This window comes from Arachis hypogaea, chromosome 19, assembly GCF_003086295.3.
Source record: "Arachis hypogaea cultivar Tifrunner chromosome 19, arahy.Tifrunner.gnm2.J5K5, whole genome shotgun sequence".
NCBI lineage: Eukaryota > Viridiplantae > Streptophyta > Magnoliopsida > Fabales > Fabaceae > Arachis > Arachis hypogaea.
The window spans coordinates 95990587-96062675 of NC_092054.1; the positions used below are offsets into that span (position 1 = coordinate 95990587).

The following is a 72089-nucleotide window of genomic DNA, read 5'->3' on the forward strand; positions in this document are numbered from 1 at the left end:
TAGCGTTGTTGATGCAAATAATCGAACAATTAGAAGAGTGGAAATATGGACGATGGGTAACTAAAATAATCAAAGAAAAAGAAATAAGACTCAAAGCAGAGATAAAAGAAAAATAAAAAAATGCTAGAAGAATTAAAATAAAGTAAAATAACAAGGAAATTAAATTGCTTAATCTAGCTCTCCAATCAATTTAATCACTGTCAAATTTAAGCCAATCCCCGGCAACGGCGCCATAAAACTTGATGAATCCAATTCACACCTGCATACAAAAAATTGGTGAATTAGTTCTCTTGGCAAGCGCACCAAAATTATCGTCAAGTAATAACCCACAGTGGAGTGGGATCGTATCCACAGAGATTGGCAAATTTGAGCAGTTTTAATTAATTGATGAATTAGTCAAGCAAAACAGATAGATTGTGATTTGTAGAATTATAAATGGCAGAAATGTAAATGACTAAAATGTAAAGGAAAGCAATAAAGTGCAGAAATGGAAATAACAGAATGTAAAGTGCAGAATCATAAATGACTTGAATGTAAATGGGAATGGGGAATTACAGAATGTAAAAATAAGCTATAAAGAAAGTGGTAGATAAGAATGGGGAAATTCATTGAGATTAGGAGATGTTGTCTCTTTGGATCAACTTCAACTTATATCCTCTTCAATCATGCAACTCATTGACCTCTTGGCAATCATGATTGATTGAGCCCCAATCCCTTGGTGACTCAATCTCTCAGATCTTGATCAATAACCAATTCCTTGGTCTAATTGTTCATGAAGAGAGATATGCTTGGTCCCTGATTATACCACACATTATCATAGGTCCAAGTAGAGGGAGGATTATATGTCACCATATCCAAACACCAAAACCCAGATCCTACTCAATTGTGAGAAGGGATTTCAAGCATGGTTTCATGTTTCCTTTCCCAAGGTTCCCATGAAACCCATTTTGCATTCAATCTCTTTCCCAAGATAATTGAACACTAAGCATGAAGAATGAAATTCCTTCTAGCAAATCAAATAGAAGATGAAGAGAAGAAGAATTTCACTATTATCAATCCATCAAGTACAACAGAGCTCCCTCTCTCAATGAGAGGGAATTTAGCTACTCATAGCTCAAAGAAAAGTACTCAAAGTAAAGAAGATGATGAAGTGTAAAAGTGAATCTAAAACTGCTATCTCTAACTGCTTAAATTCGAACTTCTCAGTGGAATCCTTTACGGTTCTTGATTCCCATGGAGTTTCAGCATCTCTTAAATCTTCAACCACTTCTTCCTCTGCAACTATTTTGGCTTCCTCCACTTGTTCCAATACAAAGCCATGTTCCTCATTGTCCACCGAAGTTTATAGTGTTTCCTTCATGCTACGCTCTTCTTTTGATTCTCCACATGCTGCCATGGGAGTACTTCGGGTTCTCAGATATCAGGAAGCTATTAAATTTACTACCTCAGTTACGGTAGTAGTGAGTTTCAATACGCCCTTTTTCTATCTTTGCTTGTCCTTGAAGAAGAACACAAAGTTTGTCATTCACTGGAGGTTGGGGTGGGTGTGAGGTCTCATTGGTTGGGGGAGAGGGTTCAAAGTAAGAATGTGGTGGTTCTTGGGAGTAATTAGATTGGGATTGTGGTGGATAAGGGTCATATGGTGCTGAATGGTGAAAAGGAAATTGTGAGTGTGGTGGTCTAAAGCTATGTTGAGAGGATGGTCTATAGGCACAGGGTGGGGCTTGTTGGTAGTTACAAGGTTGTCCACCATATCTATTAGCTTGGTATGCATTGTAAAGTGGTCCTCGTCCATGATATCTTGGAGGGTGTTGCTTCCTAAGGGGTTGATCAAATCCTCTTGGCTCCATCCATCTTTGATTGTTTAGACCTTGATGCATATTCCTGCTATAACTTCCGTTCCCTTCAACAATATTAGAACCAAACTCAAAGCGAGAGGGGTGAGAGTTCATAGTGGCTAATGGAAATAAAAGGAGAAAACAGAAGCAAATAGACAAGTAAAAGAAAAATATTTACAATAACCAATAATAAGGCACACGTTTCCAGTTTCCTGGCAACGGCGCCATTTTGAAGAACTAAAGATTGAAGGTTTAGAATTCAGAATAAATTCTCGTTGTAAGTATAGTTTCTAAACCAAGTAATCAACCTTTCTTGCAAAAGTTCTGGTTGTCACAAGTAGCAAACCCCTAAATAAATTGATAACCGAAGTATTTAAACCTCGGGTCGTCTTCTCAAGAAACTGCAGGGAAGTATGTTCTTATTATTGGTTATGAGTTTTGTAAATTGGGGTTTTGAAAGCAAGGAACAAGTAATTTAAATGACAAATAAAATAAATAAATAACTGTAAAATAAACTCTTAGCAAGGTATGAGAATTTTGGAAGTCCTATCCTAGTTATCCTTATCAATAGTGATGATAATTGAATTTTAATCCCACTTAGTCAGCCTTTACTAAAGCAAAGGAAGGTCAAGTGGACCAATTAGTTTGATCCTCAGGTCCTAGTCGATTCCTAAGAAGAGACTAGAGTTATTGGAGTTTAATTCAATTGGTAAGAATAATAATTATCAATCACGACGAGTTTGACAACTCAAGAGTTACCAATTAATCAACCAAGCCAAAAGGAAGAAAATGTAAATTATTAATGTAAATAAAGGAAAGCAATCATAATTCTAAAATACCTCAAATCATATTAAATAGAAAATTAAATCTAAACATGAATGGTTCATAAGCCAATTTGGCAACAAAAGTAATTAAAGGAAAGCATTAAAATTTCTGAAAGCAAAAGGGAAATATAAAGTAAAAGAATATTGAACCTGATAAGGAGTTGAAATACTAAATTGAAATAATAAGAAATCCTAATCCTATAACCTAAGAGAGAGGAGAGAACCACTCCCTCTAAAAACTACATCTAAACTATGAAAAGTGAATAATTAGAGTTCTCTCTCTAATTAGATGCATTCTCCCACTTTATAACCTCTAATCTGTGCCTTCTGGACTTGGATCTGGGCCAAAAAGGGCTTCAGAAATTGCTAGGAGCGTTTTCTGTAATTTCTGGTGCGTGGCGTCTGTCACGCGTCCGCGTGGGTCACGCGGTCGCGTCATCTGGAGTTTTCCTTGTCACGCGTTCGCCTCGGTCATGCGTCCGCATCATCTGCGTTCTGCTCATGGCGCGCGTCCGTGTCAGTCACACGTTCGCGTCGCTATCTTTTTGCACTAGGCATGCGGCCGCGTCGTCCATGCGTTCGCGTCGCTGCCAGTTTCTTCAAAAACTCCATTTTGTGCTTTCCTTCCATTTTTGTATGTTTCCTTTCCATCCTTTAAGTCATTCCTGCCTTAGAATATCTGAAACTACTCAACACACAAATCACAGCATCGAATGGTAATAAAGGGCAATTAAAATAAATAATTTTAAAGCATAGGAAACATGTAATTCACACATATCACATAATAAGGAAGGGAAAGTAAAACCATGCAATTTACATGAATAAGTGAGTGAATGATTGAATAAATCTCTTCAATTGAGCATAATATATATCATAAAATATGGGTTTATCAACCTCCCCAGACTTAAACAATAGCATGTCCTCATGCTAAGTCCAAGATAAAGAGTAAGATAAGGTTAAAGTGGTGGAATCTCATGCAATGCAATCTATCCTAAATGCAACTACCTAAATGAGTCATGCAATTCCAATTTGTTATTCACTTGTATATAAAACTTACATGTAGTTAAATTAATTCACATTTTCAAGGAATCATATATGCATAGCCAACCTTAGATAATGTTAAGGCACTTTTACAATTGAGATGGGTAAAAATATTTTTTCAAACTTGCAAGACAATTAACAATTTAAGCAGAGATATATGGTGATGAGCTATTGAACCCTCACTGGATTTTGTGTTTACTCTCTAGTCACTCAGTGTTTATTGGGTTAATCACTCTATTCTTCTTTTTATCCTTGCTTTCTATAACTTTGTTCTTTATCTAACTAATCAACAATTATAGAATATAGACATACAAAAATCATGAGGTCTTTTTCAAGGATGTAATGGGGCCAAGGTAAAGATAAGGGTATATGTATAAGGTTAAGTGAGCTAATAAGTGAATCCTTGACTAGTCTAAGATCTCACCTAACATACATATTTTGTAATTCAAAGCTTCTTACCCTATTTGCCCAGATTTCCTCACTTTTGTATTGCAAGCTCATGCATTACCTTAAATTTTATCCCATGTGCATTGATTCTTTTTATTTTGCAATTGGGGAATGTTTGTATCCCTTTATTCAAATACTGAAAATAAACTTCTTTTTTTTAATGCACATGGTAATTCAATTATTTTGATTTCACATGAGCATGCTTTCCCAAATTTTTATTTTGGAATATCTTCATTCTTTTTAACTTTCCTACTTGTTTCTATCATCCATGTTCCCATAAGGTTCCCCACACTTAAACAATACACAATTTCTATCTTAAGCTAACCAAGGATTCAACTTGGGATTTTTTTTTTCGGCTTAAGGCTAGTAATGTGGTTTATAGAACAAGAGGGGATTAAAAAGCTCAAGTGGGCTAACAAGGGTGATGTAAAAGGTAGGATTATTTGGGATAAGTGAGCTTAAAAAAGTAATGGCCTCAATCATCTCTTAGTATGTATCTATACTCTATAATTGGACATATAGATTAAAACAAAGCAAAGAACATCAAAATAAAAAGAAGGGCGAAACACACAGGAATAAAAATTATGGTTTGAATGTAACCATACAATTAAGCTCAAAACTCGCAGGCTGTGTGTTCTTTAGCTCAAAAATCATATATCAGTTATATATGTCATGCAGGTGGAAATTAAGAGTTCCCATTATTCTCAATGTAATAATTTTTGGGTGACTTTAAAGTTTTAGTGTTCCTCCTTGATGAAATGTTGTTAACTAACTAACATGTTATGTTCTATATACAAGGTGTGTGGATTTTTTTTATTCTGTTAAAGTCTCTAGTTTACTTCCTTTTTATTTTCAATTTAAACCAAACTATCATATGCTAAAAGGGGTAAACTATACTAATTAATCCACATATTCTATAACTAATAAGTTAGAATTGCAAACTAAACTAACTGGCTAATGGTATAAACTAAAGTGCAAAATGCAGAAAGTAGAGTAAAAACACATGAAAAGAACAATGTATAAATACTGAAAGATAAAAAATAAAAATAAAGATAAAAATACAGAAAAAATAACCAAAATAAAATAAAAGAGTCTGTAGTGGTTCACCAAAAAATACGCCAGAGATGGCGACCTCCCCACACTTAAAATAAAGCATCATCCTCGATGCTCACTCAAGCTGGGTGTGAAGGAGTGTCATCACTGGAAGGATGGGCTGTTGGAGTCTCGGTAGTAGTCTGAGGATCTGCAGACTGGATGAGGGTAGGTGGGTCTGTCTGCTGGAGAGGAGGCTCTGACTGGATAGGAATCTCTGGATCTGCGGCCTGTAGCTGGTGTGGCTCCTCCCGCTGTGGCGCAGTCTGCTCCCGTCCTGTCTGTGCAGCCTAGGTGGGTGTCTCCTCCTCGTGAACATCCTCCTCCACCTCAGATGTATCAGAAGGGGTGTCAGACTCGGAGGGGATGTCACCGCCGGAACGAATCATCAACTTGATGTGCTCATAGCGTCGCTTGTTGCGACGCTCCATACGATCCAAGCGGGCGAAGAGTCGATGCACCAAATGGTAAATAGGCTCAGGAGCAGCTGGAGGTGCAGTAGGTGGGGCAGGTGCAGCAGTGGAAGAAGAGGGGGCAGCTGATGGTGTGGCTGTCTCATCAGAAGTAGGAAGGAATGGAGGTCTGTATCCTAAAGCCAAAAAGTTCCTACTGTGAGGAATGACCTTCTTGCAGTCCGCAGCAGGTGGCTTCTCATCAGCATCCTTCCAAGGCACGTCAGCTCGACGGCCTAGCTGGGTGACCAGATAAGGGAAGGGGAGGGTGCCTCTGACATGGACCCTGGCCATATAGTGCCGGATGAAACGTGGCAGATACAGGTCCTTACCCTCCATCACACACTAGAGGAGGGTAATCATAGCAGCAGGTAGCGCCGTCTCATGAGTGCTCAGCATAATAAAGTTACTCAGGATCTGGTGCCAGAGCCGAGCCTCATCATTCAAGTATATCCGCTTGATTTCTTTAGGCATGGTGGTGTTCTTACCCATGACCCATAGGACAGTAGGGTCAAGGGCTAGCCTCTCCTTGACAGCATCCCAGTCGAATCTCAGAAACCTCATATCCTCTTCAGCCTTTTGGTAACCGTCAGGCTGATCTGACTTAGGCTGAAGTCACAGAATGTCTCAATGGCCTCTTCAGTGACCAATAACTGTTTCTCTCTGAGGTGTACTACATCTAGGTAAGTCTTGAAATAATTGCAGTAAAACTCTTTTACCCAGGAAGCATTGACCTCAGTCAAATTCCTCTCCAAGAAGAACCAGCCTCTTTGTTTGATCTGATCAGAGGTGTACTGCTGTAGTTCTTCTGAAATTTTCAAAGTCCTCTCCAGGTACAGATTTCTAGAGGTAGCAAACACTGGATACTTCAGCTCACAGTATCGGTTTGCAAACTTAATTGGATTAGTGGCAGGGAGGAGCTGGTCAGCCTTTTCCTGTGGGGTAAAGTGCTTCTCCCGCCAGGAGTCATCATACATAAGCTCCAAGAGAGACATAGAGGATTCACCTCTTTTCTGTTTGCCATTTGTTGCCTTGCCTTTTCCCTTTCTTTGAGTGTCAGACATCCTGAAAAACAGAAATCAAGGATATAATAAAAACAGGGAAATAAGTAGGCAAATAACAAGATAAGCACATAGTGGCAAAGGAGCAGTAGACAATGAAATGAGTTGAAGAATTGTGCATTTTGGATTGTTTCGGAATTAAAAAGCTGAGAGGAGAAATTTCAATCCAAAATGTAATATAAGTAGAATTCATGTTAATTAGGAAAAACCATAAACATGCCTTGAGTTAAAAAGTAAAAGTAGAGAGTGAGTAAAAAAAAATAGAGGGGGTTGTTAGAAAGTTAGAAGTGGTTTTAAATTGAAAAAGAGGTTAGAAAGCAAAAATCAGTAAGTTAGTAAAAAGAAAATCAGAGTAAGTGGCATGATGATTGGTTTCTAAGTGACAAGAATTTGACAAATTGAAGCAACAGACAACTCATATTCAAGTAAGGAAATCAAGTTGTTGATGATTCATATAGCTATACCACTGGCGAAAAGTGAAATCTAATCAACAATAATGTGATTTATTAACCGGGAAAACAAAATGAATAAGAATGTTGGCCCGTGCATTCATGAATTGGATTGGTAAATGCTAAGGAAAGCAAAATTGAAAATGCCAAAACCAATACATGAGTGAAAATCAAAATGATTTACAGAAAATTGGACAGCATTTCGGCTAAAATTGGATGTTCCCGGAAAATAAATAGCAAGCAGAATAGTTCATAGAAATTAAAATAAACTGCAAATAGATATAAATAATATGAACATGAAAGAGCAGTCGCAATAGCAGCATGAACAGTAAGAACATCATATGAACATTACTAACATCACAGCAACAGCAGAATTGCAAAAATTAGAAAACAAGTAGCACGAACAACGCAATTAAACAGGCCTAAATCTACTAACCACATCCTAGATACCTAACCACCTAGAATCCACTATAACATATATCTCTAACTATCCTAAATTTAAACATAACTGAAAAAAATTATGCAATAACTAGGAATGAAAGGAAGGTGGCGTTTGACAGAACCTGGTAGGCGTATGAACTAAGCTAAGGAACTGAGAGATGGCGATGGTGTGGTTGCGGTGGTGCTGCGGCGGCGTAGGGTGGCGCGGCGGCAAACCTTGGTGGCGGCAGGGATGGTGTTGTGGTGTTGGGTGAGGGCTGGGGTGCAGGGAAGGGGAAAAGAAGGGGTGAGGGTGATGGTGGTGGGAGGTGCGACAGTGACAGTGCGGTGGTGGTGGTGGTTGCGGAGGGGGCAGCGGTGGTAGAGGGAGGACGAGAGAGAAAGAGAAGAAAGAGAGGGAAGGAAGAAGAGGGGTGGTGGCGTCGCGGTCGTGGCTGGGTGGTCGACGGTGGGGTGGCCGATGGGGGTGGCTGGGGTGGTGGTGATGGGAGCAGGGGAGGGTTGCAGAGAAGAAAGGGAGAAGAAGAAGAATAGGGGGCGCGACGGGGTAGGGTTTCACGTCACAGGGGGTTAATAAATTTGAATCCATGTGAACGCGTGGGGCACGCGGTCACATGGCTAGGGTGGAGGAGGGGTTGACACGATCGCGTGAGTGACGCGATTGCATGAAATAGAAAAAAAGATGAATGACGCGGTCGCATGAGGCATGCGACCGCGTCGCTGGAATTTGTGCAAAACGCACAATTCCAGCGTCGTTTCAGCGTAACTCTCTGTCTCCTTTGGGGTGTTGTGCAATCCACGTGACGCGAACGCGTCGCTCATGCTTTCGTGTGGGATAGGTTTTGTGCAAGTGACGCGTTCGCGTGATGGACGCGAACACGTGGGCCGTTTTGTGCTAAACGCACGACAGCCGCATGATTCCAGCTCAGATTTTTGGGCGTTGGATTTTGACGCCGATTTCCAGATCACGCGGCCGCGTGAATGACGCGGACGCGTGGGAGGTGTTTTTCGCAACTGACGTGAACGCTTTAGCTATGCGATCGCGTCGCACGCATTCCTTTTTTTAAAATAAAAGTAAAAATGTGCAAATGTAGATGCAAACTAAATGTGCTAATAAAGAGAAGAGTTATTGGAAAAAGAAAACTAAGAATAAAGAAAGGAAATAAAACAATATAAGAATAAACAAAACGAAATAAAATGGAAACAGGAACGATCATACCATGGTGGGTTGTCTCCCACCTAGCACTTTTAGTTAAAGTCCTTAAGTTGGACATTAGATGAGCTTCCTGTTATGGTGGCTTGTGCTTAAATTCATCCAGAAATCTCCACTAATGTTTGAAATGCCAACAGCCTCCGGGATCCCAAACTAGGCATGTGAAGCTTTTGAGCAGCTTCAAACAGGTCCTGAGGCTCCCGGGGTGACGATGTCAGAACAAATTCCAGGATCCTAAACTTTGCTTTTGAATCCGCTTTCGTCTTGATCTATATTTTTCCGTCCGGGCGGTTCAGAAATTAGATTCCTACCAAGATGACCCAATGTTTTCCGAGATCCATTTGATTGAACATGATGCCAATTCGTGCACTTTGAGTTGAAGCGTGGAACCTTATTGAACCTTGTGCACCAGCTCTGAGTACGAGCCATTTCCCTCTTACTCTTAAAGCCGCAGAGAGCTCTATGCTGGCCATCTGTTTCTAGCAAACCATATTCAAGTGGAAAAATAAAGTTAAAGGTTAAGGATTGTACCCACTTGAAGCTTGTATTAGGTGGTAATGGCCTTGGGACAGGTGTTTTCAGTGGTTCTGTAAGTTCTACTCCCTTGTGATCTTCTGTGAATTCCTCCACTTCTTTGCAAAATTCTTCAGCTGCAACTGCGTCCTGATTAAAGTCTTCTATGTCTTCCTCATCACTTAAGTCATATGTTGGAGGTTGAGAGAAATCTACCTCGACGTCATCTTCGTATTCACTTAGATAAGGTTCTTCAGGCTCAAGGAATTCAGTTGCGAGTGTAAGTTTGTGACTAGGAGAGCTTGATTCGTGATCCTTACTGCCCATGGAATCAACCTCTTGGTCTGTTCCGTCCAATTTTTCACAAGGCATATGCTGTGGAGGTCGTGCACTATCCCCCTTTGCATTAAATTCGGACTTCTCAGTGGAATCCTTTACGGTTCTTGATTCCCATTGAGTTTCAGCATCTCCTAAATCTTCAACCACTTCTTCTTCTGCAACTATTTTGGCTTCCTCCACTTGTTCCAATATAAAGCCATGTTCCTCATTGTCCACCGAAGTTTATAGTGTTTCTTTCATGCTACGCTCTTCTTTTGATTCTCCACATGCTGCCATGGGAGTACTTCGGGTTCTCAGATATCGGGAAGCTATTAAATTTACTACCTCAGTTACGGCAGTAGTGAGTTCCAGTACGCCCTTTTTCTATCTTTTCTTGCCCTTGAAGAAGAACACAAAGTTTGTCATTCACTGGAGGTTGGGGTGGGTACGAGGTCTCATTGGTTGGGGGAGAGGGTTCAAAGTAAGAATGTGGTGGTTCTTGGGAGTAATTGTATAGGGATTGTGGTGGATAAGGGTCATATGGTGATGAATGATTAAAAGGAACTTCTGAGTGTGGTGCTCTAAAGCTATATTGAGAGGATGGTCTATAGGCACAGGGTGGGGCTTGTTGGTAGTTACAAGGTTGTCCACCATATCTTCTAGCTTAGTATGCATTGTAAAGTGGTCCTCGTCCATGATATCTTAGTGGGTGTTGCTGCCTAAAGGGTTGATCAAATCCTCTTGGCTCCATCCATCTTTGATTGTTTAGACTTGATGCATATTCCTGCTATAACTTCCGTTCCCTTCAACAATATTAGAACCAAACTCAAAGCGAGAGGGGTGAGAGTTCATAGTGGCTAATGGAAATAAAAGGAGAAAACAGAAGCAAATAGACAAGTAAAAGAAAAATATTTACAATAACCAATAATAAGGCACACGTTTGCAGTTCCCCGGCAACGGCGCCATTTTGGAGAACTGAAGATTGAAGGTTTAGAATTCAGAATAAATTCTCGTCGCAAGTATAGTTTCTAAACCAAGCAATTAACCTTTCTTGCAAAAGTTCTGGTTGTCACAAGTAACAAATCCCTAAATAAATTGATAACCGAAGTATTTAAACCTCGGGTCGTCTTCTCAAGGAACTGCAGGGAAGTATGTTCTTATTATTGGTTATGAGTTTTGTAAATTGGGGTTTTGAAAGCAAGGAACAAGTAATTTAAATGACAAATAAAATAAATAAATAACTGTAAAATAAACTCTTAGCAAGGTATGAGAATTTTGGAAGTCCTATCCTAGTTATCCTTATCAATGGTGATGAGAATTGAATTTTAATCCCACTTAGTCAGCCTTTACTAAAGCAAAGGATGGTCAAGTGGACCAATTAGTTTGATCCTCAGGTCCTAGTCGATTCCTAAGAAGAGACTAGAGTTATTGGAGTTTAATTCAATTGGTAAGAATAACAATTATCAATCACGATGTGTTTAACAACTCAAGAGTTACCAATTAATCAACCAAGCCAAAAGAAAGAAAATGTAAATTATTAATGTAAATAAAGGAAAGCAATCATAATTCTGAAATATCTCAAATTATATTAAATAGAAAATCAAATCTAAACATGAATGGTTCATAAGCCAATTTGGCAACAAAAGTAATTAAAGGAAAGCATCAAAATATCTGAAAGCAAAAGGGAAATATAAAGGAAAAGAATACTGAACCTAATAAGGAGTTGGAATACTAAATTAAAATAATAAGAAATCCTAATCCTAAAACCTAAGAGAGAGGAGAGAACCTCTCCCTCTAAAAACTACATCTAAACTATGAAAAGTGAATAATTGGAGCTCTCTCTCTAATTGGATGCATTCCCCCACTTCATAACCTCTAATCTGTGCCTTCTGGACTTGGATCTGGGCCAAAAGGGCTTCAGAAATCGCTGGGAGCATTTTCAGTAATTTCTTGTGCGTGGCGTCTGTCACACGTCCGCGTGGGTCACGCGGTCGCGTCATCTGGAGTTTTCCTTGTCACGCGTTTGCCTCGGTCATGCGTTCGCGTCATCTGCGTTCTGTTCATGGCGCGCGTCCGCGTCAGTCACGCGTTCACGTCGCTGCCTTTTCGCGTTAGGCATGCGGCCGCGTCGTCCATGCGTTCGTGTCGCTGCCAGTTTCTTCAAAAACTCCATTTTGTGCTTTTCTTCCATTTTTGTATGTTTCCTTTTCATCCTTTAAGTCATTCCTGCCTTAGAAGATCTGAAACTACTCAACACATAAATCATGGCATCAAATGGTAATAAAGGGCAATTAAAATAAATAATTTAAAGCATAGGAAACATGTAATTCACACATATCACATAATAATGAAGGGAAAGTAAAACCATGCAATTTACATGAATAAGTGAGTGAAGGATTGAATATATCTCTTGAATTGAGCACAATATATATCATAAAATATGGGTTTATCAACGCCCTAGCTTTTTTTTCTACTTCTCTTGCTTCTGGAAACTTGAACTAGCGTCGCACGCCCAGGGTATGGCGTGCCACGCCCTTGCTGCATGCTTGACCAAGCTTCTCTGGAAAGTTGAACTAGCGTGGCACGCCCAGGGTCTGGCGTGCCACGCCCCTTTGTGAACAAGTGATTCCTCTGTTTGGCATGCCACACCACGAACTTAAGTAGCACGCCCCAATGGTTCTTTGCTCTCTGAATGACACTGGCGTGCCATGCCTGGGATTCAAGTGGCACGCCCAAGTGATGAATAGTGGATGGCGTGCCACGCCTTCGACAGAAAGTGACACGCCCCATGTATTTGGCCTTCTTCACCCTCTCTGGAAACTTATTCCAGCGTGCCACGCCCATGATCTTGCCTTGGTTCCAGTAGCTGGCGTGCCACGCCTCAACCTTCAAGTGGCATGCCATAGTGAGATTCTTGGGTTGGCGTGCCACGCCTTCGACATCAAGTGGCACGCCCAGCCCTTGCTTTGGCCTCTTTGTGCATTGGCGTGCCACGCCTGGTCACTCAAGTGGCACGCCCAATCTTCAATTGCCTTCAGCCCCTTCTCTGGATTTTTGTACTAGCGTGCCACGCTATGCTGTTCAAGTGGCACGCCCATACATTTGTGGACTCTTCAAGCTTGGCGTGCCACGCTTGGATCCTCAAGTGGCACACCCAAGTGACTTTTTGGAGTTGGCGTGCCACGCCTTCGATACCAAGTGGCACGCCATAGTGAAGGTTCCCCCTGGAGTGATGAGTTGGCGTGCCACACCCATTGGCTCAAGTGGCACGCCCATAGTGGCTGATGGGTTAGGCGTGCCACGCCCAACATGGCGTGCCACGCCCCTTTTGTGTCCTCCATTGTTGCTCTCTGAAACTTTGTACTAGCGTGCCACTCCCAGTTCCTGGCGTGCCACGCCCTTATGAATGCTTGAGAATTCTTCTCTGGAATTTAGTACTGGCGTGCCACGCCCAGCTCCTAGCGTGCCACGCCAGTGCATTTTTGTGGCGTTTGTTCCAAGTGACACGCCAGTTTCACACGCCCAGCTTCTTTGTTGCTTTCTTCCTATTTTTGATGCCTTTTTCACCTGAAATTCAGCACAACTCATCTCAAAGTAGTGTACCATAATATCCATCAAATAATGTATGAATTGTACTGATCAAATGAGATTTATGCTCTTTTATGGTCCTCTTTATGCAAGAAAGAAGGGTAAATGATGCAAGTCATCACAAGCTCTTGATATTTCATCATTTTCTCCATCATTATCTCCAAATTGGAGATCCTTTGAGATTCTTGGGGTGGTTGTGGCTGAGTGTGAGATGAAGGTGGTTGTTGAAAATTATTTTGGTTAGTTGATGGGTTATGGGGTGGATAGAAGTTGGAATTGGGGTAGTTGTTTTGTGGTTTTCTATATGGATTTTGGTTAGTGTTTTGATTATTCTGGTGGTTTGTGTTGCGGGAGTTGTTTTGGTTGGAGTTCCTTTGCCATGAATTTTGGTTCTGGTTGTCTCCGCACCTTAGATTGGGATGGTTCCTCCAAGAGGAATTGTAAGTGTCTCCATAAAATTTATTCTGTCCAGCTCCTTGGTTGTGCATATAATTCACTTGTTCTTGCTGCTGCTCTTCATAAGCTTCTTCATTCTGCCCCCGTCCAGCTGATGGTTGATTTGGAGTGCTAACTGCAGCAATTTGAAGACCATCAATCCTCTTAGTCATCAATTCCATTTGCTGCTGGATCTGTTGGTACATCACCTTATTTTGTGCCAAAATGGTGTCCACACCTTCCAGCTCCAACACACTTTTCCTTTGAGCTGGCTGGCGTTGCCTTTGATGACCATAGATGTATTGATTGTTAGTCACAGTATCTATGAGATTTTGGACTTCCTCAACTGTCTTCATGAGTTGTAATGAACCTACTGCTGAATAATCAAGGGCTTCTTGAGCTCTCAGTATCAGTCCTTCATAGAAATTTTGGAGTTTATCCCATTCATTGAACATCTCTGGTGGACACTTTCTGATCAAGGCTTTATATCTTTCCCAGGCATCATATAGTGATTCTCCATCCAATTTAGTGAATGTTTGCACCTCTGTCTTCAATCTAATAATTCTCTGAGGTGGGTAAAATTTGGCTAGGAATTTGCTCACTAAATCTTCCCAATTGTTGATGCTTTCCTTGGGGAATGTCTCTAGCCATTAAGAAGCCTTGTCTCTTAAGGAAAATGGAAACAGCAATAGTTTGTAGATGTCTGAATGCACACCATTGGTCTTGACAGTTTCACAAATCCTCAGAAAGATGGATAAGTGTTGGATTGGATCTTCAAGTGGAACTCCTCCATAGGAACAGTTGTCTTGCACCAGAGTAATAAGTTGAGGCTTCAACTCAAAATTGTTTGCATGAACATTGGGAGTTAGTATACTGCTCCCACACTTTCTTGGATTGGGGAATGTGTACGAAGCTAGGACTCTCCTTTGAGGTGGGCCATTGTTGTTAGCCACATCCTCAAGGTGATTTGGGATGTTATCCTCCATCTTTTGATCCCCTTCTTCTGATGCTTCTTCTCCAATAATTCTCTTTCCTCTTGCTTCTCTTCTTCTTCTCAGTAATGTTCTCTCTGGCTCAGAATCAAAGGAGGTGGATTCACCTCTCCTTCCTCCCTGCATACAAACAACACCAGAAAATGAAAATAAGCCACTCTACTACTAGAGTGTGGTTATGGTTAGTTGAAACAAAATCTCAAACAGTTAAAATGCTTAATGATGAGCAGATAATTTTTACCCTTTTTGACATTATTTTTACATAGTTTTAAGTATATCTTAGTCACTTTTTATTATATTTTTATTATTTTTTATTCAAAAATCACATTTCTTAACTTTACTATGAGTTTGTGTGTTTTTCTCTAATTTCAGGTAAATTCAGGCTGAAATTGAAGGACCTGAGCAAAAATCTGATTCAGAGGCTGCAAAAGGACTGCAGATGCTGTTGGATTCTGACCCTCCTGCACTCAAAATGAATTTTCTGGAGCTACATATGCCCAATTGGTGCGCTCTCAATTGCGTTGGAAAGTAGACATCTTGGGATTTCTAGCAATATATAAGAGTCCATACTTTTCCCGAGATTTGATGGTCCAAAGTGGCGTCCAAAGTTAGCCTAAAACTTTCTGGTGTAAAACGCCAGAACTGGCACCTTTTTCGGTGTTAAACGCCCATTCTGGCACCCAGGGTGTCATTTAACACCAACTTTGGGCATATGAATGTGAAAGCTTGAAAGCTCAGCCCAGACACACACCAAGTGGGTCCCAAAAGTGGAATTCTGCACTATCTGCACTTTGTTACTCATTCTGTAAACCTAAGTTACTAGCCTAGTATAAAAACTACTTTTAGAGATTCATTTTGTAACTCAAGACATTTTACACTTCATATTGTATCTTTGATGGCATGAGTCTCTAAACCCCATAGGTAGGGGTAAGGAGCTCTGCTGTGTTTCAATGGATTAATGCAATTACAACTGTTTTCTATTCAATCACGCTTGATTCTATTCTAAGATACTCACTCGTACTTCAATATGGAGAATATGATGATCCGTGACACTCATCGTTATCCTCAACCTATGAACGCATGCCTGACAACCACTCCCATTCTATCTGAGCTCAACGTAGTCATTGGGCGACAGCTTGAGTGCGTATCTCTTGGGTTTCTAATCCACGGACCGAGTCCGGAGGTTAGAACCTTTGTGGTATAGGCTAGAACCAATTGGCAGAATTCCTGGGATACGGAAAATCTAAACCTTGTCTGTGGTATTCTGAGTAGGATTCGAGAAGGGATGGCTGTGACGAGCTTCAAACCTGCGAATGTTGGGCGCAGTGACAGTGTGCAAAAGGACAAGGGTCCTATTCCGATGCTAGTGGGAACCGACAGATGATTAGCCATGCGGTGACAGCGCATATGGATTTGTTTTCATCCGAGAGGATCATACAGCTTGCCATTGAAGGAAGCCATGCGTGTTTGGAGAAGAAGACAGAAGGAAAGCAGAGATTCAGATGACAGAGCATCTTCGGAACCTCAACCTGTTCCTCATTACTGAATCACAAGTACCTTTTATTTCATGTTATATATTTTTCAGAAACAAAATCATTTTTATTATTAATCTCCTGACTAATATTTACAAAATAACCATAGCTTGCTTCAAGCTGACAATCTTTGTGGGATCGGCCCTTACTCACGTAAGGTATTACTTGGACGACCCAGTGCAATTGCTGGTTATTTGTGCGGAGTTGTGAAAAGTGTAATCACAGTTTCACACACCAAGTTTTTGGTGCCATTGCCGGGGATTGTTCGAGTTTGGACAACTGACGGTTTATTTTGTTGCTTAGATTAGGAAAAGATTATCTTTTTGGTTTAAAGTCACTAAATTTGAGTCTTTTATTATTGTTTTTGTTAAAAAAAAATTTTAAATCCTTATTTCCTTTTTCTAGATTGTTTTCGAAAATTTTTAATAAATAATTAAAAACCAATAAACTAATAATTGAGTTTAGTTTCATGTTTTAAGTTTGGTGTTAACTGCATATTTTTATTTTTCTTTCAATTTTTCGAATTACATGTTCTTAGTTCTTTATTGATTTTCAAGTTGTTCTTATTTATTTTCCTTGTTTGATCTTTAGTCTTTCTTGTTTTGTGTCTTTCCTTGTTTTTCTTATGCATTTTCAAATTATTAGTGACCAAAATAAAAAAAATTTTAAGTTTGGTGTCCTTTGTGTCCTTATTTCCTTAAAAATTTTCAAAATTTGTTCTTAGTGTTCATCTTGACATTCAAAATTTTCTTGTTTGTTTTCTTCGTTTTGATCTAAAAATTCTAAGTTTGGTGTCTTTTTATTGTTTTTCTCTTTCCTCATTAAATTCGAAACATCTTTTCCCTTTATTTTAATTGAATTTTCGATTTTTACTTTTAAAAATTCAGATTTTTATTTTAAATTTTTTTATTCTATCTTATCTTAGTTTTAAAATTTCAAAATTCAAATATCTTTCAAAAAAATCATATCTTTTTTTTCAAATATTCTCTTTTATTTATTTATTTATTTTTTTTACAAGTATCTTTAATTTTAAGACATATCTTTTTCAAAACTCCCTAACCACTTTCTCTCTCTCCAATTTTCGAAAATTATATCCAAAATTTTTCAATTTTTTTAATTAGCCATTTTAGTATTCAAATTTTTTTAATTATTTATTTTAATCTTTTTTATTTAATTTTCTTTTAGTTTTCGAAAACTTATTTTCTAGTTTCAATTATTTTATTTTATTTTCTTTTCTTTTGAATTCGGTTATCCTTAATTAAATAAAATGAAAACAAAAATATATTGATTTTCCTTTACTTTATTTCTATTTTACAATCCACACCATCTCCCTTTCTCCATCATGGACCTAAGTGAAATTGAACAGTCCAGAAGAACTCTGGGGTCCTATACTAACCCCACTAATGCTTCCTATGAGAGTAGTATCTGTATACCCCCCCCATCAGAGCCAGCCATTTTGAGCTAAACTCTCATCTCATTATCATGGTGCAACAAACTTGCCAATATTCCGGTCTTCCTCAGGAAGAACCTACTGAGTTTCTGGTATAATTCTTACAAATTGCTGACACAGTACGTGATAAAGAAATGGATCAGGATGTCTACAGATTATTACTATTTTTATTTGCTATAAAAGATCAAGCTAAGAGGTGGTTGTATAACCAACCCACAACAAGCATAAGAACATAGAAAAAGTTATCAGACAAATTCCTGAATCAATATTACCCTCCAAAAAGGATGACACAGCTAAGGCTGGACATCCAAGGCTTTAAACAAGAGGATGATGAATCCCTTTATAATGCCTGGGAGAGGTATAGAGGGATGCTAAGGAAATGCCCCTTTGAAATGTTTTCAGAGTGGGTGCAGTTAGACATCTTTTACTATGGGCTTACAGAAAAAGCTCAAATATCTCTAGATCACTCAGCTGGTGGATCTATACATTTGAGAAAGACAATTGAAGAGGCTCAAGAGCTCATTGATACAGTTGCTATAAATCAGCATCTGTACTTGAATAGTGAGTCCTCCCTGAAAGAAGAGGCTAAAGCAGTATCCACTGAACTTAGTCCTCAAGAACAAGTTGCTGAACTCAATCAGCAATTGCTTATTAGAACAAAACAGTTTGCAGAATTTAAAGAGATGCTCCAAGACACTAAAAATTCTAATCAAAATATGGAAGCATAATTGGATCAGACAAGACAGCAGCTATCTAAACAGATAACAGAAGAATTCCAAGCTGTTCAATTAAGGAGTGGGAAAACACTGAATGTATCAATCCAAGGTAGCAGGAAGCCAAGAAAAGAACAGCTGACAAAGGTTAACCAAACCACTGCCCAAAATTCCTCTGAGGACAGCAAGATCCCAGAGAGGAATGATTCTGGCGTTCAAATGCCAGAAAAGGGTGGAAAAGTGGCGTTAAACACCCAAGGGACAGCCAATTCTGGTGTCCAGACGCCAGAAAAGGGTGGCAACCTGGCGATAAACGCCCATACAGCCCCCAATTCTGGCGTTCAAATGCCACAAAGGGGTCAGACACTTGCAAGTGCTGATAACAACCCCCTTAAGCAGGCTTCTCCAACCACTTCTGCAGGAAATAAATCTGCAGCAACCAAGGTTGAAGAATATAAAGCCAAGATGCCTTATCCTCAGAAACTCCACCAAGCGGAACAGGATAAACAATTTGCCCGCTTTGCAGACTACCTCAGGACTCTTGAAATAAAGATTCTATTTGCAGAGGCACTTGAGCAAATACCCTCTTATGATAAGTTCATGAAAGAGATCTTAAGTCATAAGAAGGATTGGAGAGAAACTGAAAAAGTTTTTTTCACTGAAGAATGCAGTGCAGTCATTCTGAAAAGCCAACCAGAGAAGCTTAAAGATCTCGAAAGCTTTATGATACCATTCACATTAGAAGATGCTTGTACCAAGATAGCTCTGTGTGACCTTGGGGCAAGTATCAACTTAATACCTGCATCCACTATCAAAAAGCTTGGTTTGACTGATAAAGTTAAACCAGCCTGAATATGCCTCTAACTTGCTGATGGCTCCATTAAAATCCCATCAGGCATAATTGAGGACATGATTGTCAAGGTTGGGCCATTTGCCTTTCCTACTGACTTTGTAGTACTGAAAATGAAGGAGCACAAGAGTGCAATTCTCATTCTAGGAAGACCTTTCCTAGCAACTGGACGAACCCTCATTGATGTCTAAAGAGGAGAGATAACTCTGAGAGTCAATGAGGATGAGTTTAAGTTGAATGCTGTCAAAGCTATGCAGCATCCAGACACACCAAAAGACTGCCTGAGCGCAGATGTTATTGACTCCTTGGTGGAAGAGGTCAATATGATTGAGAGTCTCGAATCAGAGCTAGAGGACATTTTTAAGGATGTTCAGCCTGATCTGGAGGAACCAGAGAGAACAGAAAAACCTCTGAAAACTCCTCAAGAAGAGGATAAGCCTCCTAAACCCGAGATCAAACCACTACCACCATCCCTAAAATATGAATTTCTGGGAGAAGGTGACACTTTTCCGGTGATCATAAGCTCTGCCTTAAATTCACAGGAAGAGAAAGCACTAATTCAGGAGCTAAGGACACACAAGACAACTCTTGGGTGGTCCATAAGTGATCTTAAGGGCATTAGCCCAGCAAGATGCATGCACAAGATCCTATTGGAGGATGATGCTAAGCCAGTGGTTCAACCACAGAGATGGCTAAATCCAGCCATGAAGGAGGTGGTGCAGAAAGAGGTCACTAAGTTACTAGAGGCTGGGATTATTTATCCTATTTCTGATAGCCCCTGGGTAAGCCCTGTCCAAGTTGTCCCCAAGAAGGGAGGCATGACAGTGGTTCATAATAAAAAGAATGAACTGGTTCCTACAAGAACAGTTACAGGGTGGCGTATGTGTATTGACTACAGAAGACTCAATACAACCACCAGAAAGGATCATTTTCCTTTACCATTCATAGACCAGATGCTAGAGAGACTAGTAGGTCATGAATACTACTATTTTTTGGATGGCTATTCAGGTTACAACCAAATTGCAGTAGATCCTCAGGACCAAGAGAAAACGGCATTCACATGTCCTTTTGGAGTATTTGCCTACAGAAGGATGCCATTTGGTCTGTGTAATGTACCTGCAATCTTTCAGAGGTGCATGCTCTCTATCTTTTCTGATATGATAGAGAAATTTCTGGAAGTCTTCATGGATGACTTCTTAGTATTTGGAGACTCATTCAGCTCCTGTCTTGACCATCTAGCACTTGTTCTGAAAAGGTGCCAAGAGACTAACCTGGTTTTAAACTGGGAAAAATGTCACTTTATGGCGACTGAAGAAATTGTCCTTGGGCACAAAATTTCAAACAAGGGAATAGAGGTGGATCAAGCTAAGTTAGAGGTAATTGAAAAATTACCACCACCTACCAATGTTAAAGTAATCAGAAGCTTTCTGGGGCATGCAGGATTCTATAGGAGGATTATAAAGGATTTTTCAAAAATTACAAAACCTCTGAGCAATCTGCTAGCTGCTGACATGCCATTTGTCTTTGACACGGAGTGTATGCAAGCGTTTGAAACTCTGAAAGCTAAGCTGGTCACAGCACCAGTTATTTCTGCACCAGACTGGACATTACCATTCGAACTAATGTGTGATGCCAGTGACCATGCCATTGGTGCAGTGTTGGGACAGAGGCATAACAAGCTTCTGCATGTCATTTATTATGCTAGCCGTGTTTTAAATGATGCACACAAAAATTACACAACCACGGAAAAGGAGTTGCTTGCAGTGGTTTATGCCATTGACAAGTTCAGATCTTATTTAGTAGGATTAAAAGTGATTGTGTACACTAACCATGCTGCTCTAAAATATCTCGTCACAAAGCAGGATTCAAAACCCAGACTCATAAGATGGGTGTTGCTTCTGCAAGAGTTTGATATAGAAATAAGAGACAAAAAGGGACAGAGAACCAAGTAGCATATCACCTGTCCCGGATAAAACCAGTAGCAGGAGCGTCCCTCCCTCCTACTGAGATCTTTGAAACCTTCCCAGATGAGCAACTCTTTGCCATTCAGGAAGTACCATGGTTTGCAGACATTGCAAACTATAAAGCTGTGAGATTCATACCCAAGGAGTATAGCAAGGTGCAAATGAAAAAATTGATTTCTGATGCAAAATACTACTTATGGGATGAACCATATCTCTTTAAGAGGTGTGCAGACGGAATGATCCGTAGATGTGTACCTAGAGAAGAGGCACAGAAGATTCTATGGCATTGCCATGGATCACAATATGGAGGACATTTCGAAGGTGAGCGAACAGCCACCAAAGTTCTCCAGTGTGGTTTCTACTGGCCTACTCTCTATAGAGACTCCCGAGAGTTTGTACGTAACTGTGACAGTTGCCAGAGAGCAGGAAATCTGCCTTACGGTTATGCCATGCCTCAACAAGGGATCTTAGAGATTGATTGTTTGATGTATGGGGTATTGATTTCATGGGGCCTTTCCCACCATCATACTCAAACACTTATATTCTGATGGCAGTAGACTATGTATCTAAATGGGTAGAGGCAATTGCAACACCCACTAATGATACTAAGACAGTGATGAAGTTACTCCAGAAGTATATCTTCAGCAGGTTTGGTGTCCCTAGGATACTGATCAGCGATGGAGGCACTCATTTCTGCAATAAACAGCTTGACTCTGTTCTGGTCCGATATGGAATCAACCATAAAGTAGCAACTCCATATCATCCACAGGCAAATGGGCAGGCTGAAGTCTCAAATAGAGAACTAAAGCGAATCCTGGAGCGGACTGTAAATGCCCATAGAAAGGATTGGGCAAGAGGTTTGGATGATGCTCTGTGGGCATACAGAACAGCATTCAAGACTCCTATTGGGACCTCTCCATACCAGCTTGTGTATGGAAAAGCTTGTCATCTGCCAGTGGAATTGGAACACAAGGCCTACTGGGCAACCAGGTTCCTAAACCTTGATACTAAGGTAGCTGGAGAGAGGAGATTACTCCAGTTGAATGAGCTGGAAGAATTCAGACTCAATGCTTTCAAAAATGCCAAAATTTATAAGGAGAAAGAAAAAATATGGCATGACAAAAGGCTATCATCTAGAGTCTTTGAGGCAGGACAAAAGGTCTTGCTGTTTAACTCAAGGCTCAGATTGTTCCCCGGAAAATTGAAATACCGGTGGAGGGGCCCATATGTGATTACAAGTGTGTCACCATATGGCTATGTAGAACTTCAAGATATTGATTCCGACAAAAAGTTCATTGTTAATGGACAAAGAATCAAACATTATCTTGAGGGCAATGTTGAGCAAGAATGCTCAAAGCTGAGACTAAGTTAAAAGCTCAGTAAAAGTGGTGCGCAGAAATTGTGATTACACTTTGATTATGTAAAATTCATTGCTCTTTCTTTCCCTGGTAATGGCGCCAAAAACATGATGCCAATACCATGGTTCACAACTTTGCACAACTAACCAGCAAGTGCACTGGGTCGTCCAAGTAATACCTTACGTGAGTAAGGGTCAAATCCCACGGAGATTATTGGTATGAAGCAAACTATGGTCACCTTGTAAATCTTAGTCAGGCGGATATAAAATAGTAATGGGGTTTTCGAAAATTAATAATAAAATAAGGATAGAAACACTTATGTAAATCATTGGTGAGAATTTCAGATAAGCGTATGGAGATGCATTCATTCCTCTGAACCTTTGCTGTCCTGCTGTCTTCATCCAATCAGTCTTACTCCTTTCCATGGCTGGCTTTATGCAAGGGCATCACCATTGTCAGTGGCTACATCCCCTCCTCTTGTGAAAATGGTCCAAGATGTCCTGTCACGGCACGGCTAATCATCTGAGGTTCCCGATCATGCTGGAATAGGATTCACCCTCCTTTTGCGTCTGTCACTACGCCCAGCACTCGCGAGTTTGAAGCTCGTCACAGTCATTCAATCATTGAATCCTACTCGGAATACCACAGACAAGGTTTATACTTTCTGAATTCTCTTGAATGCCGCCATCATTCTAGCTTACACCACGAAGATTCTGATTAAGAGATCTAAGAGATACTCATTCAATCTAATGTAGAACGGAAGTGGTTGTCAGGCACGCGTTCATAGGGAATGATGATGATTGTCACGTTCATCACATTCAGGTTGAAGTGCGAATGAATATCTTAGAAGCGGAATAAGTTGAGTTGAATAGAAAACAGTAGTAATTTGCATTAATCTTTGAGGAATAGCAGAGCTCCACACCTTAATCTATGGAGTGTAGAAACTCTACCGTTGAAAATACATAAGTGAAAGGTCCAGGCATGGCCGAATGGCCAGCCCCAAAATGTGATCTAAGATAGCATACAACTGATCAAAGATGTCTAATACAATAGTAAAAGGTCCTATTTATAGTAAACTAGCTACTAGGGTTTACAGAAGTAAGTAATTGATGCATAAATCCACTTTCGGGGCCCACTTGGTGTGTGCTTGGGCTGAGCTTGAGTGTTGCACGTGTAGAAGTCCTTATTGGAGTTGAACGCCAGTTTTTGTGCCAGTTTGGGCGTTGAACTCCACTTTGCAGCTTGTTTCTGGCGCTGGACGCCATAATTGGGCAGAGAACTGGCGTTGAACGCCAGTTTGCGTCATCTAAACTTGGGCAACGTTTGGACTATTATACATTGCTGGAAAGCCCTGGATGTCTACTTTCCAACGCAATTGGAAGCACGCCATTTTGAGTTCTGTAGCTCCAGAAAATCCATTTTGAGTGCAGGGAGGTCAGAATCCAACAGCATCAGCAGTCCTTCTTCAACCTCTGAATCTGATTTTTGCTCAAGTCCCTCAATTTCAGCCAGAAAATACCTGAAATCACAGAAAAACACACAAACTCATAGTAAAGTCTAGAAATGTGAATTTAACATAAAAATTAATGAAAACATCCCTAAAAGTAACTAGATCCTACTGAAAACATACTAAAAACAATGCCAAAAAGCGTATAAATTATCCGCTCATCACAACACCAAACTTAAATTGTTGCTTGTCCCCAAGCAACTGAGAATCAAATAGGATGAAAAGAAGAGAATATACTATAAATTCCAAACTATCAATGAAACATAGCTCCAATCAAATGAGCGGGACTTATAGCTTTTTGCCTCTTGAATAGTTCTGGCATCTCACTTTATCCATTGAGGTTCAGAATGATTGGCATCTATAGGAACTCAGAGTTCAGATAGTGTTATTGATTCTCCTAGTTCAGTATGATGATTCTTGAACACAGCTATTTCATGAGTCTTGGCCGTGGCCCTAAGCACTTTGTTTTTCAGTATTACCACCGGATACATAAATGCCACAGACGCATAATTGGGTGAACCTTTTCAGATTGTGACTCAGCTTTGCTAAAGTCCCCAATTAGAGGTGTCCAGGGTTCTTAAGAACACTCTTCTTTTGCTTTGGACCTTGACTTTAACCGCTCAGTCTCAAGTTTTCACTTGACACTTTCACGCCACAAGCACATGGTTAGGGACAGCTTGGTTTAGCCGCTTAGACCAGGATTTTATTCCTTTAGGCCCTCCTATCCACTGATGCTCAAAGCCTTGGGATCCTTTTTATTTACCCTTGCCTTTTGGTTTTAAGGGTTATTGGCTTTTTGCTCTTGCCTCTTGGTTTTAAGAGCTTTTGGCTTTTTCTGCTTGCTTTTTCTTTTTCTTTCTATTTTTTTTCGCCTATTTTTTTTTCTGCAAGCTTTGTTCTTTGCTGCTTTTTCTTGCTTCAAGAATCATTTTTATGATTTTTCAGATTATCAAATAACATATCTCCTTGTCATCATTCTTTCAAGAGCCAACATATTTAACATTCTTAAACAACAACTTCAAAAGGCATATGCAGTGTTCAAGCATTCATTCAGAAAACAAGAAGCATTGTCACCACATCAATATAATTAAACTAAGTTCAAGGATAAATTCGAAACTCATGTACTTCTTGTTCTTTTGAATTAAAACATTTTTCAGTTAAGAGAGGTGATGGATTCATAGGACATTCATAACTTTAAGATATAGTTACTAACTACTAATGATCATGTAATGAAGACACAAACATAGATAAGAACATAACATAGAAAACGAAAAACAGAAGAAATAAGAACAAGGAATGAATCCACCTTAGTGATGGTGGCGTTTCCTTCTTGAGGAACCAATGATGTCCTTGAGCTCTTCTATGTCTCTTCCTTGTCTTTGTTGCTCCTCCCTCATTGCTTTTTGATCTTCTCTTATTTCATGAAGGATGATGGAGTGTTCTTGATGTTCCACCCTTAATTGTCCCATGTTGGAACTTAATTCTCCTAGGGAGGTGTTGATTTGCTCCCAAAAATTCTATGGAGGCAAGTGCATCCCTTGATGTATCTCAGGGATTTCTTGATGATGAGCTTCTTCATGTGCCTGTTGAGATTCATGAATGTTCTCTCTTGTTTGCTCCATCCTTTTCTTAGTGATGGGCTTGTGAGATGAATCTTTCCATCTCCCATGGCTCAGAGGTGGAAGCATTTGTCATCCCTTTCCTCTTTCTTGAGGTTTCTCTGGCCTTAGGTGCCATTAATGGTAATGGAAAAACAAAAAGCTTATGCTTTTACCACACCAAACTTAGAATATTGCTCGCCCTCGAGCAAGAGAAGAAAGAATAGATGAAGAAGAAGAAGATATGGAGGAGATAGAGGGATGTGTGTATGGATGTGAGTGGTGAATGGAAAACAGAAGGGATGATCATGAATGGAGAGAGGGAAGGTGAGGTGGGTGGGGATCCTGTAAGATTCACAGATCCTGAGGTGTTCAAGGATTTACAACTTTGCACCAAATTAGGCATGTAAAATGCCCTTGCACACAACTCTGGGCGTTCAGCGCCAGGTTGGTGCCCATTTTGGGCGTTCAACGCCCATTTGTTCCCCATTTCTTGCGTTGAACGCCAGAACCATGCTTGTTCTGGGCGTTCAGCGCCCAGATACTGCCCATTTTGGGCGTTCAGCGCCAAAACCATGCTCTGTTCTGGCGTTGAACGCCAGGCAGATGCTTCCTCCAGGGTGTGATTTTTCTTCTGCTGTTTTTGATTCTGTTTTCAATTTTTATATTTTTTTTGTGATTCCACATGATCATGAACCTATAAAGACATATAACTAAGAAAAATATAGTTAGATAAATAAAAATTGGGTTGCCTCCCAACAAGCGCTTCTTTAATGTCAGTAGCTTGACAGTGGGTTCTCATGGAGCCTCACAGATGTGCAGAGTTCTGTTGAGACCTCCCAACACCAAACTTAGAGTTTGGATATGGGGGTTTGACACCAAACTTAGAGTTTGGTTGTGGCCTCCCAACACCAAACTTAGAGTTTGACTGTGGGGGCTTTGTTTGACTCTGCTTTGAGAGAAGCTTTTTATGCTTCCTCTCCATGGATGCAGAGAGAGATCCTTGAGTTGTGAACACAAGGTTATCCTCATTTAATTAAAGGATCAATTCTCCTCTGTCCACATCAATCACAGCTCTTGCTGCGACTAGGAAAGGTCTTCCTAGGATGATGGATTCATCCTCTTCCTTTCCAGTATCCAGGACTATGAAATCAGCAGGGATGTAAAGGCCTTCAACCTTTACCAACACGTCCTCTACTTGTCCATAAGCCTGTTTTCTTGAATTGTCTGCCATCTCTAATGAGATTTTAGCAGCTTGTACCCCATAGATTCCCAGTTTCTCTATTACAGAGAGGGGTATGAGGTTTATCCCTGAACCAAGGTCACACAGAGCCTTAAATATCATGGTGCCTATGGTACAAGGTATTATGAACTTTCCAAGATCCTGTCTCTTCTGAGGCAATGTCAGTTGATCCAGATCACTTAGTTCATTGGTGAACAAGGGAGGTTCATCTTCCCAAGTTTCAATACCAAATAATTTGGCATTCAGCTTCATGATTGCACCAAGGAACTTGGCAGTTTGCTCTTCAGTAATATCCTCATTCTCTTCAGAAGAGGAATACTCATCAGAGTTCATGAATGGCATAAGGAGGTTCAATGGAATCTCTATGGTCTCTAGATGAGCCTTAGAGTCCTTTGGTTCCTCAGAGGGAAGCTCCTTATTGATCACTGGACGTCCCAGGAGGTCTTCCTCCTTGGGATTCATGTCCTCTCCTTCCCTTATAGGTTCGGCCATGGTGCTTATGTCAATGGCCTTGCACTCTCCTTTTGGATTCTCTTCTGTGTTGCTTAGGAGAGTACTAGGAGGGATTTCAGTGATCCTTTTACTCAGCTGGTCCACTTGTGCTTCCAAATTTCTAATGGAAGACCTTGTTTCATTCATGAAACTTGCAGTGGCCTTGGATAGATCAGAGACTAAGTTTGCTAAATTAGATAGATTCTGCTCAGAATTCTCTTTCTGTTGCTGAGTGGATGATGGAAAAGGCTTGCTATTGCTAAACCTGTTTCTTCCACCATTATTAAAGCCTTGTTGAGGCTTTTGATCCTTCCATGAGAAATTTGGATGATTTCTCCATGATGAGTTATAGGTGTTTCCATAAGGTTCACCTAAGTAATTCACCTCTGCTATTGCAGGGTTCTTAGGATCATAAGCTTCTTCTTCAGAAGATGCCTCTTGAGTACTGTTGGATGCAGCTTGCATTCCATTCAGACTCTGGGAAATCATATTGACTTGCTGAGTCAATATTTTATTCTGAGCCAATATGGCATTTAGAGTATCAATTTCAAGAACTCCCTTCTTCATAGGCGTCCCATTACTCACAGGATTCCTCTCAGAAGTGTACATGAACTGGTTATTAGCAACCATGTCAATGAGTTCTTGAGCTTCTGCAGGTGTTTTCTTTAGGTGAATGGATCCACCTGCAGAAGTATCCAATGACATCTTTGATAACTCAGACAGACCATCATAGAATGTATCCAGGATGGTCCATTCTGAAAGCATGTCAGAAGGACACTTTTTAGTCAACTGTTTGTATCTTTCCCAAGCTTCATAGAGGGATTCACCTTCTTTTTGTCTGAAGGTTTGAACATCAGCTCTAAGCTTGCTCAGCTTTTGAGGAGGAAAGAACTTGGCTAAGAAAGTCGTGACCAGCTTATCCCAAGAGTTCAGGCTGTCTTTGGGTTGAGAGTCCAACCACACTCTAGCTCTGTCTCTTACAGCAAAAGGGAAAAGCATGAGCCTGTAGACTTCAGGATCTACTCCATTAGTCTTAACAGTATCACATATCTGCAAGAATTCAGTTAAGAACTGAAAAGGATCTTCAGATGGAAGTCCATGAAACTTGCAGTTCTGCTGCATCAGAGAAACTAGCTGAGGTTTCAGCTCAAAGTTGTTTGCTCCAATGGCAGGAATGGAGATGCTTCTTCCATGTAAATTGGAATTAGGTGCAGTAAAGTCACCAAGCATTCTCCTTGCATTATTGTTGTTAGGTTCGGCTGCCATCTCCTGTACTTGTTCGAAATTTTCAATAAGGTTGTCTCTGGATTGTTGTAATTTAGCTTCTCTTAGTTTCCTCTTCAGAGTCCTTTCAGGTTCTGGATCAGCTTCAACAAGAATGCCTTTTTCTCTGTCCCTGCTCATAAGAAAGAGAAGAGAAAAAGAAAAGAAGAGGAATCCTCTATGTCACAGTAAAGAGGTTCCTTATTGTTAGTAGAAAGAGAGAAAAATTCGAACACAGATGGAAGAGGGGGTTCGAATTTGGTGAGTGATGTGAAGAAGAGATGTTAGTAGATGAATAAATAAATAGAATAAGATGAGAGAGAATGAGAATTTTCGAAAATTATTTTTGAAAAAGAGTTAGTGATTTTTGAAAATAGTTTTTGAAAAATGTTAGTAATTTTCGAAAATTAAGATTTAAAAATTGAAATAATTAGTTAATTAAAAAGAAATTTTGAAAAAGAGGGAGATATTTTCGAAAATTAGAGGGAGAGAGTGTTAGTTAGATAGTTTTGAAAAAGATAAGAAACAAACAAAAAGTTAGTTAGTTAGTTGAAACAAATTTTTAAAAGATAAGAAGTTAGGAAGTTAGAAGAGATATTTTGAAATCAATTTTTTTTGAAAAAGGTGAGATAAGAAGATATTTTTGAAAAGATATGATAGAAATTAGTTTTTGAAAAAGATTTGAATTTTAAAAATCATAATTAATGACTTGATTCACAAGAAATCACAAGATATGATTCTAGAACTTAAAGTTTGAATCTTTCTTAACAAGTAAGTAACAAACTTGAAATTTTTGAATCAAAACATTAATTGATTATGTTATTTTCGAAAATTTGATATAAAAATAAGAAAAAGATTTTTGAAAAATATTTTTGAAATTTTCGAAAATAACTAAGAAATTTGAAAAAGATTTGATTTTTGAAAAAGATTTTGAAAAAGATGAGATTTTTAAATTGAAAATTTGATTTGACTCATAAAAACAACTAGATTTTTAAAAATTTTTGAAAAAGTCAAATCTAATTTTCGAAATTTTAAGAGAGAAAAAGGGAAAGATATTTTTTTGATTTTTGAATTTTTAATAATGAGAGAGAAAAACAAGAAGAATGATGCAATGCATGAAATTTTTAGATTAAAACAATGAATGCATGCAAGAATGCTATGAATGTCAAGATGAACACCAAGAACACTTTGAATGTCAAGATGAACACCAAGAACATATTTTTGAAAAAATTTTTAATGCAAGGAAAACATGCAAGACACCAAACTTAGAATTCTTTAATGCTTAGACACTAAGAATTCAAGAATGCATATGAAAAACAAGAAAAGACACAAAACATGCAAATGCAAAGATCAAACAAGAAGACTTACCAAGAACAACTTGAAGATCATGAAGAACACTATGAATGCATGAGAATTTTCGAAAAATGCAAGATGCACATGCAATTGACACCAAACTTATAACATGACTCAAGACTCAAACAAGAAACACAAAATATATTTGATTTTTATGATTTTATGATTTTTTTGTATTTTTATTTTAAAATTTTCGAAAATCATTTTGAAAAAGAAAAAATAAGGATTCAAAATTTTTCATATGAATTCCAGGAATCTTGTACTCTTTAGTCTAAAGCTCCAATCTGAGGGTTAGACATGGCTTAATAGCCAGTCAGGCTTTAGAATGGATTTACATCCATTGAGGTGATTAGTTGAAGATCAATCCCAAAGGAGTTTGGGTATGGCTTTTCAGCCAGATAGGATTCAACATGTTACCATGAAACTCTAGAATTCATTCTTGAAAGTTTTGAAGCCATAAAATAATTTATTTTTGAAAACATTATTTTTATTATATTTTTTTTTTCGAAAACAAAAGAAAATTTTTTGAAAGATTTTTGAAAAATTTTTGAAAACTTTTTGAAAGGAAAACGAAAAGAAAGTTACCCAATATGAGCAACAAGATGAACCGTCAGTTGTCCAAACTCGAACAATCCCCGGCAACGGCGCCAAAAACTTGGTGCGCAGAAATTGTGATTACACTTTGATTATGTAAAATTCATTGCTCTTTCTTTCCCTGGTAATGGCGCCAAAAACATGATGCCAATACCATGGTTCACAACTTCGCACAACTAACCAGCAAGTGCACTGGGTCGTCCAAGTAATACCTTACGTGAGTAAGGGTCGAATCCCACGGAGATTGTTGGTATGAAGCAAGCTATGGTCACCTTGTAAATCTCAGTCAGGCGGATATAAAATAGTAATGGGGTTTTCGAAAATTAATAATAAAATAAGGATAGAAACACTTATGTAAATCATTTGTGAGAATTTCAGATAAGCGTATGGAGATGCATTCGTTCCTCTGAACCTCTGCTTTCCTACTGTCTTCATCCAATCAGTCTTACTCCTTTCCATGGCTGGCTTTATGCAAGGGCATCACCGTTGTCAGTGGCTACATCCCCTCCTCTTGTGAAAATGGTCCAAGATGCCCTGTCACGGCACGGCTAATCATCTGAGGTTCCCGATCATGCTGGAATAGGATTCACCCTCATTTTGCGTCTGTCACTACGCCCAGCACTCGCGAGTTTGAAGCTCGTCACAGTCATTCAATCATTGAATCCTACTCGAAATACCACAGACAAGGTTTAAAATTTCTGGATTCTCTTGAATGCCGCCATCATTCTAGCTTACACCACGAAGATTCTGATTAAGAGATCTAAGAGATACTCATTCAATCTAATGTAGAACGGAAGTGGTTGTCAGGCACGCGTTCATAGGGAATGATGATGACTATCACGTTCATCATATTCAGGTTGAAGTGCGAATGAATATCTTAGAAGTGGAATAAGTTGAGTTGAATAGAAAACAGTAGTACTTTGCATTAATCTTTGAGGAATAGCAGAGCTCCACACCTTAATCTATGGAGTGTAGAAACTCTATCGTTGAAAATACTTAAGTGAAAAGTCCACTTCCGGGGCCCACTTGGTGTGTGCTTGGGCTGAGCTTGAGTGTTGCACGTGTAGAGGTCCTTCTTGGAGTTGAACGCCAGTTTTTGTGCCAGTTTGGGCGTTGAACTCTACTTTGCAGCTTGTTTCTAGCGCTGGACGCCAGAATTGGGCAGCGAACTGGCATTGAACGCCAGTTTGCATCATATAAACTTGGGCAAAGTATGGACTATTATACATTGCTGGAAAGCCCTGGATGTCTACTTTCCAACGCAATTGGAAGCGCGCCATTTTGGATTCTGTAGCTCCAGAAAATCCATTTTGAGTGCAGGGAGGTCAGAATCCAACAGCATCAGCAGTCCTTCTTCAACCTCTGAATCTGATTTTTGTTCAAGTCCCTCAATTTCAACCAGAAAATACCTGAAATCACAGAAAAACACACAAACTCATAGTAAAGTCCAGAAATGTGAATTTAACATAAAAACTATTGAAAACATCCCTAAAAGTAACTAGATCCTACTGAAAACATACTAAAAACAATGCCAAAAAGCGTATAAATTATCCGCTCATCAAAAAGTCCAGCTAAAGATAGTAAAGAAGTGCTTGCTGGGAGGCAACCCAGCCATTATCAATAATTAGATGTTTGTGACAGTTAGATAAGTCTTTTTAATTTTGTTTTCCTTGTTAATTAATATATTTTCAGTGAAAAAGTCAGGAAAATGGAGGTTCAAGACATAAAACAGAGAAATTACAGAGGAAAGGAGCTCATTGGCATCAAAACGCCAATAAAGAGGCAATCTGGGTGTTAAACACCAGAATAGGCAGCATTCTGGACGTTTAACGCCAGAATTGGCAGCATTCTGGACGTTCAGAAAAAACGCCAAGTGAAGAAGAATTTCTGGCGTTTAACGCCAGCCAGGGTACCTGGCTGGGCGTTAAACGCCCAAAATGGCCACCAAATGGGCGTTAAACGCAGAATGGATATCATTCTGGGTGTTTAACGCCAGAACAGACAGGGAGAGGTAATTTCATTTTAAATCCAAATTTTTTCGAATTTTCTTGTTTTAATTCAAAATATTCTGCATCTAAACATTACAAACATTCAATTTCTAACTTCCATTAACAAAAATTCATAATCTTATAAATTCCTTTTAATTCTCCTTCAAATTCTTTTCAAATCTTTTTCAAAAACTCATTTAACTTCCCAAGTTCTTTCAAATCTTTTCAATTCATTCATTTATCTTTTATTTCTTATATACATAAACAAAAATTCAGATTTAACTTCCTCATATCTTCTTCATATCTCTTAAATTTTGAAAACAATCTTCTCTTTTGCATATCATGTTTATCTTTTATCAATCATATCTTTCATATATTTTTCTTTTTAAATATTTGAAACCATACCCTCCCTCCCCTCTATTTATAGATTCGGCCATCACCCCTCCTCCATCATTTGAATCATTCTCTCCATCTACTCATCTTCCTTTTGTGCTTTTTCTTGAGCACAAGCAAACCTCTAAGTTTGGTGTGATTTTCCGTGATCACTGACCAAGATCATGGCCCCTAAAGGAAAATAAACCACTCCAAGAGGCAAGAAAGAAAACAATCCAAAACCACAATGGATGCATGAGAGGTTCTGCACCAAAGAACATGCAGATCATTACTTCAAAATAGTGTGCAGAAGATCAGTGATCCCAGAAGTCAAGTTCGATCTGAAAGAAGACGAATATCCGGAGATCCAAGAGCAGATTCGAAACAGAGGCTGGGAAATCCTAGCTAATCCTGAGATGAATGTGTGAAGAAACATAGTCCAGGAATTCTATGCAAATCTGTGGCTGACAGATAAGCAAAGAATGGAGGGAACTGCCTTCCACACTTTTCAAACCATGGTTAGAGGGAGAATTATCTACTTCTATCTTGACAAAGTGAGAGAAGTCCTCAAACTTCCTCAACTGCAGAATGATCCAGAATCCTTTAACAGGAGAATGGCTAAAGATTAAAAAGTTGGATCAAGTTTTAGAGGACATATGCCTCCCTGGAACCAAGTGGATAACCAATTCAAAAGGTATGCCAAACCAACTGAAGAGAGGAGACCTCAAGCCAGTTGCTAGGGGCTGGCTGGATTTCATTGGGCGATCCATACTTCTCACCAGTAACCGCTCTGAAGTCACTGTCAAAAGAGCAGTGATGATCCACTGTATTATACTGGAAAAAGAAGTGGAGGCCCATCAATTAATTCCTTGTGAAATTTACACAATTACAAACAAGGAATCCACTAAAGCCAAATTCGCCTACCCAAGCTTGATCAGTCTGTTATGTAAAGATGCGGGAGTACAAATAGGTGTTGATGAGTATATCCCAGTCAAACACTCAATCACCAAAAGGGTGATGGATGGACCTCAAGTTCAAGACAACCTTATTAAAAGGAGGGCGCATGAGCTCCTCTCAGAAATTCCTCAATTTAACTATTGGGCCCGCTTAGAAGCATCTGTCAATTAGCTACAAGAATCTATGGATCAACTCAAAGAAGAGTAGCAGAATCAGAACAGCATGCTCTGCAAACTGCTCAGAGAACAAGAGAAGCAAGGGTGTGAGCTACAGGAACTAAAGCGCCAGAAGCTGTCCCTTGAAGAGCCAGGCATCCTACAAATTGAAGGAGCACTTGCCTCTCCCAATGCAGGTTGTTGAGTCCTAACTCTGTGATAACTTTTGTTATTAGAGATCCATTTTAAAAGTCACATGAGCATTAGTATTAGAGTCATTTATTTTTATGTCTTTAATTTTCTTTCTTTTATTATTATCTGTCTGCTTTTATGCTTATTTCATGTCTTATTTCTATCCCATAATCAATAAAATTTAGAGTATATGTCTTAAAGCTATGAATAATCCCATAAATCCCTCACTTTTCTTAAAAGAAAAATGTTTTTATTTGCAAAAGAATAAGAAGTACATGAATTTTGAATTATATCTTGAAAATAATCTAATTATTTTGATGTGGTGGCAATACTTTTTGTTTTCTGGATGAATGCTTGAACAGTACATATTTTTGATATTGTTGTTTATGAATGTTAAAACCATTGGCTCTTGAAAGAATAATGAAAAAGGAGAAATGTTATTGATAATCTGAAAAATCATAAAATTGATTATTGAAGCAAGAAAAAGCAGTGAATACAAAGCTTGCAAAAAAAATGGCAAAAAATAAAAGAAAAAGAAAAAGCAAGAAGAAAAAGCCAATAACTCTTTAAACCAAAAGGCAAGGGTAAAAAGGATCCAAGGCTTTGAGCATTAATGGATAGGAGAGCCCACAGGAATAAAATCATGGCCTAAGCGGCTAAACCAAGTTGTCCCTAACCATGTGCTTGTGGCATGAAGGTCCAAGTGAAGAGCTTGAGACTGAGTGGTTAAAGTCGTGGTCCAAAGCAAAAAGAGTGTGCTTAAGAGATCTGGGCACCTCTGATGACATGTCATCATGTCATGTTTTTCTATGCTTTTTCATACAAGAAATTAATGATTAGTGCTTAAATATTGCATTCTTTGGTGCTTAAATGGTATATTTCTTTGATCTTTTGATTTGATAAACTTTGTAGGAAATAAGAAGAAAAAGAAGCAAAGAAGCACAAAATAAGCTAAAAAGAAGAAAAAAAGAGCTTTGGGGCACACTTTGAAGTTGGAGCACACTTTGGAGCCTTAGGCCACGCTTTTAAAAGCGTGGCCCATGACCAAATCAAGGAAGCTTCATCAGCACAGCCACCCAGGAACTCAACGTTTGCGCCAACGTTTGCCTCAAACGTGAGGTCAAACGTTGGCTAAGGAATACCTTGGGAATTGTTGCTCCCCACAACCTGAAGGGGTATACTTCTAACAAGAATAACTTGAGCTACAAAGCTCCAAATGAGGTGATTCAAATGGCATTGGAAAGTAGGAATCGAGAGCTTTCCAAACATATATGGCACTGCATGGTGGACACTAAAATTGAGGGAGAAAACTGCCCCGAAATGTGCATAAACGAACATGGTGGCAACCAGCAGTGAGGCCAACTGACCTCTACACCTTCGACGGAGTATAACTCGAGCTGTGGAGCTCCAAATGATGCGCTTCCAATGGCATTGGAAAGTAGACATTCAGGGCTTTCAAACAATGTATAATAGTATGGGGTGGACAGCACGTTTGAGCTTCTGAATCTGGCAATGTTTCCAACGTTTGCGTTCACGTTTGACCTCAAACGTGGGGTCAAACGTGAGTGACAGCAACATCAGCGACCTTGTCCCCTTCAAAGGAGCATAACTTGAGTTGTAGATGTCTGATTAAGATGATTCCAGTTGGGTTAGAAAGCTGACATTTAGAGCTTTCCAACGATATATGGCAATCCATATTTGGCACGAAATTACGGCATGAGTGAAAGGCATCTTTAAGGACCAAATGTTGCTAGATGGATGCCCTGGAGGGGAGCCCACGTTTGCGCCAACGTTTGCCTCAAACGTGAGGTCAAACGTTGGCCAAAGAATGCCTTGGAGGAGATCACGTTTGAGCTCACGTTTGACCTCAAACGTGAACCCAGACGTGAGTGACAGCAAAATGGCCATTCTGCATAATGCCTTCACGAAGACGTTTGAGTCAATGTTTGCCTCAAACGTTGACTCAAACGTGAATATTCCAAAGTTCAAATTTCAAGTGGATTTCTTCTCAAGACCAATGCCATCCGGATCCATCTTCAACCCAATTCCACTCCAAAACAAGCAAAGCCCACATGACTCAAAGGCACACAGAGAAGCTAGATTAGGAATTTTATTTTGTAAATACTATTTTCATTTTTCATTTTCATTTTGCCTATATAAGGCATCATTTTCATTTTTAGAAGCAGGCTGGCTCCACGAGGGAGCATTAGGATTAGAGAGCTCTCTCTTTTAGCTTTTCCTTTTTGTTTTGAATCTTGGGTTGAAGAATTGAGGAAATTCTGTCTCAATCTCACCTTGAGATCTCTCTGTCTCACTTTACTGCAACTTTTGGAAATTGAATTTGGTTTTGCTTCTTCTACTGCTTGATCTTTACTTTTCTTGCAATTGAATTCTAAATTTGGATCAAGGAAGGGATTGAGATCTAGACTTGTTTTCTAGTCTCATTGAGCTCCTGAGATCTTCAACCTCTCATTTAGATTTTGCAATTGAGCCAAGCTGCTTTCTGTTTTGACTTTTCAAGTGATTTTCTAAATCTGTTTGAATCTGCTGCATCTTTTACTTCTCTGTTTGATTGCTATTTACACTTTCCTGTTGAATTTTACATTTCCAGCACCCACTCCCCTTTATATTTCATGCAATTTACATTTCTTGTCATTTAAGATTTTGCCAATTTACATTCCTTGCCCTTTACGTTTATGCTCATTTACTTTCTGCAACTTTTAATTCACTGCCATTTACTTTCTGTTGGCTACATTCCATCAAATTTCACTTCAATGTTAGCTTGACTAAACTAATCACCCACTAAAGTTGCTTGATCCATCAATCCCTGTGGGATCGACTTCACTCTAAGTGAGTTTTACTACTTGATACGACCCGGTATACTTGCCGGTGAGTTTTAGGTGTTTTGGAAATTCATTTTTTCAACAAAAACACCATCAACCTCTAATTGGGGACTCTAGCAATGCTGAGTTACAATCTGAAAAGGTTCACCCAGTTATGTGTCTGTGGCATTTATGTATCCGGTGGTAATACTGAAAAACAAAGTGCTTAGGGTCACGGCCAAGACTCATAAAGTAACTGTGTTCAAGAATCAACATACTGAACTAGGAGAATCAATAACACTATCTGAATTCTGAGTTCCTATAGATGCCAATCATTCTGAACTTCAAAGGATAAAGTGAGATGCCAAAACTGTTCAGAAGCAAAAAGGCTACAAGCCCCGCTCATCTAATTGGAACTAAGCTTCATTGATATTTGAAATTTATTGTATATTCTCTTATTTTTATCCTAATTTGTTTTTAGTTGCTTGGGGACAAGCAACAATTTAAGTTTGGTGTTGTCATGAGCAGATAATTTATACCCTTTTTGACATTGTTTTTACATAGTTTTTAGTATGTTTTAGTCACTTTTTATTATATTTTTATTAGTTTTTATTCAAAAATCACATTTCATGACTTTACTATGATTTTGTGTGTTTTTCTGTAATTTCAGGTAAATTCTGGCTGAAATTGAGGGACCTGATCAAAAATCTTATTCAGAGGTTGAAAAAGGACTACAGATGCTGTTAGATTCTGACCCTCCTGCACTCGAAATGGATTTTCTAGAACTACAGATGCCCAATTCGCGCGCTCTCAATTGTGTCGGAAAGTAGACATATTGGGCTTTTCAGCAATATATAATATTTCATACTTTTTCCGAGATTTGATGGTCCAAGCCAGCGTCAAAAGTCAGCCTAAAACTTTCTGGCGTAAAAAAGCCAGAACTGACACCTTTTTCGGCGTTAAATGCCCATTCTGGCACCCAGGGTGGCGTTTAACGCCAACTTTGGGCATATAAACGTGAAATCTTGAAAGCTCAGCCCAGGCACACACCAAGTGGGTCCCAGAAGTGGAATTCTGCACTATCTGCACTTAGTTACTCATTTTCTGTAAACCTAAGTTACTAGCCTAGTATAAAAACTACTTTTAGAGATTCATTTTGTAACTCATGACATTTTACACTTCATATTGTATCTTTGATGGCATGAGTCTCTAAACCCCATAGGTGGGGGTGAGGAGCTCTACTGTGTTTCAATGGATTAATGCAATTACAACTGTTTTCTATTCAATCACGCTTGATTCTATTCTAAGATACTCACTCGTACTTCAATATGGAGAATATGATGATCCGTGACACTCATCATTATCCTCAACCTATGAACGCGTGCCTGACAACCACTCCCGTTCTATCTGAACTCAATGTAGTTATTGGGCGACTGCTTGAGTGCATATCTCTTGGGTTTCTAATCCACAGACCGAGTCCGGAGATTAGAACCTTCGTGGTATAGGCTAGAACCAATTGGCAGTATTTCTGGGATCCATAAAGTCTAAACCTTGTCTGTGGTATTCCGAGTAGGATCCGAGAAGGGATGACTGTAACGAGCTTCAAACCTGCGAATGTTGGGCGCAGTGACAGTGTGCAAAAGGACAAGGGTCCTATTCCGACGCTAGTGGGAACCGACAGATGATTAGCCGTGCGGTGATAGCGCATATGGATTTGTTTTCATCCGAGAGGATCATACAGCTTGCCATTGAAGGAAGCCATGCGTGTTTGGATAAGAAGACAGTAGGAAAGCGGAGATTCAGATGACAGAGCATCTCCGAAACCTCAACCTGTTCCTCATTACTAAATCACAAGTACCTTTTATTTCATGTTATATACTTTTCAGAAACAAAATCATTTTTATTAGTAATCCCCTGACTAAGATTTACAAAATAACCATAGCTTGCATCAAGCTGACAATCTCTGTGGGATCGACCCTTACTCACGTAAGGTATTACTTGGACGACCCAGTGCACTTGCTGGTTAGTTGTGCGGAGTTGTGAAAACTGTAATCACAATTTCACACACCACTTAACAAAACAAAGAAAAAGTGCTTAATCTAGATTACCACCTACTTAATAATTGTCAATCTAAATCAATCCCCGGCAACGGCGCCAAAAACTTGATGAGAGAAAAATGATTCCACACAAACTCACCGGCAAGTGTACCGGGTCGCATCAAGTAGTAATTACACACAAGAGTGAGGTTGATCCCACAGGGATTGATGGATTGAGCAACTTTAGTTTGGTGATGAATTTAGTTAAGCAAATATTTGATGATTTGAGTGAGATTTAATTAACAGAAGTGAAATTGCAAGTAAACCAAAGAGCAGAAAGGAAATTTGTAGAATCTTAAATGCAAAAGAAGTAAAATTGCAGAAACTTAAGGTGCAAGAAATTAAAAAAGCAGAAACTTAAATTGCAAGAAAAGTAAATAGCTGAAACTTAAAGTGCAAGTAATGTAAATTACTGAATCTAACTTGCTGAGAAATTTAAATTGCATGAATAGTAAAGGGATTTGGGTATTCGGAATTAAAACATAACTGAAAATGAAAATTGCAGTGAACTAAAGAGTGCTCAAAGGAAGAAATTCAGGAAACAGATTAGTTAGTATTTCAGTGCCAAAATAGAAATTGAAACAGAAGAGTCAAAGCAGAATTAAAACGAAAACCAATTCTAAGATCTTAGAAGAGAAATTGACTATTGCATAAAATTAACGAAACAGAAAAGAAAATTTAGTCTCAATTGCTCTCAAAACAGAAATGCAGAAATTGCAGAAGAAAGAAAATTAGAAAGCAAACTAGGATCTGATCTCAAATTCTTAGAACTGTGAAAGAAAAAATAAAATATGAGTTCTCAGATGAAGAATTTCAGCAGAATTCTTCAATCCAAGTTTAAGATCCAAAACAGAAAGTAAAAGGATGCAGAAGAACGAATGTGAAAACAGAAAGGAAAATTTTAGATCTGATCTCAATTCTAAAATTAAAAATTGAAAAACTCCGAGAGAGCCCTTTGAAATTAAATTCCTATCTATATATACTTTTTCTATTTCAGGCTTTCAGCATTTGGAGTGGGCTTTTTGGTCTTGCATGAAGTGGATCAAAATGGCCATTTGTTGCAGCTTCAGGTGAACGTAGCGTTCATTCACCGACGCGGGCGCGTCCTGTGCGTGAGCGCGTCCCTGGCATTCTTCATCATCAACGTGGGCGTGTACTGTGCGCGCGCGCGCCCTTGAGCAGCGTTCATTGACTGAATGCTCCGTTCGCGCCATGAACGCTATATCTGCGTGCGCGCCTTGTGCGCTTGCGCGTGTATAGCAACAAATCAATTCTGCGTTCTAGCATCTTGTACGCGTCTGCGTCCATCACCACCTTTATTCCATCGGCGCGAGCGCGGCAGTTGCGCGTGCGCGTCAATTCCCTTTTTCAAGTTCCCACCTTTATTTCAGCAGAATTCTTCAATCCAAGTTCAAGATCCAAAACAGAAAGTAAAAGGATGCAGAAGAACGAATGTGAAAACAGAAAGGAAAATTTTAGATCTGATCTCAATTCTAAAATTAAAAATTGAAAAACTCCGAGAGATCCCTTTGAAATTAAATTCCTATCTATATATACTTTTTCTATTTCAGGCTTTCAGCATTTGGAGTGAGCTTTTTGGTCTTGCATGAAGTGGATCAAAATGGCCATTTGTTGCAGCTTCAGGTGAACGTAGCACTCTCAATTTGAATGTAGCGTTCTTTCACCGACGCGGGTGCGTCCTGTGCGTGAGCGCGTCCCTGCCATTCTTCATCATCGACGCGAGCGCGCCCTTGAGCAGCATTCATTGACTGAACGCTCCGTTCGTGCCATGAACGCTATATCTGCGTGCACGCCTTGTGCGCTTGCACGTGTGTAGCAACAAATCAATTCTGCGTTCTAGCGTCTTGTATGCATCTGCGTCCATCATCACCTTTATTCCATCAGCGCGGGCGCGGCAGTTGCGCGTGCGCGTCAATTCCCTTTTTCATGTTCCCACTCTGAAAGTATCGCAGGCGTTCACTCGAAATGAACGTAGCATTCATTGTTGGTGAACGCTGATCCTCGATGCACGCGGGCGCGCCATCTATGCGTGCGCGTGGATCTCCAACTTGCTTCTTCACGCGGGGGTGGCTAGTACGCGTATGCGCCCTTGTGAACATAGCGTTTATTGAGTGAACGCAGCGTTCTCCTTCACGTTGCTTTTCTCTTTGTTTCTTCTTCTCATTTCTTCACCTGTTATCAATTAAACATGCCATCAAAGTCTCACCGAAATTATAAGCTTTGCATCATTTATAATAATCAACTAAATTGTGCATAAATCTCATGATTTTATACAAAAATCAACAATGTTTAATTGAGTCAAGGCAACATGAAATTCTACTCCAATCACTTACTTATTGTGCAAGAAAGTGCATAAAACCTAATGAAACAAATGAAAAATGCTTGTGATACTAGCATAAGATGACTTGTCATCAATCCTATTAATAGTATGAGGCAAAATTAGGCTTGCAATGAATACCACCCTCATTCCTGGTGAGAAGCCTTCAGTATGGATCTTTTTTGTTCTCCATCCCCTAGGAATCTTCCTCTTGGAATCTTCCTCCTTGGTGGGTGATGACTGCCCAACACCAAACTTATGTTTGATGTTTGGGGGAACTGTATGAGTTTTCACTAAGAGAGGAGGCTTCAGCACTGTACTCTGCATGCAAGTACCACCTTTGTCAGGGGGTAGTGGAGGTCTAAAGACCTTGAAAACCAGCCAATCCTTATGTAACCTCAGCACTAATTTGCCTTTCTCAGTATCACTGGGGTTCCTTCTATTAGAGAGAGGCCTTTGCTTCAAAATCTCAGCAAAAGAAATATTGATTTGCATCTTTTTAAAGACTTCCAAGAACTGTGAGTAGTGCTCATCCTTGGTCTCCTTTTGCATGTTTAAAGAGCGTGGTACATCAAGCTCTTCCATTCCCATAGGGGGTGTACAAGTCCACTCCCAGTCTTCTCTTGATTTTTGTTTTCTTTCAGATCCTTAGTAGCTTGCTCCTCCTTAGTTTCGGCCTCCTCTCCCATGGTGAGGGCCTTGCACTCTTCTCTTGGATTTACCTCAGTGTTGCTTGAAAGAGTGTTGGAGGGTTCCTCGGGTATCCTCTTGCTTAACTGGCCCACTTGTATTTCTAAGTTTCTGATGGAAGGCTATGTTTCTTGCATGAAACTATGAGTGATCTTGGAGAGGTCAAAAACTATTATGGTTAGGTCAGAGAGATTTTGCCTGGACGTCTCCAATTGCTGTTTGGTCTGGCTCAATTGTGCTTCCATAATCTTGCGAGAAGCTTGGGTATCCTGTAATACTTCTGTAAGCATGAACGCTAGGTCAGGTGCAGTGTTGGGTTGTCGGGGGTGAGGAGGAAGGTTGTTGACTAAATTTTGATTAAGTCTTCCCTGAAATCGGTTGGCATAAAAAGATTGCTGACTATGGGGCTGCTCTTTCCTCCCAAAGCTTGAGAAACTATCCCACCTTTGAAACCAAGGAGTATCATCAGAGTCTCTAGAGGGGTTGCCTGTGTAATTAACCTGCTCTGGTGTCCACTGGCCATAGTTGTAGGGAGCCTTCATTCATACCATATGCACTATTTGCAGAAGTTTTCTGAATCTTTGCAACTGGTTCCCCATGCCACCCAATTATTGAGTAAGAAGACTTATTCCTTCCTGTTTCTATACACATACAAACAAGAAACAAAGAAAAAGTGGAAGTCTCTATGTCAGAGTATAGAGAGCTCCCAGTAAGGTATCCAAAAAAGAAATATTTTTTAATTAAAAAATTCCAAAATAAATAAGAAATTAGAATATCAATTCAAAAAATTAACTAGAAATTTCGAAAAAATTAAAAAAATTAGAAAAAAAAGGGTTTCAAAATTTTCGTAGTTCAAAAAGAAAGAAAAAATACTAAAGAAATACCAAACTTAAAATTTGAATTTAATTAAAAATAAGAAAAGATAACTAAAGTTTGCAAATCAAGGAATAAGATAATTAAGATAAAGAAAAAAATCAAGAAAGATAAACAAAATATGTTTTGAAAATTAACTTAAACAAAAAGAAAACACTAAAGAGCCACCAAACTTTTAAAATTAAAATAAGATAAAGTAAGATTTAGAATTTAAGATGCAATTTTCGAAAATTGAAAAAGTCAACTAAAAATTTTGAAATTCAAAGATTGGAAAGAAAATGCTAAGAGAAAGAAGAAAGATAAGATAAGATTTGAAAATTAGGATAGGAGATTTGATTTTGAAAAATTTTGAAAATTTGGAAGAGAAAGTCAAATAGAGATTTTGAAATTTAAATAGAGAAACTAACAAAATACTAAACTTTTAAAATTTGAATTTTTTAAAATAACGATAAGATAACAAAATTTTGAAAATCAAAGAAAAGAATAAGATAAATATCAAAGAAGAAAAGATAAACAAGAAAATTAAATTTAAATAACAAGATTACTAACGGGACACCAAACTAAAAATTTTTTTAATCAAGAAAGAAAAAGATTCAAAATTTTCGAAAATTTAATAGAAAACTTTTTTTAATTAAAAGGAAAAGAAGAAACACTATATGGACACTAAACTTAAAGATTTTGAAATCAAACAACACAATTTTCGAAAAAAATTGGGAGAGAAACACTAAAAGACACCAAAACTAAAAATTTTGAAATTAAACAAAGTAAAACACCTAAAAGAATTCGAACAAAAAGAAAGAAAAGATAAAACAAGACAGAAATCACAATTTCAAGAAAGCAATAAGAAAAATTTTTGAAAATCAAGAAAAAGAAAAATAATTGACCAAGACTACCAGGAAACACCAAACTTAAAAATTTTGACACAGAATTCGAAAGAAAGAAAAGAAAGATGACTAAAGATGAAAAATTTTTGAAAAATTTTGAGAAAGAAAATAAGAAACACAATTAAAAGAAAAACTAGTAAAAGAACCTGATCTAAGCAGCAGGACAACCGGTAGTTGTTAATCTCGAACAATCTACGGCAGTGGCGCCAAAAACATGGTGCGTGAAATTTGAACTCGCACAACTTCACCAGCAAGTGCACTGGGTCATCCAAGTAATACCTCAGGTGAGTGAGGGTCAATCCGACGAGGATTGTTGGATTGAGCAAGCAATAGTTATCTTGCAGAACTTAGTCAAGCAAATCAACAAGGGAGTTGTTGTTGTTGAATGCACATAAACAAGGAAATAAAGAAAATAGAAAAGAATTGATGTCGAAATAACGAGAAATCAGTTAAGGCGTAGGAGATGCTTTATCTTTCCGGATTAATACTTCTTACCGACTACTTTAACAATGAAAGACTCATTCTATGGCAAAGCTGTAAGTGATTAACACCATTGATCGTGGTCAATTAATCTCCTCTAATCCATATCAAACACCGTTGATCGTGGTCATTTAATATAAACGAGGGTGAAGCTTGTAACACCTGGTGTGGGAAATCGTGATCGTTCATTCCTTGGTAACGGCGCTAAAAACTTAATACGCACGTTCATTATTTTAGTTCTTTGTCACAACTTCGCAAAACTAACCAGCAAGTGCACTGGGTCGTCCAAGTAATAAACCTTACGTGAGTAAGGGTCGATCCCACGGATATTGTCGGCTTGAAGCAAGCTATGGTCACCTTGTAAATCTCAGTCAGGCGGATTCAAATGTATATGGTGAATTGATAATTAAAATATAATTAAAATATAAATAGGATAGAGATACTTATGTAATTCATTGGTGAGAATTTCAGATAAGCATATGGAGATGCTTTTGTTCCTTCTGAACCTCTGCTTTCCTACTGTCTTCATCCAATCCTTCATACTCCTTTCCATGGCAAGCTTTATGTAGGGCATCACCGTTGTCAATGGCTACATCCCGTCCTCTCAGTGAAAATGGTCCAAAATGCACTGTCAATGTACGGTTAATCATCTGTCGGTTCTCGATCCTGCTGGAATAGGATTCAGTAATCCTATTGCGTCTGTCACTACGCCCAGCACTCGCGAGTTTGAAGCTCGTCACAGCCATCCCTTCCCAGATCCTACTCGGAATACCACAGACAAAGTTTAGACTTTTCGGATCTCAAGAATGGCCACCAATAATTCTAGTCTATACCACAAAGACTCTGATCTCACGATCAGGAGGCTAGGAGATACACATTCAAGCTTGTTTTCATGTAGAACGGAAGTGTTTGTCAGGAACACGTTCATAAGTGAGAATGATGATGAGCGTCACATAATCATCATATTCATCATGTTCTTGTGTGCAAATGAATATCTTAGAGAATAAATAGGCTTGAACTGAATAGAAAAACAATAGTACTTTGCGTTAATTCATGAGGGACAGCAGAGCTCCACACCTTAATCTATGGTGTGTAGAAACTCTACCATTGAAAATACATAAGAAAAAATAGGGTAGACATGGCCGAATAGCCAGCCCCCATAAAGGACTAAGATAGCATAAAACTAATCAAAAGCTTCTTTCCAACATGATAGTAAAAAGTTCTATTTATACTAAACTAGTTACTAGGGTTACAGAAATGAGTAAATGATGCAGAAATTCACTTCTGAGCCCACTTGGTGTGTGCTTGGACTGAACATTGAAGCTTTCACGTGCAGAGGTCTTTCTTGGAGTTAAACGCTAGTTTGTAACCTGTTTCTAGCGTTTAACTTTGCTTTGCAACCTGTTTCTGGCGTTTAACTCCAGAATAGGGCAGGGAGCTGGCGTTGACCGCCAGTTTACGTCATCTAAACTCAAGCAAAGTATGGACTATTATATATTGCTGGAAATCCCTAGATGTCTACTTTCCAACGCACTTAAGATCGCGCCATTTGGACTTTTGTAGCTCCAGAAAATCTACTTTGAGTGCAGGGAGGTTAGAATCCAACAACATCTGCAGTCCTTCTTCAGCCTCTGAATCTGATTTTTGCTCAAGCCCTCAATTTCAGCCAGAAGTTACCTGAAATCATAGAAAAACACACAAACTCATAGTAAAGTCTAGAAACGTGATTTTTATTTAAAAACTAATAAAAATATACTAAAAACTACCTAAATCATACTAAAAACTATGTAAAAATAATGCCAAAAAGCGTATAAATTATCCGCTCATCACAACACCAAACTTAAATTGTTGCTTGTCCCCAAGCAACTGAAAATCAAATAGGATAAAAAGAAGAGAATATACTATAAATTCCAAATATCAATGAAACTTAGCTCCAATTAGATGAGCGGGATTAGTAGCTTTTTGCCTCTGAACAGTTTTGGCATCTCACTTTATCCTTTGAAGTTCAAAATGATTGGCATCTATAGGAACTCAGAATTTAGATAGTGTTATTAATTCTCCTAGTTCAGTATGTTGATTCTTGAACACAGCTACTTTATGAGTCTTGGCCGTGGCCCTAAGCACTTTGTTTTCCAGTATTACCACCGGATACATAAATTCCACAGACACATAATTAGGTGAACCTTTTCAGATTGTGACTCAGCTTTGCTAAAGTCCCCAATTAGAGGTGTCCAGGGTTCTTAAGCACACTCTGTTTTTTCTTTGGACCTCGACTTTAACCGCTCAGTCTCAAGCTTTTGGCTTGACATCTTCACGCCACAAGCACATGGTTAGGGACAGCCCAGGATTTTATTCCTTTGGGCCCTCCTATCCACTGATGCTCAAAGCCTTGTATCCTTTTTATTACCCTTGCCTTTTGGTTTAAAGGGTTACTGGCTTTTTGCTCTTGCCTTTTGGTTTAAAGAGCTCTTGGCTTTTTCTGCTTGTTTTTTTCTTTTTCTTTCTTTTATATTTTTATTTTTTATTTTTATTTTTTTTTCTGCCAATTTTCTTTTCTTTTTTTCGCAAGCTTTTCTCTATTCACTGCTTTTTCTTGCTTCAAGAATCATTTTTATGATTTTTCAAATCATCGAATAACATTTCTCCTTTTTCATCATTCTTTCAAGAGCCAACAATTTTAACATTCATAAACAACAAATTCAAAAGACATATGCACTGTTCAAGAATTCATTCAGAAAACAAAAAGTATTGTCACCACATCAAAATAATTAAACTAGTTTCAAGGATGAATTTGAAATCATGTACTTCTTGTTCTTTTGTGATTAAAAGCATTTTTCATTTAAGAGAGGTGATGGATTCATAGAACATTCATAGCTTTAATACGTAGACACTTAAACACTAATGATCATATAGTAAAGACACAAACATAAATAAAACATAAGGCTCAAAAACCGAAAAACAGGAAAATAAGAACAAGGAGATTAAGGAACGAGTCCACCTTAGTAAGGGTGGCATCTTCCTCTTCTTGAAGAACCAATGGTGCTCATGAGCTCCTCTATGTCTCTTCCTTGTCTTTGTTGCTCCTCCCTCATAGCTCTTTGATCTTCTCTAATCTCATGGAGAATGATGGAGTGCTCTTGGTGTTCCATCCTTAATTGTCCCATGTTGGAACTTAATTCTCCTAGGGAGGTGTTGATTTTCTCCCAATAGTTTTGTGGAGGGAAGTGCATCCCTTGAGGCATCTCAGGGATTTCATAGTGAGGAATTTCCTCATGCTCTTGTTGAGGTCCATGATCTCTTGTTTGCTCCATCCTTTTCTTAGTGATGGGCTTGTCCTCATCAATGAGGATATCGCCCTCTATGTCAATTCCAGCTGAATTGCAGAGGTGGCAAATGAGGTGAGGAAAGGCTAACCTTGCCAAAGTGGAGGACTTGTCAGCCACCTTGTAGAGTTCTTGAGGTATAATCTCATGAACTTCCACTTCCTCCCCAATCATGATACTATGGATCATGATGGCCCGGTCTACAGTAACTTCAGACCGGTTGCTAGTAGGAATAATTGAGCGTTGGATGAACTCCAACCATCCTCTAGCTACAGGCTTAAGGTCCGGTCTTCTCAATTGAACCGGCTTGCCTCTTGAGTCAACTTTCCATTGAGCTTCTTCCATACATATGTCCATGAGGACTTGGTCCAACCTTTGATCAAAGTTGACCCTTCTAGTGTAGGGGCGTGCGTTTTCTTGCATCATTGGCAAGTTGAACGCTAACCTTACATTTTCCGGACTGAAATCTAAGTATTTCCCCCGAACCATGGTAAGCCAATTCTTTGGATTCAGGTTCATACTTTGATCATGGTTTCTAGTGATCCATGTGTTTGCATAGAACTCTTGAACCATTAAGATCCCGACTTGTTGAATAGGATTAGAGAGAACTTCCCATCCTCTTCTTCTAATCTCTTGTCGGATCTCCGGATATTCGCACTTTTTGAGCTTAAAAGGGACCTCAGGGATCACCTTTTTCTTGGCCACAACTTCATAGAAGTGGTCTTGATGGACCTTTGAAATGAATCTCTCCATCTCCCATGACTCAGAGGTGGAAGCAATTGCCTTCCATTTCCTCTTTCTTGAGGTTTCTCTGGCCTTAGGTGCCATTAATGGTTATGGAAAAACAAAAAGCAATGCTTTTACCACACCAAACATAAAAGGTTTGCTCGTCCTCGAGCAAAAGAAGAAAGAAAGTAGTAGAAGAAGAAGAAAATGAAGGAGATGGAGGGAGAGAGTGTATTCGGCCAAGGGGGAGAAGTGGTGGTTGTAATGTATGAAAATGGAGTAGTGTTGAGGGGTTTATATAGGGGTGGGGTGGAGGGTAGGTTTCGGCCATTAGGGTTGGGTTTGGGAGGGAAAAAATTTTGAATTTTGGAGGTAGGTAGGGTTCATGGGGAAGAGTGGATGGATGTGAGTGGTTAAGGGTATTTAGAGAAGAGGTATGGAGGTGATTGGTGAAGGGTATTTGGGGAAGAGAGGTATGAAAAGGTGTGAAGAGGAAAGAAGAAGAGGTGGGGTAGGTGGGGATCCTATGGGGTCCACAGATCTAGTGGGGTCAAGGACTTAGCATCCCAGCTCAAATTAGGCGTGGAAAACGCCCTTAGAATGCATGTCTGGCGTTTAACGCCAGCTTGCTGCTTGTTTCTGGCGTTTAACGCCAATTCCATGCTCTGTTCTGGCGTTAAACGCCAGTCTAGTGCTTGTTTCTGGCGTTTAACGCCAGCTTGATGCTTCTTTCTGGCGTTAAATGCCAGCTTGATGCTTCTTACTGGCGTTTTAACGCCAGTAGGCTCTTCCTCCAAGGTGAGCTGTTTTTAATGCTGCTTTTCATTCTATTTTTGATTTTTCAGTTATTTTTGTGACTTCACATGATCATCAACCTAAAGAAAACATAAAATAGTAATGGAAAATAAATAGATATAATTAAATAACATTGGGTTGCCTCCCAACAAGTGCTTCTTTAATGTCAATAGTTTGACAGTGAGCTCTCATGGAGCCTCACAGATATTCAGAGCATTGTTGGGACCTCCTAACACCAAACTTAGAGTTTGAATGTGGGGGTTCAACACCAAACTTAGAGTTTGGTTGTAGCCTCCCAACACCAAACTTAGAGTTTGACTGTGGGGGCTTTGGTTGACTCTGCAGAGAGAGAAGCTTTTCATGCTTCCTCTCCATGGTTACAGAAGGAGAACCTTGAGTCTTAAATACAAGGTAGTCCTCATTCAGTTGAAGGACCAACTCTCCTCTGTCCACATCAATCACAGCTTTTGCTGTGGCTAGGAAGCGTCTTCCAAGGATGATGGATTCATCCTCATCCTTCCCAGTGTCTAGGATTATGAAATCAGTAGGGTTGTAAAGGCCTTCAACCTTTACTAGCACATCCTCTACTAGTCCATAAGCCTGTTTTCTTGAGTTGTCTGCCATCTCTAATAAGATTCTGGCAGCTTGCACCTCAAGGATCCCAAGTTTCTCCATTACAGAGAGTGGCATAAGCTTAATGCCTGACCCCAGGTCACACAGAGCCTTCTCAAAGGTCATGGTGCCTATGGTACAGGATATTAAGAATTTACCAGGATCCTGTTTCTTTTGAGGTAATTTCTGCCTATCCAATGCATTTAGTTCATTGGTGAGCAAGGGAGGTTCAGCTTCATGATTGCACCAAGGAACTTAGCAACTTGCTCTTCAGTAATGTCTTCATCCTCTTTAGAGGAAGAATACTCATCAGAGCTCATGAAGGGCAGAAACAGGTTGAATGGAATCTCTATGGTCTCTGTATGAGCCTCAGATTCCTTCAGGTCCTCATTGAAGAACCCTCTAGTGTTCAGAGGACGTCCCATGAGGTCTTCCTCATTGGGATTCATGTCCCCCTCCTCCCTTGTAGGTTCGGCCATGATGGTCAAATCAATGGCCTTGCACTCTCTCTTTGGATTTTCTTCTGTATTGCTTGGGAGAGTACTAGGAGGAGCTTCAGTGACTCTTTTACTCAGCTGGCCCACTTGTGCCTCCAAATTTCTAATGGAGGACCTTGTTTCATTCATGAAACTTAGAGTGGCCTTAGATAGATCAGAGACTATATTTGCTAAGCTAGATGGATTCTGCTCAGAATTCTCTGTCTGTTGCTGAGTGGATGATGGAAAAGGCTTGCTATTGCTAAACCTGTTTCTTCCACCATTATTAAAGCCTTGTTGAGGCTTTTGTTGATCCTTCCATGAGAAATTTGGATGATTTCTCTATGAGGGATTATAGGTGTTTCCATATGCTTCACCCATGTAATTCACCTCTGCTATTGCAGGGTTCTCAGGATCATAAGCTTCTTCCTCAGAAGATGCTTCTTTAGTACTGTTGGATGCAGCATGCAATCCATTCAGACTCTGAGAAATCATATTGACTTGCTGAGTCAATATTTTATTCTGAGCCAATATGGCATTCAAAGTATCAATTTCAAGAACTCCCTTCCTCTGAGGCGTCCCATTACTCACAGGATTCCTTTCAGAAGTGTACATGAACTGGTTATTTGCAACCATGTCAATGAGTTCCTGAGCTTCTGCAGGCGTTTTCTTTAGGTGAATGGATCCACCTGCAAAATGGTCCAATGACATCTTTGAAAATTCAGACAGACCATCATAGAATATATCCAGGATGGTCCATTATTCTGAAAGCATGTCAGAAGGACACTTTTTAGTCAGTTGCTTGTATCTCTCCGAAGCTTTATAGAGGGATTCACCTTCTTTCTGTTTGACTAAGCTTGCTAAGCTTTTGGGGAGGAAAGAACTTGGCTAAGAAAGCCGTGACCAGCTTATCCCAAGAGTTCAGGCTATTTTTAGGTTGAGAGTTCAACCATATTCTAGCTCTGTCTCTTACAGCAAACAGGAAAAGCATAAGCCTGTAGACCCCGGAGTCAACCCCATTGGTCTTAACAGTATCACAGATCTGCAAGAATTCAGTTAAGAACTGAAAAGGATCTTCTGATGGAAGTCCATGAAACTTGCAATTCTGTTGCATTAGAGAAACTAATTGAGGCTTTAGCTCAAAATTGTTTGCTCCAATGGCAGGGATTGAGATGCTTCTTCCATGTAAATTGGAATTTGGTGCAGTAAAGTCACCAAGCATCTTCCTTGTATTGTTATTATTTTCGGCCATGTCTCCTTCTTTTTCGAAAATTTCTGTCAGATTTTCTCCAAAGAGTTGTGCTTTAGCTTCCCTTAGTTTTCTCTTCAGAGTCCTTTCAGGTTCAGGATCAGCTTCAACAAGAATGTTCTTATCCTTGTTCCTGCTCATATGAAAAAAAAGAAAACAGAAAAGAAGAGGAATCATCTATGTCACAGTATAGAGATTCCTTTATGTGAGTAGAAGAAGAAAAGAAATTCGAACACAGAAAGAGGGGGAGGGTTCGAATTTTTAAGAAGAAGAGAAGTGTTAGTAGATAAATAAAATAATTAGAAAGAGATGAGAGAAGAATTTTCGAAAATAATTGAAAAGAAAAGAAAAATATTTTTGTTTTTAATTTAAAAATTAAAGTTAAAATTCAAAAATTAAGAAAGGAAAATAAAATTAAATCAAATTAACATCTAAAACAAATAGTTAATTAAAAAGGAATTTTGAAAAAGAGGAAGGTGATTTTTTCGAAAATTAGAGAGAGAATTAGTTAGGTAGTTTTGAAAAAAAGAAAAGAATCAAGCAAAAATATAGGATTAGTTTGAAAAAGATTTGAAAATCAATTTTAAAAAGATAAGAGGTTAGAAAAGATTTTGAAATTGATTTTGAAAATGATGTGATTGACATTTATTTTGAAAAAAGATTTGAAAAAGAAATTTAAAAAGATTTGATTTTGAAAATTAAAATTGATTACTTGACTAACAAGAAACTAAAAAGATATGATTCTAGAAGTTAAAGATTGGACTTTTCTTAATAGGCAAGTAACAAACTAAAAAAATTTTTTTGAATCAATCACATTAATTGTTAGCATTAATTTTGAAAATTTCGAAATTATGAAAGAAAAATGAAAAAGATTTGATTTTTGAAAAAGATTTGAAAAAGATAGAATTTTTAAATTGAAAATTTGATTTGACACATAAGAAACAACTAGATTTTAAAACTTTTTGAAAAAGTCAACTCAAATTTTCGAAAATTTATGAGTGAATAAGGGAAAGATTTTTTTTTTAATTTTTGAATTTTTAATAAAGAAAGAGAAAAACAACCAAAAGACTCAAAAACATGAAAATTATGAATCAAAACACACAATGCATGCAAGAACACTTTGAATGTCAAGATGAACACCAAGAACTTATTTTTGAAAATTTTTAAGAAAAGAAAAACATGCAAGACACCAAACTTAAAAATTTTTAATGTTGAGACACTAACAAATTGAAAATGCATATGAAAAACAAGAAAAGACACAAAACAAGAAATTTTAAAGATCAAACAAGAAGACTTACCAAGAACAACTTGAAGATCATGAAGAATGCAATGCATGAATTTTCGAAAAATGCAAGAAAGAGATAAACATGCAATTGACACCAAACTTAAAAACTGACACAAGACTCAAACAAGAAACACAATATTTTTTGTTTTTATGATTTTATTAATTTTTTTTGGTATTTTTTTTTCGAAAAATATTTTAGGAAAAACGAAAAAGAAGAAATTTTTTTTTGTATTTTTCGAAAATAAGAAATAAAAAGCTTAAAATTAAAATAAAATTACCGAATCTGAGCAACAAGATGAACCGTCAGTTGTCCAAACTCGAACAATCCCCGGCAACAGCGCCAAAAACTTGGTGTGAGAAATCGTGATCGTTCATTCCTTGGTAACGGCGCTAAAAACTTAATATGCACGTTCATAATTTTAGTTCTTTGTCATAACTTCGCACAACTAACCAGCAAGTGCACTAGGTCGTCCAGGTAATAAACCTTACGTGAGTGAGGGTCGATCCCACGATGATTGTCGGCTTGAAGCAAGCTATGGTAACCTTGTAAATCTCAGTCAGGCGGATTCAAATGGTTATGGTGAATTGATAATTAAAATATAATTAAAATATAAATAGCATAGAGATACTTATGTAATTCATTGGTGAGAATTTCAGATAAGCATATGGAGATGCTTTTGTTCCTTCTGAACCCCTGCTTTCCTACTGTCTTCATCCAATCCTTCATACTCCTTTCCATGGCAAGCTTTATGTAGGGCATCACCGTTGTCAATGGCTACATCCCGTCCTCTCAGTGAAAATGGTCCAAAATGCGCTGTCACCGCACGGCTAATCATCTGTCGATTCTCGATCCTGCTGGAATAGGATTCAGTAATCATTTTGCGTCTGTCACTACGCCTAGCAATCGCGAGTTTGAAGCTCGTCACATCCATTCCTTCTCAGATCCTACTCGGAATACAACAGACAAGGTTTAGACTTTCCGGATCTCAAGAATGGCCGCCAATAATTCTATCCTATACCACGAAGACTCTGATCTCACGATCAGGAGGCTAGGAGATACACATTCAAGCTTGTTTTCATGTAGAACGGAAGTGTTTGTCAGGCACACGTTCATAAGTGAGAATGATGATGAGCATCACATAATCTTCACATTCATCATGTTCTTGTGTGCGAATTAATATATTAGAGAAGAAATAGGCTTGAATTGAATAGAAAAACAATAGTACTTTGCATTAATTCATGAGGGACAGTAGAGCTCCACACCTTAATCTATGGTGTGTAGAAACTCTACCGTTGAAAATACATAAGAACAAATAGGATAGACATGGCCGAATGGCCAGCCCCCATAAAGGTCTAAGATAGCATAAAACTAATCAAAAGCTTCTTTCCAACATGATAGTAAAAAGTTCTATTTATACTAAACTAGTTACTAGGGTTACAGAAATGAGTAAATGATACAGAAATTCACTGCCGGGCTCACTTGGTGTGTGCTTGGGCTGAGCATTGAAGCTTTCACGTGCAAAGGTCCTTCTTGGAGTTAAACGCCGGTTTGTAACCTGTTTCTGGCGTTTAACTCTGCTTTGCAACCTGTTTCTGGCGTTTAACACCAGAATAGGGCAGGAAGCTTGTGTTGAACGCCAGTTTGCATCGTCTAAACTCGGGCTAAGTATGGACTATTATATATTGCTGGAAAGCCCTAGATGTCTACTTTCCAACTCAATTAAGAGCGCGCCATTTGGACTTCTGTAGCTCCAGAAAATCCACTTTGAGTGCAGGGAGGTCAGAATCCAACAGCATCTGCAGTCCTTCTTCAGACTAAAAACTATGTAAAAACAATGCCAAAAAGCGTATAAATTATCCGCTCATCAACATCCTAGCTATCAAAGCTCACGCTTCTGGCTACGCCACTCTGATAGCTCGGACATTACGACGACTCTTATACTATTTAATACGAAAATATGAGCCTGTTTAAAACTTTAAACCACAGCACCGCTCCTAAAATACTTCGTTCGGTACGTACATTCATGCATACCATACAACTTACAAACTCGCAAAGAGTACATACATACATACATATATATATATATTACAAGCATTAACCAATATAATTTCTATCCCTCTTACAGAATGTATAAAGATAGAGGCGAGGGAACAATAAATAATAACTAAAGCAATACATAGCATCGCAACAACAACTAAATAAACTCTTCGTGACTTCTACGTTCACATCCTGAAAAGGGAAATTTGTAGGGGGTGAGAACATCATCCTCGAAAGGGTTCTCAGTAGAGGGTTTTTGAGAATTACTATAATAGGATACGCGAGATAAAATCATTTCAGTGATTAATAACCGCCTTATGCATCTTTTCAAAAGCTAAAGGTTTACTATCAAGAAAAATCTGAAATCTTTTCTGAAGAGGAAACTGTTCATGTAAAATAAATTCAAAAGCATTTCAAAAGGTTTATCTATGCTGAACCAAATTAGCCTTTCATACTTTTCCAAATCACAAATATCAACCAGACATGGTGATAAACCCATATTTTATGATATATTTTGTGCTTAATCTGAGTGATTTATTCAATCCTTCACCCACTTATTCATATTAATTGCATGGTTTTACTTTCCCTTCCTTATTATGTGATGTATGTGAAAAACATGTTTCCTATGCTTAAAAATAATTATTTTGATTACCCTTTATTTCCATTCGATGCCGTGATTCGTGTGTTGAGTAGTTTCAGATCTTCTAAGGCAGGAATGACTTAAAGGATGGAAAGAAAACATACAAAATTGGAAGGAAAGCATAAAACGGAGTTTTTGAAGAAACTGGCAGCCACGCGATCGCATGGGCGACGCGGCCGCATGCCAGCGCAAAAAGACATTAACGCGGCCGCATGACTGACGTGACCGTGCACCTTGAGCGAAATGCATATGACGCGGACGCATGACTGACGCGACCGCGTGACAAGGAAAAACTCCCAATGATGCGACCGCGTGACCCACGCGGACGCGTGACAGAGGCCACGCACCAGAAATTACAGAAAACGCTCATAGCGAATTCTGAAGCCCTTTTTGGCCCAAATCCAAGTCCAGAAGGCATAGACCAGAGGTTATGAAGTGGGGAAATGCATCCATTCAGGGAGACTCTCCAATTAGTTAGTATTCATGAATTAGATCTAGCTTTGAGGGTGGTTCTCTCCTCTCTCTTTAGGATTAGGATTTAGATTTAGGATTTTATTCGCTTTCCGGATTATCTCTTTACCAGGTTCAATATTCCTTTTTATTATGTTCTCAATTTAATTATGAATTCTTCTATGTTATAGATTACTCTTTGAATTAATGTTAATTGAGGTATTTCAGTTTAATATTGCTTTCTTTTATTTATGTTACTTTTATCCCCAATCTGAAGACATTTTTATTCCAGTAGATTTACTTTTTCCCCTTCGGTCTTGGTTAAGAAATCAGTAACTCAGGAGTTATCAAACTCAAACATGATTGATAATCGTTATCTTTGCTAATTGAATTGAACTTCAATAATCCCAATCTTTCCTTAGGGATTAACTAGGATTTGAGGATCTAACTAATTAGTCACTTGACCTTCCCTTGCTCTAGCAAAGGTTAACTAAGTGGAATTAAGATTCAATTTTCATCATCATTGATAAGGATAACTAGGATAGGACTTCTAATTTCTCATACTTTGCCAAAAGTGTGTTTTACAGTTATTTATTTAAATTACAGTCTTTCACTTACTTTAATTGCAATTTAAATTACTTATTCCTCACCTTCGAAACCCCAATTTACAATCTTCATAACCAATAATAAGAACATACTTCCCTGCAGTTCCTTGAGAAGATGACCCGAGGTTTAAATACTTCGGTTATCAATTTATTTAGGGGTTTGTTACTTGTGACAACCAAAATGTTTGTAAGAAAGGTTGATTGCTTGGTTTAGTAACTATACTTGCAACGAGAGTTTACTATAACTTCTAAACCATCAATCTTTGGTTTTTCACATGGCCTTTGGCCTACCTCATGATCAACCACGGCTCTAGGCCCAAACAACCCAACCAACAACCAATCACCACAGTCCAACAGAGTCTCAATCGCAAACACAAATAGGAAAGTTCAAGCACAAAGAAATAGTTACTGCAAGTAGAACAATTAGCAGTTAATCACAAGTAATCACAAAGGCAAACCAAGTACAATACGCACACCCAAACAACGTCACATAGATGCATATGATGCATGCCTGTCCTAGTGGCTGATGATATCATCTGTCGGTTATATAGCCAACCCGACAAGTCCTGGTAGCAAATCATTGAACTGTCCCTCTGTCGTGCATCCCTAACTCGAGTTATACTCAACATAAGTCATAATCTCATATATATCCAACACCCTCACTGGTGTATATTTACGGGGGCGAGCTCATCCGGGACTTTCACAACGCCCGGCCACACTTACGACATAGGGTTAGCAAAGTATCGAGTCTCCACCTGGAGCACATGGTGGCTAGCCACTGCTTTCATCCAAGTAAACTCGTATCTCTGATAGGTGGAAAGTGCAAATCACAATATGAATAACTCAGCATATATGCATTTATTCTCAGCCATAAATCAATATTCGTTTAAGCCTTCCGACTTAAATTCATAACTCATATTTAGCCATCCGGCTCATAACATATTCTGCAATCAGCCAAAATTCATTATCATACACAGCCATTCCGGCTCATAACAAAATATCACATCCACCATCCAACATCATCAAATTCATAAAATTAGCATTCAAGCCATAAATCACTTTTCCTCAATTCACTTTACTTTGAAATCAAATTTCAACTTTTTTCAGCCTTGGCTTTAAAGTTTCCATTCCTCAAATCAACTCAGGCTCATAAGCCACTTTTACTCAAAGTAAGTTCCCCTTTTAAAAACAAAGCCACTCTCTGCATCTTCTTTCCAAAACATCCAAAACAATGGCAAATTAAAGATCTCTTTTGAAATATTCAAAATCATCCATCCAACAACGGGATTTTATAACAAAAGTTCCTCGACAGAGCCTTAAGTCTTTAAGGGAGAATAACATAACTCATTTCCTCAAATTCACTTAAAATCATTAAAACCTTGGCTTCTTGATTTGAGTAATAAAATAGGATCTAAGTCAACCCGAGTCATGTAATCAATTACTCCTTTCAAAGCTGTTTCCATTACTTTAACAAAAACCAGCATCAACCCCATCATAAATTCTAAAGCGTTTCAAACTGCTCAAAAATTATTTTAGTCTTGCAAAAATTCAGAATTCAAAGAGTACTTAAAACTTTTCCCAAAACATTTTAAAATGAAACTTATTAATGGACGTTCAGGTTCTTTCAAAGTCACTGAAACTCTTCTAATTGAAACCCTCAAGTCAAATTCAAAGACATAACCCTTTTCACATTTAAAACGGCCTTAAAACATAAGTTTCATCTAAATAACTTGCTCCCAAAAGAGATACAATACTTTTCTTAAGAAACAAGACTAACTCAAAATTTTCTTTTTAATAATTCATTTCAAAAGCATAAGTCATCCCTTTCTTAATAATTCAAATAAAATAGAAGAAGTCTTTAACTCGTAATTTTCCAGATAACATTTCAATAAAGTCCCAGGTTCTACCAGAATTTCTGCAGCACCTCCCCTAAAACTTGGACTCTGCCACCCTTTCTGAGTCCCAACTAAATCGTTCCACAATCCTTTTCAACGGTCCAAATCCAAAATCAATTTCAAGAGCAAGCTAAATCCAGCAGTCACCTCATTTTCATATCTCAAGGAAACCGTTTCAAAATCAAATCATTATCAACCGATTAAACTCATTTCCAAAACTTTAAAGAAACAGTTCAGCAACAATTCGTTTATCAAAACCGAATCAATTAAAGCAAACCAGGCTGAATCCAAAAGTGTATTCTATTTTTCACATTATCAAGAAAATTAACTCAACTCAAATCAATTCCCAACGGATTAAACTCGATCCCAAATCTTTAAAAGAATCAACTTCAAAAACATTCTGTTTTATAAAGCCGCACAACAATCCTGTCAAACAAACATTCATAACTATTCAAGACAACCAAACAATACATAAGACTCATACAATCACCAAATATACATTGTCTCACATCAGTATCCATATGTAATAATTCCAATATATAAAACATAGTTTTCAAAAAATAGCCCCTACCTCAACAAATTGAAACTATAATCCAAACGCCTCTCAGAAATCCTTTCATCTCAACCCAAAACCAATGGCAACTTCAAAGCACAGCCCCACACATTTTCGCAGCAGCATAAACAGCTCTAAATTACAACAAGCAACCTCAATTACTAAATCCTAAGAACATTAATATCGTAAAGGCCTTAATACACGTACGGGACACAAACGCAGGGCTTCCGAAACATAATTACTTACCGAAATAACAAAATGAAGAAGTTGCGATTCCGAACCGACCCGGCAACAGCTCCGGTAGCAGCCAGAAGCTCCGAAGGATCAACTATAATAACCACGCAGCATCAAAACCTTCTTGAAATCCAAAACGACAAAAACTTCAATTAAAACCATACCGACAGAGTTTTTCGGCGACGGCAGAAACAGCCAGAAGCTTCGGCGGTGGTCCCAGAAGTCACAGAACCACTCTCAGCGGTCAGAATCACAGAGACGCAGCTCCTTTCTCCGAAAGCAAAACCTGCGGTATCCCAGAACATCAGAAATGGAGGGGATTCATCTTGCTTCTCTCTCGCTGCTGACAAGGACATCGAACACCCAGCTTTGGCGACGGCGAGCTCGCAGCAACAGCACCCCCGGCGGTCAGCCTTACAACATGACTTCTCTCCTCTCAGACGTGTCACAGCGGCGACAATTCACCGGTGGTAGCGGCTTCCTCCCGGCGTTTATCTCTGTCTCAACGTTTATCTCTGTCCTCTGCGACAGGAATGGCAGCGACAGCCCGGCTCCTCACGCGCGGCAGTCCGGCGATGGCTCCACGGGACGGCGGTGACGCGATTGGGTAGCTCGCAGGGCCGCCGACGACGACGACGGGACGGCAGTGGTGAAGCCTGATGCACCGGAGCGGTCTCCTCCCTCCTCTTCTCTTCCTCCTTCCACTGGTGACGATGCCCTCCCTCTCGGATCTCCCCTTCCCCGATTCCCCCTTCCTTTCTTTCTTTTACTTTGTTTTTCTCCTGATCTGTGTTTACTGGAGGGGAAAGAAGGGAAACGTGGGGTCTGCGGCTGGGTAAGGGTCAGTGTGTGTGTGTGTTGGAAATTAAGGTTTTTGGTAAAATTAGGTATTAGGGTAATTTGGTAATTTTAATTAAAATTGGGAATAATATAGTAATTGAAACCCAAATTAAATCCAACACTAATTGTATATTGAAAAATACTATTTGCTCATCAATTTTACAAATTATTTTCAATAAAATGTCCAAATCCAATAATTAGAAATAATATAATTAAATCCTTTGTTTTCCAAAAACAGCAGTATTAATATTTTAAAATATTAATTATTTAGTCCAAATCATATAAAATCCTTATTATTTCACAACTACCAACTTTATAATTTGAATATAGAAAATAATTCAATAATTGTAAAATTGAATAATAATCTTAATTTATTTCAAATTCAATTAATCAAAACTTGCTTTAATTTTCTTTAAATAAAGAAATTTCTGAAATTAATGCTATATAAACAATTGAATTTGAAATTAGCTCATAATAGCCCTTTTTTTTTAAAGTTCTGGGTCTTACATTCTACCCACTTTATAAATATTTTCGTCTTCGAAAATTGATACAAAACGAAAGAAATTTCATAACAGTTCACTTTTGAACACATTTGAGGAAGAAGCAAAATATCTCAACATATAAACATATATACGGTTTTCAAATACTTGGATTGTCGTATGCATAAGGATACAAAGGTAGGAGTGTGATTGCAAAGCAAACGTTACAAGATAGGCTCCATGCAAAAGATGACATGGTTCAAACATGTGATAGTAAGGCAAGGCATCGAAGGCTATAGAACAGGATGGGGTTAAAACAACGTGCTTAACATCTGCCACTAATCTCGTAACAATCTCAAAGCTCCAACTTTCCAACTCCATCATTCACGTAACAACCCTACAACCGGCCATAAGTCTAACACCCGCAAACTCTTCCACAAAGAGCAAAACTACCACAACTCTTCATCACATTACACACCTATCGTTTCCCTTCCATATACACATATCACGTCCTAAAGAACTAACACATCGCATTACCACGTCTACAGGTCCCACGTGACATCAAAACCATTCTCGAGTCTACTCAGAAGGATATAAGATTTTAGAAAGGAGAGACAAATGTCAAAGATAATACTCATAGATTTGAGAGACTGTATGCAATCCAGGTAAATAAGGATGCTCAAGCAATGAAGTTTGCTAGAGTAAATGATAAACCACTATTTTATGGTTTATCTTGTGCTCAATTGAGTGATTTTTATCTACTCTTTACCCACTTATTCATACTATTTGCATGGTTTTACATTTACCTTCCTAATTATGTGCTTTGATTGAAAACATGCTTCTTTGGACTTATAATTGCTAATATTAATCCTCTCTTATTATCATTAGATGCCTTGATATGTGTGTTGAGTGATTTCAGAGATTACAGGGCAGCAATGGCTTGGAGGATGGGAAGAAAGCATGCAAAAGTGGAAGGAATGCAAGAAGTTGGAGAAATTGCTAAGCTGTCCAGCCTGACCTCTCTGCACTCAAATGGCTATAACTTTAGCTACAGAGGTTCAAACGATGCGGTTCCAGTTCCGTTGGAAAGCTAACATCCGGGGCTTCGATTTGATATATAATATGCTATAGTTTCTCTGATACTAACCGATGCGACCGCGTGCTCCATGTGGCCGCGTCGCAAGTGACGAAAATCAGCGAATCTGAATTCGCAACCAGCGAATTCTAGGCTTTTTCTGACCCAGTTTGCGGCCCAGAAAACACAGATTAGAGGTTATAAAGTGGAGGAATGCATCCATTCATAGGATTCTCTCATAATTCACAATTTTAGGAGTAGATGTAGTTTTTAGAGAGAGAGGTTCTCTCCTCTCTCTTAGGATTAGGATTTAGGATTTCTCTTAGTTTTAGAGTGACTCTCAATCCCAGGTTCTTTATTTTTATTTATTTTTTCAATTTAATTTATGAACTCTTCCATGTTACATTTGATGTCTTTATTAGAGTTAATTGAGGTATTCCAGACTTATGATTGCTTTCTTTAATTTATTAAAGTTTTCGATTTATCCAAATTATTTTCATTCAAGTAGAATTTCTCCCCTTTTGGATTTGGTTAAATAATTGGTGACTCTTGAGTTATCAAACTCATTGTTGATTGAGAATTGGAATTCTTTAAGAATTAATTCATCCACTTAACTTACCTTCATAGTTAGAGGTTAATAAAGTGGGAGAAAAATCCAATTCTCATTACAATTGATAAGGATAACTAGGATAGGACCTCCAATCTTCATACCTTGCCAAGAGTTTATTTTATTATTACTATTTTATTTTATTCTTTTTGTGCAACATACTGCGTCCTTACTTCCAAAATCCCCAATTTACAATCTTCATAACCAATAATAAGAACATACCTCCCTGCAATTCCTTGAGAAGACGACCCGAGCTTTAAATACTCGGTTATCAATTTTAAAAGGGGTTTGTTACTTGTGACAACCAAAACGTTTGTATGAAAGGACTTTTGAAGGTTTAGAAACTATACTTGCAACGAGGATTTATCCGCAAATTTTTAGACCACGCAAAAGTTCTCTCATCAGTAAATCAACTGACAACTTCAAAGATAACCCTTGAATCAAGAAATTCAATAGGATCAATAAGAGGGAAATCAGCGCATTAACTTGAAACAAATTCAACCTGAGTCGAAAAAGTATAAAGTTTACAGGAAAGAATATCTCAAACCCAAGGTAAAGCTCACAGGACTCAAGAGCACGATTAAAATACTTCCGAATACATTGTTCATAAAAGAGTCAAAAACTTGCGGGAAAATCACTTCGCAATCTAAAAGAAAAGTTAAGCAACAAGCATTCTTCAAGAGAGTAACAAAAGCATAAACGTGGCTTTGCTTTAATGCAAATTCATGTTGAAGTAGATTATGTAGAGTTTAAAAACAAAATGCACATCGGTTTGGCTAAGAGCTAAAATATTTCCTCAAATATTTTAGAAAGATAGTTAGGTGCACAACCTAACCAAAAGTAATTCATAAAACTCGGAAGAAATCAAATGCTTGTTCAAAAATTCTCAAAGTTCATAGTCAAACAAGCGTGTATAAAAATTATAGCAAGGACAAAAGAAGAAGTTAAACTCTATTTAGAAAAGAGAATCCAAGGTAAAATTTGCTTATAAGTTGGTAAGGGAAATAAGTAGTGCATTACAAACGAACAGGTTTCTACTAAATAAGGAAGCTTTCAAAACTTCATTTAAAATAGCGCATGCCAACTTTAAAACAACTTTGTCAAAATTGAACAATGGTTTCAATCTCAATCAAGCAACAGAAAATAAATTCCGTTTAGAATTTCTTCAAAGAGAATTCAAAACTTTTTTAAACAAAGTTTGAAACAAGACTCCAAAAGTATACTTGAAATCACCATCTCAGAAGGATATTCAAGAAAAATAGGATGTACTTAAAAAAAAGAGTCAAGCCATACAAGAAAGGATCTTAAATCAAGATAGTTCAAACAATATCCACTAGGCATGAGACATCAAACAAGCCTTCAATTGATCCAAAAGAATACAAAAGTCATAGGAAAAGACAACTCAATCATTAGTAATTTCTCCAGGATACATCTTTGACTAAAAACTCTGCTATAGACAATGAGGGGATAAACGATGCACCATTTTGAAACGAATCAAACTGACTCATATAGGAATGAAATTCACAAGAAAAGAGAAACTAAGATTGATTGTACTTCTCACAAGAGGTAGAAGAATAATTAAAACAGAATCAAGTATGACATTCATGGAGATGAAAAGCTTAAAGAGAATGACTCTGTTCATAAGAAAGAAGCTATGAGTCCAACATTTACAAAAAAAAAAAAAAAAAAAAAAAAAAAAACAGCAATGGCATCAACAATGTAGTATGCTAAACCAAACTCAACTCAAAAATAAATTACGTAAAGTTTATCAACAAAAATTAACCGGAATAAAAGCGAAAAATCCTTTCTTTCCAGAATTTTGGAAAATACCCAAATACATAATCAAATAAAGATGTCCATTGGAACTATAGTAAAATTACTAGAAAGTCAAATTACATTTAAAATAAGTGCAGTTTCGTAAACCAGTAAAAGTACAGGTGAGGTATTAGGAATAAATAGTTGTTAAACTATATAAGTAATCTTCAAAGTTTCATATATAGATAAGTATATATCTAACCAACAGTAATTTTTATAAAAACCTCAAAATTGGCTGTAATCACTGTCAAATAAGAGAAAAACTGAATCAACAATTTCTCTAAGAATGGACTCGGAATCTGGAGTTAAAAGGCACAGCGCATTAAGACAAGTTCAAAGCTATATCAAAGAATACGTGAATTAAGAAGAACTCAAACAGAGAAAGATAGATGCAACAAGGATTGCAAACAAGCATATGCAATTAAGATCGAAGAAGAATGCATATGAATAGAGGAATAGAGTTGAAAAATCAAACTACTTTTCAAAAGGATTAGCAAACAAGAACTTCAAGTTAGGATATGAAAGAATAGGTCGACTCAAATAGAATTCAAAACACACAACTGAATAGCCTCGAGAAATAGTTTCCAACGTTCCCAAAACCCGTGATTCGCTTTACTCAAAACTCGTATATCATCTATGATAACACATCTATGCCTTCATATACATAATTCACTAGTATTAAGCTGGCCAAACTTAATATCAGGAATTACGCAATGCAAGACTAATGGCATTAATCAATAGACTGCCATGTGCTTAAAGCTCTAATTCTTGTTATCCGAACAAGACCTATTACATGACAAAAGCTCAGAGTATGCAATTGAAGCATAGTCGGTCCATTCCTCAGGCGTTAGAGGAAAGACCGCTCTGATACCATAATGTAACACCCTAACTATCAAAGCTCACGCTTCTGGCTGTGCCACTCTGATAGCTCAGACATTACGACGACTCTTATACTATTTAATACGAAAATATGAGCCTGTTTAAAACTTTAAACCGGAGTACCGCTCCAAAAATACTTTGTTCGGTAACGTACATCTATGGTACAACTTATAAACTCGCAAAGAGTACATATATACATACATACATACATACATACATATATATATATATATATATATATATATATATATATATATATATGTATCTATGTATGTATATATAAATAATATTACAAGCATTAACCAATACAATTCCTATCCCTCTTACAGAATGTATAAAGATAGAGGCGAGGGAACAATAAATAATAACTAAAGCAATACAGAGCATCTCAACAACAACTAAATAAACTCTTTGTGACTTCTGCATCCACATCCTGAAAAGGAAAATTTGTAGGGCGGTGAGAACATCATCCTCAAAAGAGTTCTCAGTAGAGGGTTTTTGAAAATTACTATAATAGAATACACGAGATAAAATCATTTCAGTGATTAATAACCGCCTTATGTATCTTTTCAAAAGCAAAAGGTTTACTATCAAGAAAAATCTAAAATCTTTTCTGAAGAGGAAACTGTTCATGTAAAATAAAATTCAAAAGCCTTTCAAAAGGTTTATCTATGCTGAACCAAATTAGCCTTTCTTACTTTTCCAAATCAGAAATATCAACCAGACATAGCCTTCGGCCCACCTCATGATCAACCATGGCTCTAGGTCCAAACAACCCAACCAACAACCAATTACCACAGTCCAACAAAGTCTCAACTGCAAACACAAATAGGAAAGTTCAAGCACAAACAAACAGTTACTGCAAGTAGAACAATTAACAGTTAATCACAAGTAATCACAAAGGCAAACCAACTACAATATGCACACCCAAACAACGTCACATAGATACATATGATGCATGCATGTCCTAGTGGCTGATGATATCATCTGTCGGTTATATAGCCAACCCGACAAGTCCTGGTAGCTAACCATTGGAATGTTCCTCTGTCGTGCATCCCCAACTCGAGTTATACTCAACATAAGTCATAATCTCATATATATCCAACACCCTCACTGGTGTATTTTTACGGGGGCGAGGTCATCCGAGACTTTCACAGTGCCCGACCACTCTTACGATAAAGGGTCAGCAGAGTATCGAGTCTCCACCTGGAGCACGTGGTGGCTAGCCACTACTTTCACCCAGAAAAACTCGTATCTCAGATAGGAGGAAGTGAAAAATCACAACATCAATAACTCAGCATAGGTGCATTTATTCTCAGCCATAAATCAATATTCATTTCAGCCTTCCGGCTAAAATTCATGACTCATAGTCAGCCATCCGGCTCATAACATATTTTGCAATCAGCCAAAATTCATTATCATACACATCCATTCCAGCTCATAACAAAATAGCACTTCCAGCATCCAACATCATTAAATTTCCAAAATTAGCATTCAAGCCATAAATCACTTTTTCCTAATTCACTTCACGTTGAAATTAAATTTCAACTCTTTTCAGCCTTGGCTTTATAGTTCCCATTCCTCAAATCATCTCAGGCTCATAAGCCCCTTTTACTCAAAGTAAGTTCCCCTTTTAAAAACAAAGCCACTCTCGGCATCCTCTTTCCAAAACTTCCAAAACCATGGCAAATTAAAGATCTCTTTTGAAATATTCAAAATCATCCATCCAACAATGGGATTTTATAACAAAAGTTCCTCGGCAGAGCCTCAAGTCTTTAGGGGGGAATAACATAACTCATTTCCTCAAATTCACTTAAAATCATTAAAACCTTGGCTTCCTTATTTGAGTAATAAATAGGATCTAAGCCAAACCGAGTCATGTAATCAATTACTCCTTTCAAAGCCGTTTCCTTTAATTTAAAAAAAACTAGCATCAACCCCATGATAAATTCTAAAGCGTTTCAAACTGCTCAAAAATTATTTTAGTCTTGCAAAAATTCAGAATTCAAAGAGTACTTAAAACTTTTCCCAAGATATTTTAGAATGAAACTTCTTAATGGACGTTTAGGTTCTTTCAAAGTCACTGAAACTCCTCTAATTGAAACCCTCAAGTCAAATTCAAAGACATAATCCTTTTCACATTTAAAATGGCCTTAAAACATAAGTTTCATCTAAAAAACTTGCTGCCAAGAGAGATACAATACTTTTCTTAAGAAACAAGACTAAATCATAATTTCCTTTTTAATAATTCATTTTAAAAGCATAAGTCATCCCTTTCTTAATAATTCAAATAAAATAGAAGAAGTCTTTAACTCATAATTTTCCAGATAACATTTTAATAAAGTCCCGGATTCTACCGGAATTTCGGCAGCACCTCCTAAAACTTGGACTCTAACACCCTTTTCGGGTCCCAACTAAACCATTCCAAAATCCTTTTCATCGGTCCAAATCCAAAATCAGTTCAAGAGCAAGCTAAATCCAACAGTCACCTCATTTTCATATCTCAAGGAAACTGTTTCAAAATCAAATCATTATCAACCGATTAAACTCATTTCTAAAACTTTAAAGAAACAGTTCAGCAACAATTCATTTATCAAAACCGAATCAATTAAAGCAAACTAGGCTAAATCCAAAAGTGTATTCTATTTTTCACATTATCAAGAAAATCAACTCAACTCAAATCAATTTCCAACGGATTATACTCGATCCCAAATCTTTAAAAGAATCAACTTCAAAAACATTCCGTTTCACAAAGCCGCACAACAATCCAGTCAAACAAACATTCATAACCAATCAAGACAACCAAACAATACATAAGACTCATACAATCACCAAATATACATTGTCTCACATCAGTATCCATATGTAATAATTCCAATATATAAAATATAGTTTTCGGAAAATAGCCCCTACCTCGACAAATTGAAACTATAATCCAAACGCCTCTTAGAAATCCTTTCGTCTTGACCCAAAACCAATGGCAGCTTCAAAGCACAGCCCCACACATGTTCGTAAAGGCTTTAATACACGTATAAGACACTAACACAGGGCTTCCGAAATATAATTACTTACCGAAATAACAAAATGAAGCAGCTGCGATTCCGAACCGACCCGGCAACAACTCCAGTAGTGGCGAGAAGCTCTGGCAGATCAACTATAATAACCATGCAGCATCAAAACTTTCTAGAAATCCAAAAAGACAGAAACCTTAATTAAAACCCTTACCGGCAGAATTTTTCGGCGACGGCAGAAACAGCCAGAAGCTTCAGCGGTGGTCCGAAAGTCACAAAACCACTCCCGACAGTTAGAATCACAGAGACGTAGCTCCCTTCTCTGGCAGCGACATCTGTGGCGGCCCAGAACATCAGAAACCGAGGGGATTCATCTTGCTTCTCTCCCGCTGCTAACAAGGACAACGACCACCCAGCTACGGCGACGGCGAGCTCGCAGCAGCAGCACCCCTGGTGGTCAACCCTCCAGCGTGACTTCTCTCCTCTCGGATGCGTCACAGCAGCGACAACTCACCAGTGGCAGCGGCTTCCTCCCGGCGTTTGTCTCTGTCTCAACGTCTCTCTCTCTTCTGTGACGGGAATGGCAGCGACAGCCCGGCTCCTCACGCGTGGCGGTATGGCGGTGGCTCCACGGGACGGCGGTGACGCAATTGAGTAGCTCACAGGGCCGACGATGACGACGCGATGGCGGTGGTGAAGCCCGACGCGCCAGTGCGATCTCCTCCCTCCTCTTATCTTCCTCCTTCCACTGGTGGCGATGCCCTCCCTCTCGGATCCCCCATTCCCCGATTCCCCCTTTCTTTCTTGCTTTTACTTTGTTTTTCTCCTAATCTGTGTTTACTGGAGGGGAAAGAAGGGAAACGTGGGGTGTGCGGCTGGGGTGAGGGTCAGTGTGTGTGTGTTGGAAATTAGAGTTTTTGGTAAAATTAGGTTTTAGGGTAATTTGGTAATTTCAATTAAAATTGGGAATAATATAGTAATTGAAACCCAAATTAAATCCAACACTAATTGTATATAGAAAAATACTATTTCCTCATCAATTTTACAAATTATTTTCAATAAAATGTCCAAATCTAATAATTAGAAATAATATAATTAAATCCTTTATTTTTCAAAAACAACAGTATCAATATTTTAAAATATTAATTATTTAGTCCAAATCATATAAAATCTTTATTATTTCACAACTACCAACTTTATAATTTGAATATAGAAAATAATTCAATAATTGTAAAATTGGATAATAATCTTAATTTATTTCAAATTCAATTAATCGAAACTTGCTCTAATTTTCTTTAAATAAAAAAATTTCTGAAATTAATGTTACAGAAATAATTGAATTTGAAATTAGCTCATGATATCCCTTTTTTTTTAAGTTCTGGGTCTTACAAAGCTCACGCAATTCATTCTCCTTTGATCCTACTCAAAACGCCACAGACAAGGTCAGATCTTCCGGATCAGAGAATGAAGCTCAATGTTCTAGCCTTAGCACCACAGAAACCTCATTACCCATGACTAACGAGATTATATGTCACATATCCCAATTAGCCCAGATAAATTATTAGTTTAGGAGATGTATTCTCAAGCTTTTAGCTTAATACTATCCAGGTCAGGACTTGTAAGAACTCATGTAGAATACGGGGTCATACTCTCGTTCCACCTCCAAATTCATAAGATAAAGAACGATAATACATCATAGAATAGAATCAAATATATATTAAAATAGAAAAGTAATCACATAAATCCATAGGAATAAGCAGAGCTCCTAACCTTAACCTAGGAGGTTTAGTTGCTCATAATTTACAGAGAAGATCTATTCAATGTTCTATGAATTGATTGACACATAATCCTAAGTTATCTCCTCTTTAAATAGTAAATACTAACCCTAAGAATTTTTAAATTTAATTTAAAAAGTACAAAGATAAAACTACATAAGCTAAGGGGTGCTAAAATCCACTTTGGTTGACTGCTTTGTCCAAGCCTGGCGTTCAACTTGGAGAATGGGAATTGAACGCTAGTTAGAGGGTGAATGCGTTGTTGCCTTGCTCCCTTGGTGGCGTTGAACACCAGCTTTAGGCGTTCAACGCTGGGCTTGGTCCTTCTTGGGCGTTGAACTCCAGATGTGGGCGTTCAACGCCAGTTATGGGCAGGGATCTGGAAAAGAAGTATATACTACTATATATTTTGGAAAAGCTCTGGAAGTTAGCTTTCCAAAGCCGTTGAGAACGCCTCAATTGACCTTTGTAGCTCAAGATATGCTCGTTGGAATGCACGGAGGTCAAGATTTGACAGCATCTGCTATCCTTTCTTCGTCCTTGATCAAGACTTTGCCAAATTTGCCCAAAAATCACCTAAAATAATGGGAAAAACAAAAAAACTTAAAGTAGCATCCAAAAGGTGAATTTTTCACTAAAACGCATTAAAACATAATAAAAATTAATAAAATATAACTAAAAATACTATGAAAATGTTATGAAAAAGCGTATAAGATATCCACTTATCACCAAGCAAAAAGAAGAATGAAAAGAAAATACTAAAAGTTTGGTTGCCTCCCAACAAGCGCTTCTTTAACGTCACTAGTTTGATGGTTGTTCCATGCTAAGGTGGAGGTGGATCATAGTGCTTCAACTCTTCCCCTCTCACTTTGAATCTCCTCTCTGTGTCCTCATGTAATAGCTCAATATGCTCAAGGGAGAGAATTTTGTTCACAGTAATGGATGGTGAGATAACACACCTTTTTCCCCTGTTGAAAAGTCTTTAGTAGAAATTTTCTTGTTCCTCTACCCTCTAGGCACTTTCTCCTTGTTTGATTCACACCAAACTTAGGTTTGATGTTAGAGGATTTGTTGATTGAAAAGGGAGGCTTTGGTTACAAGCTCTTGTTCGTTTCAATTGATTTTCAACTTGCTGCACCTTGTTTTTCTCTTCTTTTCTTCCGAAGCATGGAAAAGAAGTTTCTAAAAGTGAGTCATTAGGTTCCCCCTTCAAATTTGGGTCACTAGCTTCAATCTTCTTGCATTCCTCATGATCACTTGAATGATGCAAGGTCTTGAAAACATGAAAAATTAAATGGTCATCATGCACCCTTAGCATTATTTCACCCTTTTCAACACCAATTGGGGCTCTCCCAGTGGCAAGCAAAGGTCTCCCTAAAATGATAGAGGCATTTTCATCTTTCTCCATGTCAAGAATGACAAAATTCACTGCAGGAAGAATTTTCCCACTTTAATTAAGACATTTTCAACTATCCCATATGCAAGATTTATTGATTTGTCCGCAAGTTGTAGAGCTATTTTTGTGGGCTTCAATTCTTGAATTCGTAGCTTCTTCATCACAGATAAGGGCATCAAATTAATACTTGCCTCCCAAATCACATAATGCTATTTCAAAGGTAGTGTTGCTAATAGTGCAGGAAATTGGAAAACTCCATGGATCTTTCTTTTTTGTTTGGCAAGTTCTTTTGAATAATTGCACGATATTCTTTTGTCATCACCACTATTTGGCCTCCCTTCAAGGATCCTCTCTTGGACAACAATCCCTACACGAATTTAGCATACAAGGACATTTATTCAAGTGCTTCTATGAAAAAATATTGATGTGCAGTGTCTTGAATATTTCCAAGAATTTAGAGTAGTGCTTCTCCTTGTTTTATCCCTAGAGCCTTTGAGGATAAGAAATTCTTGGCTTATATTCTTGTATTTAGACCTTTTCTCTTGATGCATCTTTTGAAGCTTGAATTTTATGGTCCTGAGAAGTGGGTTGCACATGCTCCTCTAGGGGATTGGCTTCCTCTTGGGCTTTTTCTCCCACCATCTTTTTACTTCTCAAATAAATAGCCTTGCACTCTTTCCTGGGATTTGGAATTGTGTCACTTGGGATTGTTTGAGCGGGTTTGGCTGATTGTTGAGCAATCTCACCCACTTGCACCTCCAAATTTCTAATTGAAGCACCTTTATTCTTGAAGTTAGTTCTTGTTTTCTCCATGAATGAGAGTGTGGCTGGAGAATTTTTCCACTGCAAGTTCATGATTGCTA

The 72089-nt window shown here is 38.3% G+C and overlaps 1 non-coding gene across 1 annotated transcript; it reads left to right on the forward strand.

Moving 5' to 3' along the window:
* Nucleotides 1-28170: 28170 nt before the first annotated feature.
* On the forward strand, nt 28171-28278 carry LOC112781243 (small nucleolar RNA R71). The gene has a single exon (XR_003192032.1). It is a non-coding gene; the product is annotated as a small nucleolar RNA R71 (small nucleolar RNA).
* Nucleotides 28279-72089: the final 43811 nt, after the last annotated feature.